Raw genomic sequence first — 72089 nt, 5'->3', positions numbered from 1 at the left:
AGCAGGATTGAGGTTAATAGTTGTATGTACATTAGTCATGTCCACATTGCCCTCAATGCTATGAATTGTAGCTTTATGTGTTGACACTTGGGTGGGATTGGGTGGTCTTGTAAAAGGATGAACATCCCTACCAAAAGCATTTATATCCCTAAAAATAGTTATCATCTTCTCATAATGCTTACACCCCTTTCTTCTGTTTTTTTCCCATTCTTGATAACCTACAAATTATTCTCTTACAATTATTTTTCATAAAACCCTTTTAATACTGACTAACTAATTACTAACTTTATGTATGGTAAATAGACATGTATTGAAATACTAACCTTGCACAACCGTTCCCATCTTTCATCTTCTAACACAACCATGCATATCTCACTGTTGTACCCTACACCAGTCTCAAATAATAGTTGTTTGTAATCTTTGTATAGTGCTCTCATTGTGTTGAATTTTTTTTTACAATGGTCCTTGGTGTACTTCATTCCAGTTTTCACTAACATTCCGTCCACAATATGCCTCTACCCAATTGAATTAAAAGTGGTGGTTATACGATTTCCTTTTCTAACCTCTTCCTCCATTAAGAAAATGAATGTCTCTTGATGGGCGTCACACCAAATTGTAACACTGGCCTTTTCAATTACTACGTCCTCACCATTCTCAGCATCAAGAGAATGATTGTCTCTTGATGGGTATTGCCCAACATTCTCATTGTTCATGTCCATCTGATTATTTTTAAGTAAATTTCATATATTGCAAAGCTAAATTTTAAGCCTATATAAAATCAGGAGATAAGGCCAAATTAGAACTCATTTGTCGTGACCCATGTTTTTCAACTCGGTACATAGTGATTTCCCAAAGGTTAACCCGGTGACGGATATGAAATGCGGAAGAAAATGATAAAATAAGGTCTTTAGGGATATAAATCATCCCTAAGACAACCATGTGACCTTCCATAAAGTCACATAACTTAAAGAGAGCGAAAGGAGTAAACGGTGCCCAAAAATGAGCAAAATTCGTCAATGAAGGGCATAATGGTCAATTCACAATTAGAAAGGGAAAATTGACTCTAAACAAGTCAAACAAGGTGAATACAACCTAATATAATTATTTCATAACATTCAAAGAGGTTCAAAAAAACTTTGGACAAGAATCCCACAAAATGCCCTTTTCCGGTTTAAGCGAAAACTAACACTGTCCCACTAAAACTTTAATAACTCCCACTGTGAATGGAATCTGAGAATGGAATTGGTATCATTGGAAATTTGACTCAAAATCCTTCAGTTTATGCTCAAGAATCATCCCATTTGGGTTAGAAACGAAGAAGTTATGATCATTTGAAGTTGGAACTTCAGTGCTGAAACATAACTGAGAGACTATGGGAATGTATGCTATTTCGGTCGACCGAAATGGAGTTTTGATCGACCGAAATGACCAGAAACTTTATTGAAAACATGTTTTTAAGGGGTGGTTACTACAGTAGACTGAAATGAGCCATCAGTCGACCGAGATAGCCCTGAACAGTACTTTTGGCTACTGGAAAGTGATGTTTTTTATGCAATGGAATTCCCAAAGGCCATCGGTCGACCGAAATGGCATTTCGGTTGGCCGAAATGACTAGTAAAGGTGCTAAAAGTTAGGAAAAGGTCCTTGGTCCAATTCTAAGGTGGTGCATGCATCCCATATGATCTGAACACACTTAAAAACATTCTCTAATCTCAAAAGAGCATCTTTAACCTGCTAAAATAGAAGGGAACTTAAAACATACTCCAATGCATGAATCTTTTTATAAAAATTCATAATTGATCCATAAATGGTTCAAAAGTCAAAACTTAAGAGTTTTGTGAGATATGAGCATGCACACAAACGTAAAATGATGTATTAGATGCGCTACAATGGCCTATGGCCTCATGGCATGTCATATGCAAAATATGACCCTTCAATGCGTGAAATCCCTTATAATCCATAAACAAACTATGAAGTTAAACTAGCATATATGTCATATAAGTGTCTTTGGCCTCATTACATATACATTCAAGGAGTGGCAAAAGATGTACTTAAGTGCATATTACATAGTTTAGACAATAAATACAAGTTTTTATACAATACACCAAAAAGGATCATGATATACTTACAACTGCATATTCAATGTCACCAAAAGTACTCCAAGAATTCTAACAAGTCTAAGAGTGTTGTGCATCCCACAATAGAGCTTATTTACCTGAAAAACACCCAGTAACTTTGGTGTGAGTAAACAAGTTTACTCGTAGGGAATGAGCATGCATAAGTTTAACTTATTACATAGTTTGTAATTCAATAGAATTTAGTCCATGCTATTAAAATGACATTGGAACTTTTAAGATGACACAATGAGATGCAATATCACATGGTTATCAAGTTTGGAATTTAAATGCGAAATCAACCAAAGTGGATACTTGGACATCACGCCGGATCAAACCGATACCATAGTTACTTTAGGGTTACTAGCCTATGGGTAACCTCCCTATGTGCGCACTAGACTTGTAGAGGGACATTCCCCTATACTAGAACCATGCCCTAGCCTTAGTCATAACAACGACATCCCAAGTTTCCAAAATCAACAATTTGTGCAACAACAACATATATGTATTAACACAACATATATATACAATGTAAAACCATCTACCATGCACAAACCAATTTTGGAAACACAATACATGCTCTAGTTTACAACTATAATGGCATGAAAAATGTTGAATAATTATTATGTAACTTGTCATCCTTTATAACAATATTAATCAATAATAAGTATGTAATCTCACAAGTATTATACAAGTTTAAAATCAACATTTAAACATGTAATCAATATGAAATCCACCCTCAAATCATTAATACAACAAGATAGAGATTAATCTAATAAAACAACTGTGATACCCCTCGATTCTAGAGCCACAAGTGATCAAGTCCGGGTATAGATCCGAGAGATACCAAACAATCAATATGTAAACAAGCAGGAATAAAAACTGAAATAAGAATAAAATAATAATGCGTTGAAAGAAAACTAAAATAAAAATCCTCAAAGTTTGAATAATAAATTAATATAATTTAAATCCTTCAAATCCGTATAACTCTGGAATCCATCTGGTGGACCCCTAATAATCCCCAACTGAAAATAATTTACATGCTAATATCCAAAACTAAAATAGAAAGGAAATCCTATGCAATCGGAAGAGTGAGTGTCTGTATCTGCATCAACACGATAAAACTCTAAGCCTGCTATTGATGAACACCTGAAAAATAAGAGTGGGTTAGGCCCACATGCAAGTTCCATCCTACTACAATCCATACATAAACCCGATACACAGATACATCCTAGATAGCTCGGCAATATCTAAAATAGTCTATATAGATATAGATACACACTATAGGATACTCACTAACCTATAGTCATCACACCTGAGTAGAAGGTAACATGCAAAATGCCTTAACGTAGTCATACACACCTAGACCTACCAGGGAACGTCATTAGGTCTAGTTATCCATCCAAGCGATATACGCACCCTAACCATGGTCAGGAAACTCAAGCTCGTACCACGGTACCATAAGTATATATATAAATTCCTTCCTAATGCAGAAAGATAAAATAAATAAATATTATGTCGTTCAACTGTTTTAGTTGACAGGACATGCATCCATGTAGGATTTAACTGTTTTAGTTAATCCATCTCTTATGTATGAAGAGGTAGGACTTAGCTTTTTGATCTAATCCATCTCTGATATGCCACAGTCCCATACCGATGCATATAATGCAGATGATCCACAAATGATGCACACTCAAATGAACATCAAGTATATCCAGAAACCAACATAATAGAAATCCAATATTAATAAGATCCTATCATGCATCCAATATATGATTATAATCATAAAACTTCCATTTAAATTGTTAAAGCACTGATAAACAAATTAAACCATCCATATCCATTCAATTGACAAAACGAAAATTTCAACAGTTCATGAATTGACAATTCTGATAACAATTATCAGAATTATGAATTGGATACATTATACTAGAAATCCCAAACCATACTCTTATACTAGTTTATTTAAATCTCTAAAACAAAGACTAGTAATGAAATCCTCCACAATCCTTGATGGCATGAAAGTTAACATTTACATCACATGACGTCCATTTGACCCTCCACTCCAAAACCTGTGTCTGATATAATATGACACTCTGAAGTTTAAACTACACAGTATATGAAACCCCAATAGTATTCCCATACTAGTCCATTTAGTTCGCTAAAACAAAACTAGCAACTAAAATTCCTACCACTCCTGACAGCATGCCATTTAATATCTAAGTTCATGATGCCTATGACCATGTCCTAATCCGACCTTTATGGCCTCCTTTAAATTATATATATAATTTATATAACATCCCAAAAGTAATTCAATACCAGTTAGTTTAAGTTGTTAAAACAAACTTAGTAACTTAAACCTTCTTCCTTCCTTGACAGCATGCCTATTCTACGTTTCCGTTTCATGACGCCCCTTAGGATTAGCACCCTAGTATAAACCAACTGTTTAAGGGTCTTAATAGGTTAATTTTTTCACATTTAGAACCCCCTTTATTTTCTAGTATTTGTATTTAACCCTTGAATCTCTATAAAACTGCAGAAAACACCCCGTAGAGGTTTCTGTTCAAAGGAGCCGGCTCCCCACCATGGGAGCCGGCTCTTCATCTTCAAGAGCCAGCTCTCCCTCATGGAGAGCCAGCTCTACCTTCATGGGAGCTGGCTCCCTCACTAAGGGAGCCCGCTCTCTCTCCTGAGAGCCCGCTCCTTCGTCTCTGACCTTCGTCTTCGCTTCCAGCGTAATTCCAGTCATCCATCCCACCTTTGTTACAGATTTTTAAACTTCCTAGAGTTCAATTTACACCCACACAGTCCTAGAAACTCCTCACATCCCCTTAGTATTTGATTTATAAAAGCTTAAATCCTAGTCGCAACAGTTGAATCAAAGAACAATTACAGAAACACAAAACGTAAAAATAGATTTCAGCTTGGTTTATTATGCATAAATATTCGTTTTAAAGTTTAGTTACATTCCTGGAGTCTATTTAGAATGCATAGAACACAAGTTTACCAGAAAGAGATAGACTGAAACTTACCTTTAGGTTTCGGTTTGAAACCTTTCAACATCCGTCTGCAATTTTCGGCAACCCCAAGACCTTCCCTTCCTCCTCTGGTCACTGCTCTCTACCTCTGTTACTCCTTAGCTCAATCCACGAGCAATTCCCTTACTTAATCTCCTAAGACCCTCTCTGTTTATTCTCAAAATCATTCCAGAGCCTCTGTTTTCCCCTCTCCAGATAATACGTGAATTGGGTTTTCTCCAAAACCCTTGCAACATATATTGTTCTATACATATAGACTCATGAAAAACCCTAATCCTAATCCCAGCCTACTCATACATCGGCTACCCTATTTTCATAATTTAAAACTCCAAACTCAACATACGTAAACACAGTATTAAATAATTACATCCATTACAATTTAATAAATAATTAATTAATGACATTGAAAACAAATAAACAAAGGAAAACAACTAAATAAATATAATTAACTAAATCATTCAAAACACATAAATAATTAAATTAAAACAATAACAATTAACCACTTAAGTAGAATAATTACACAAATACAATTTAACAATAAATTTCATTAAACACAATTAAATCAATTAAGAAATCAAAACACAAAAAGTCACATAACTAAATAAAAATGCAACAAAATCAAAATTAAATTCCTATTTTATCCTTTTGAAACCTAGGGGTATTACAACAACTAATTTCTCTAGATTTCATTTCTCATCCAAACATGCTAAATTTGATATATGTTCACAAACCTATCATGATCATTGCATATATCACCTCAAAACTTAATTTAACTAATAGGAACATATGAATAAAAATTAATTAAATTAATTTATAATTTCCTCTAGATTTTAAAGTAACCTAAAATGACTTCAAGTTAATATATGCTATGAATCAAGTTATGGCCTTCCCAAAAATCATATATTAGCTTAACTTCATGGAAGTTACCCTTAACTATTAACTTAAAGATTTAAATTTAAGACATGTATTTCATTTATACCAAGTCATAAGGCATATAAAACATCAAAAGCATAAACTAGAACACCCCCTACCTCACAAAAGGATTGTTCCTCTTGAATCCAAGGAAAGCAAAGGAATTTCAAGTTTTCCTTCTGGGTTATGTAGAGGAGAGTGAGGCAAGACTTTTGTATTCCAAGCTCAAGGATCTAAGGTGAGTAAAAGGAGGTCAAAATTGAAGTCAAAGCCTTAAACCAAGCTTTGGATTCAATTGTGGCTTGGTTAGGGTTCTTAAGAAGAAAGAGATAAAAGAGATAAAGTAAAAAAATGCTAAGTGGAGGATCTAGAAATCCTCCACTCACTAGGTGCTCTTACACTACCTCTCACACACACTAATGCATGACCAAATGGTGAGCCTACACTTGTCATCATCCTAAGTAAACTCCCAAGACTTAATATTGAACCTACACTTGTCAACCATCTATGTCAACAAGGGCTCATATCCTAGGCCAACAAATGGGTGAATCTCCACCCTCCATGTGTCATAAGATTAGGCCTCCAAGTGGTTCCACCACAAAACCAACAAGTGGCACCTTAGGAATATGACACTTGTCACATTTTCCAAAAATTGCAAAAAGGTCCTTTTTGAAAATATCTTCCATATTAAATTACAAAATGATCCCTAAAACAAAAAATAATTACTTTTCATCATTACACTAAAACCCCAAAAGTAATGAATAATTACAAGAAGTTATGCATCCATATCCTTTATAGGAAAAGTAGACTTTTAGCATGCTTTTCTACAAAAGTAAAAATGTAGATATCATGGAATTTAAATATCATGGATGTATGCAAAGTCGAAATCAAATCCGAGCACAAAAAGTAAGGTTATGCAGAGAAAATGGTAAACGAGAAAAGGACGAAATAGGGAAAAAGACGAAAAAAAAATTACCGAAAAAAGAAAAGAAGAAAAATGACTGGGTCATTACAACCTACCCTCCTTAAAAGGGATTTCGTACCCGAAATCGAATCGTACCTGAAAGAGAAAACAAATGGGGATACCAAGAGTGAACCTCCTGCTTGAGCTCCTAGGTAGCTTCTTCGACGCTGTGGTGTCTCCATAAGACCTTAACCAATGGAATGGTCTTGGTCCGCAAGACTTGTTCCCGTGAATCAAGAATCTGGACTGGATCTTCCTCGTAGGTTACGTCCTCATCAATAATAACATCTGTCCATTATAAAACATGTGATGGATCCGGTTCGTACTTCCTCAGCATAGAAACATGAAAGACGTCGTGAACCCTATCCAGGTCTGGCGGTAACGCCGAACGATAAGCAACTTCACCGACGCGCTCCAAAATCTCAAACGGTCCAATGAACCTAGAAGACAACTTTCCCGTCTGTCAAAATCTCAGAAGTCCCTTGCGAGGAGAAATCTTAAGAAAGACATGGTCCCCTACCTCAAAAGACAAGGATCGTCTCCTTCTGTCAGCGTAACTCTTCTGTCTGCTCTGTGCGGTAGCCAACCGCTGCCGAATCAACTTAATTTTCTCTATAGTCTCGATGATAATATCGGGACCCAAGACAACGGTATCACTGACCTCGGTCTAACAAACTAGAGATCTGTAAGGTCTGCCATACAACGTCTCAAAAGGTGCCATGGCAATAATGGTCTGGTAACTATTATTGTAGGCAAACTCAACTAAAGTTAAGTGGTCCTCCCAACTACCTCTGAAATCCAAAATACAAGCCCGTAACATATCCTCCAATATCTGAATGGTGCGCTCCGACTGACCATCAGTCTAAGGATGGAATCCTGTGCTGAAATGAAACCCCGTATCAAGGGCCATCTAAAAATTCTGCCAAAAGTGAGACGTGAACCGCGGATCCCTATCCGAAATAATAGATACAGGAATCCCGTGAAACCTGACAATCTGCCTCACATATAGTCCACTCAGTCTCTCTGCACTATCTGTCACTGCCATGGGTAAGAAGTGAGCCGTCTTAGTCAACCTGTCAACTATGACCCAAATGGCATCAGTCCCTGCCTGAGACCTCGGAAGCCCCGTTACAAAATCCATAGTGATATGCTCCTGTTTCCACTTAGCTACTGGTAATGGTTGTAACAATCCTACCGGTCGCTGATGCTCTACCTTCACTTGCTGACAAGTAAGGCATCGAGCCACAAACTGTGAAACACCCCGTTTTATGCCCTGCCACCAAAACTGTCGTCGCAGATTGTGATACATCTTTGTACCACCAGGATGAACTGCGAGCCGAGAGTGGTGAAAATCCCAAAAAACGTCTTCACGACAAGACAAAGGAACAAACATCATCCCCTTGTACCTGAGACCACCGTCTGAATGTAAGGTCCAACCGTCAACATTCTCGCCGCCTGAAATCCGAACATGGATGGCCTTCATGTCCCCATCCTCCAACTGTGCCCTAATAACTCTACCAACAAAAGCTGGTTGAGCCACAAGGCTGAATAAAATAGCCGATGAAACATCCTCGTAAGACTGTAGACCAAGATCTGCAAGTTCTTCTATCATCTTCCATCTGTGAATGGAAATGCTAGCAAGAGTCCCCCGTGACTTCCTACTCAATGAATTAGCCACCACATTGGCCTTACCCAGATGGTACTGTAACTCAAAGTCATAATCCTCTATGAACTCAACCCATCTGTGCTGTCTCAAGTTCAAATCCTTCTAAGAGAAGAGTTACTTGAGACTCTTGTGATCGGAGAAAACCTCAAATTTCTCTCCGTACAAATAGTGTCTCCACCCCTTCAGGGCAAAGATAACTGCAGCCAGCTCCAAATTATGTGTCGGATAGTTTAACTCGTGAGTCTTCAACTGTCGAGATCCATAAGCAACTACCCGTTCTGTCTGCATCAAGACGCAACCTAAACCTTCCCGCGAAGCATCACAAAAGATCACATAATCCAAACCACGTTCAGGAATGATCAAAACTAGAACCGATGTTAACCTGACCTTCAACTCCTGAAAAGCAAACTCACAGGCCTCGTTCCATATGAACTTGACCCCCTTGCAGGTAAGGCGAGTCATAGGTGCCGCTAAACGAGAGAAATCCGGAACAAATCTCCTGTAATAGCCGGCTAGGCCAAGAAAACTCTGAATCTCAAACACTGCCTTCGGACGCTCCCAATCCATCACAGACTCAATCTTTGATGGATCCACTATAACACCACCCCTTGACATGACATATCCAAGGAACTTCACCTCCGATAGCCAAAATTAGCATTTCTCGAACTTAACATACAACTGATTATCCCTAAGGATCTGCAACATTGTCCTTAAATGATGTTCATGTTCTTCCACCGAAGCTGAGTATATGAGAATGTCGTAAACGAAAACCACAATGAACTGATTAAGATGGTCACTGAATACACGGTTCATCAAATCAATGGAAGCTGCTGGAGCATTAGTCAAACCAAATGGCATCACCAGAAACTCGTAATGGCCATACCGTGTGCGGAAAGCAGTCTTGGATATATCCTCATCCTTAACCCTCAAATGATAGTAACCCGATCTCAAATTAATCTTCGAAAAGCATGTCGCTCCCTTCAATTGATCAAACAAGTCATTAATCCTAGGCAAAGGATACCTATTCTGGATCGTAGCATGATTCAACTTGCGATAATCGATGCAAAGTCTTAAAGACCCATCCTTCTTCTTCGTAAAAAGAACCGGTGCTCCCCATGGTGAAGCACTAGGATAAATAAAGCCTTTAGCTTTTAAATCACCCAATTGACCTTTTAATTCATCAAGCTCTGCCGGTGCCATAAAGATCGGCGCAGTACCAGGAATGACGTCGATGGCAAAGACAACTTCCCAAAGAGGAGGAAGCTCCGTCAACTCCTCCGAAAAGACACCCAGAAACTCGCCTACAACTGCCAAAAAAACACGGCCTGAACTACTGTCCTCGTCAGCTAACAGGCTAGCCAAGTAGGACTTACGGTGACTCCAGTCACCAACACTGAAAATCATCGTCGAGTGGGAATCACTCCGATCTCCCACGAAGTGAAAACAATCTCCCGCGGGAGTGCAAACAGACACTCACCCACGGAAGCAATCAATCGTTGCACGAAAGAATGATAACCAGTCCATCCCAAGAATGACATCAAAGCTCGTCATATCAAAAATGATGAAATTGAACTCTAAAGTCCGCCCAGCTATCTCGATAGCACAACCCTAACAAACACGGTCTAAAAACACTGGACCCCAATTGGTGTGTCAACACAAAGGAAACCATCCCACTGCATGACCTCCAGACCCAAAGAATATGTGAATGGTGCAGATATGAATGAATGTGATGCACCTGTGTCAACAAGAACTCTAACCCAAGAACTAAAAACTGGAAAGATACCTTGAACTGTAGAAGTCCCTGCGGAGGTATCGGCCTGTGGCAATGCGTAAGCTCATCCCTAAGCCCCTAACTGCTAAGAACTACCCTGGTGGCCCAACTGATGTCCAGAAGCAGTAGGCGTAAAACCCCTACCCGGATAAGAACCAACTGATGGCGCCACTGACTGTGGTGCCTGAGGCACCCTGAAACCTGACTGCACAACTGCAAACTATGCTGGTGTGGCCTGTGAACCAGTGCCACCCTGTGCTCTGTTCTGTAGGCGTGGACACTCCCTCTTGAAATGTTCAGGCTACTTATAGTAATTACAAGCTCCCTGAGCCCCTGCGTCAAAGCTAAAGACTTACTCGCCTGAGAACGGCTGCCCTGAGACTGCAATTGTGGGTAGCGAGGCTTAATGTGCCCTAGCTGCTGACAGTGGTGACAAATCAACTTCCCCGAGGAAACAGGAACTGTGGGTTCAGACTGAGCCTGATGTGACTGTCCCTAAACATGAGAACTGTCCCTGGCCTTAGCCTTCTTCCACTGACCCCCAACGGATACTAATGGAGCCTCTCCACGTGGCTGCTCATATGAACCCTTGATCCTATGCTGGTCTCAGTCCTCTACCTCAACCAAAATTGCTCTCTGGACCACCTCTTCGTAGGTCCTCAAATCCAATACTGAAATCCGTAGCCTAATATCAAGATATAACCTATCCTGAAACTTTCTTACCTTAAGCTCATCGGTAGCTACCATCTCCGGTGCATAGCGGGAAAAAGAAGTGAAGCGTGTCTCATACTCAATGACACTCATCCTACCCTGATAGAGACCTGTGAACTGCACTCTCATGTCCTGCCTCATAGCCCAAGGAAAGAAGCAGTCGAAGAACAATGTCCTGAACTCCTCCCATGTCATCACCTTCATATTGTGGATATTGGTCATAGACTTCCACCAGATATCGGCATCTCCCATAAACATAAAAGCTGTCAAGGAGATCCTCAATCGGTCTGTAGGTACTCCCATGTTATCGAGCTTGCGTACCATGAGATCAAACCAAGCCTCTGAAGCAAGCGGATCCATATTCCCTATAAACTGGTTGATCTTAACCCGCTGTAACTTCATGAAGTAGTCCAATGCCTCATTAACAATTGGTGTCGGTGCTGGTGCCGGTACCAGAATCTGCATCCCTGCAATGTGCTGGCGAAACATCACCTGAATGGACTCTGACATCCCCAGAGCCACTCCCTGTGTAATCTGTTCCTCATAAGTCGGTGCTCGTGGTGGATTAGGATCCATACCACGAGGTCGAACCCTGGGCCTCCCTAGACCCCGTGTGAGCCCGGTGTCCTCAACCTACTCATCCGCTCCGTCATGACGAGAAGACTCTCCACTTGTACAATAACACAAGTTATCATGACCAAATGCGACTCACACTATGAATACACGAAACAAAAAGCATGTCAATGCATGTAACATACGGTCATGCTAAAGTAGATAAGTATATATAACATGCTAAAACAAACACTGAAACTTCTAGGTATTTAAACATATAAGCACATAAATATGTTATCAAACTAAGCACATAAACATGTCATAATACCGGAATAAGTCAACAAGTAGCATGTAAACACATCAAAGCAAATCAACAAAAGTATGATATGCACCCAAAACCCGTCGTCCTAAGGTTTTCGAACCTAGGAACTCTGATACCACTTGTTATGACCCATATTTTTCAACTCGGTGCATAGTGATTTCCCAAAGGTTAACAGTAACGGATATGAAATGCGGAAGCAAATGATAAACAAGGTCTCTAGGGATATAAATCATCCCTAAGACACCCATGTGACCTTCCATGAAGTCACGGAACTTAAAGAGAGCGAAAGGAGTAAACGGTGTCCAAAAACAAGCAAAATTCGTCAATGAAGGGCATAATGGTCAATTCACAATTAGAAAGGGAAAATTAACTCTAAACAAGTCAAACAAGGTAAATACAACCTAATCTAATCATTTCATAACATTCCAAGAGGTTCTAAGAACTTTGGACAAGAATCCCACAAAATGCCCTTTTTCCAATTTAAGCGAAAACTGACACTCTCCCACTAAAACTTAAATAGCTCCTACTATGAATGAAATCTGAGAATGGCATTGGTACCATTGGAAATCTGACTTAAAATCCTTGAGTTTAGGCTCAAGAATCACCCCATTTGGGTTAGAAACAAAGAATTTATGATCGTTTGAAGTTGGAACTTTAGTGCTGAAACATAACTGAGAGACTGTGGGAATGTATGCTATTTTGGTCAACCGAAATGGAGTTTTGGTTGACCAAAATGACCAGAAACTTAATTGAAAACATGTTTTTAAGGGGTGGTTACTTTGGTAGACCGAAATGAGCCATCGGTCGACCGAGATATCCCTGAACAGTGCTTTTAGCTATTGGAAAGTGATGTTTTTGATGCAATGGAATTCCCAAAGGCCATCGGTCGACCGAAATGGCATTTTGACCTGACATTTCAGCACCTTTACTAGTCATTTCGGTCGGCCGAAATGACTAGTAAAGGTGCTGAAATGTTAGGAAAAGGTCCTTAATCCAATTCTATGGTGGTGCATGCATCCCATATGATCTGAACATACTTAAAAACATTCCCTAATCTCAAAAGAGCATCTTTAACCTGCTAAAATAGAAGGGAACTTAAAACATACTCTAATGCATGAATCTTTTTATAAAAATTCATAATTTATCCATAAATGGTTCAAAAGTCAAAACTTAAGAGTTTTGTGAGATGTGAGCATGCATACAAACGTACAATGATGTATTAGATGTGCTACAATGGCCTATGGCCTCATGGCATGTCATATACAAAATATGACCCTTCAATGCATGAAATCCCTTATAATCCATAAACAAACTATGAAGTTAAACTAGCATATATGTCTTAAACTAGCATATATGTCATATAAGTGTCTTTGGCCTCATTACATATACATTCAAGGAGTGGCAAAAGGTGCACTTAAGTGCACATTACATAGTTTAGACAATAAATACAGGTTTTTATACAATACACCAAAAAGGATCATGATATGCTAACAAGTGCATATTCAATGTTACCAAAAGTACTCCAAGAATTCCAACAAGTCTAAGAGTGTTGTGCATCCCACAATAGAGCTTCCTTACCTAAAAAACACCCAGTAACTTTGGGGTGAGTAAACAAGTTTACTCGTAGGGAATGAGGATGCATAAGTTTATCTTATTACAAAGTTTGCAATTCAATAGAATTTAGTCCATGCTATCAAAATGACATTGGAACTTTTAAGATAACACAATGAGATGCAATATCACATGGTTATCGAGTTTGGAATTTAAATGCGAAATCAACCAAAGTGGATACTGGTAGGTGTTTTCGCCGTCCTATACCATCAAGCTTAGAAGGAGTGTGCATTAAGGCGAGGACCAAGTTTTGCATTTATAGAAATCACTACTAGCTTCACTAAAACTATAGTTAGGGCGAGTAAGGATCGTCCCAATGGATTGGAGTCGAATTTGGTAGTGGAATCACTATTAGGGTTAGTAGGTCGAGTGATCAAACAAATGGTTAGTTGGTTGATTAAACTAAAGAGCAAATTAAACTAAATAATTGAATACAATAAAGAGTAAGTAAAAGAGAGAGAAATCTTGGGGTTTAGAGGTTACCACCAAGCAATGCTTTTCTACACCTTAACTAGTGACTAATGAGGGAAATGTGTGTTGCAATATTGATGTGTGTGTGTGTTTAGTTGATTCAATTAGCAAGGGTGACCAATTAAGCATACATTGTCTAAACAACATATGAAAAGCACAATATATCTAGCAATTAAGTATATATTGTCTAAATAGTATGTGAAAAGCACAACATATCTAGCAAGTCATTAATCCTTTCGTTAAGCTCACAAGCCAAATACACCACAAGGTTAGAAACATATGCTACTTGCATTCAAAAGTATGGAACATCAAACAACAAGCATAGATTGTCCTCCCATCTAACAACTATGCTACCACTACACTACAATTAAGCTAATGACATGAAATTAAACTAATTAAGCTAAGAGAGAGGCACAATCCATCAAGAAATGAGCATGGACCATCTAGAAAATTACAAGAGCATTCCTTTAAGCACTATGTTTTGATAATCTCTAGATCTATAACATTAATACACATAGACATGCATCAATAACATAAGAAATAGAGACAAACACATGAACATCTATTCTAGCATACATAAACCTATGGATAGAATGAAATGATCAATTGGAAGCATTAAACCACATAAATCATTGAATAAACAAAATTTATATATATATAAGTGTCAAAACATGTATTACAACACTAATCCCTCAATAATACACAAAATCAAGATGTAGAAAGCATGCTTGGGGCTAACTCTAGTCCCAAGAGGATGTCTAGCCACTCATGGTAGTGCTTCTCCAACCCTCAAGGGCTAACTCCATGGTAGAGATTTGTTCCTTGGATGATGAAGAGTCTCCAATGGTGTCTCTAGCCTCCTCCTCCTTCTCTTCCTCTAAGCTTGTTCTCCGAGAGTTCTTACAAGGGATGAGATGATATGATATTGTATGATGTAAAAAGTAATCCTTATCCTTATATAGGTTGGTCAAATGACACCCAAAATGAGCTGGGGTCGTGCACAAAATATTCCCCAATGATTGGATAAAGGACAACTTTCAATGAGCTGGAAATTTAACTTTTTCGCACTGGAAGAAGTTCGATCGATCGAACCTTGGACTTGGATCGATCGAACATGGCTGAGATCTATCGAACTTAGGCTAGATCGATCTTCAATGGTGGTGCTTTTTGGATAAAGACAAATCTGAGATATTTTGGAGATATTTTGAAGATATTTTTGGGAAAAGGACAAAAGTGGTTGGTAGGGTGGTACAACTAGATAAGATCAATCATTTGGATAAGGACAAGGCAGTTCGATCGATCGAATAATGATGTTGGATCGATCGAACTTTGAGATCTCTAAAAATGTCATCATGGCTCTGATCCATCTTGAAGTGCTGAGATCGATCATGTTGGATAGATCGAACTTTGATCTGAGATCGATCGAAGATGTTGATTTCCACCTTTTTCTTCCTTTTGCTTCCACTTAGCTCATTTCTTTGATTCATCCCAGAATTGCTTCATTTCTGCTCTTATTTGGCTGAGTTAGCTTATTTTCGGGATAAGTACCTGAAAATGGAAATAATACAAAATCAATCTAAAACGGTAAAGTAAGATAGATAAAGGTACTAGAATGCCTAAGCTTAAGGGGTTTAAATATGCACTTTTCAGCGCTCATCACACCCCCAAACTTAAATATTACTAGTCCCTATCAATGAACTAGAAAGTAAAGGAATGAAATGAATAACTATACAACTATAACTAAAAGCAATAAACGGATAATGCCACTTTCGTAGGGAACACGATTGCACTTAGCATATGCAACAAGCCTTTTAAACCCCTAGGTTACCCCTAGTGGACGAGTGAAGTCTCGTGAGGGTTTCCAGAAATGATACCCACAAACATTAAGCTCATTCTTTTAAAAGAGGCACCAATATTGCAAACAAGCATTAGGAGAAAACTACCTCAAGTATGCAATTTTTCAAACATTTCCAAGCAATCTCCCAAAATCTCAACATCAAGTAAGCAAGTATGGTCCTCCACACATCAAGAAAATGATCATGCAAATCAAAACAACTCTAGAATCCTTTTGAGTGGACCGACATCAAATATGTTGCTATCTAAGTCAACTAAAGAATTAATCACATCCTTACCCTCAAACTAGCACACAAATCTAGTACCGATCATCAAAACAAAAAGTGGACCTTTTATTAAAGCTTTATTGTTCTAGGTGCGCTTATTCTTTTCACTCGATTTTTTTTTTTTTTTTTTTTTTAATAGGATCAAAGATGGAAGCATGGTGTAATGTGTTGATCTATTAAGCTTTCTAGTGATTCATGAGGTCGAGCGTTAGGTCAATGACTCCCAAACCAGACGGCTTTAGGGCATTAGGCGTTCAAACACCCCTGCAGACTTACAAGCTCAAATCAACTAAGCTACAAATCAAGATAACCTCCATCTAATCATTTCCCACTTCTCACCTTTTGGGAGAAGTCCTCACTTTTTTTTTTTTTTTTTTTGCTTTTGCAACTTCTTCTTCTTTTTTTTTTTTTTTTAATTTAATAATGAACCTAGAGTTTGGGCCCTCCACCTTTCGGCGTGAGAAGTTCATTGCTTGATGAGGCTAGAATCCCACCTACTTAGTGAAAATGGGTTGTTATCCACCTTTATCAAGAATGAAAGCTTTCAATGCACTATTGGCTCAATTGGGATATAACCAATTCAATAATCAACAAAGCATGTACCCCACAAATGAATGCTAGTATGCGCCTGTGCTAGTATAGAATACTAGAGTGAATCTCAAAATAATCACAAAATCAGGATGATGTGGACCACAAGTGCAAGCAAGATATCAATCTTTCGAAAAATTTACTCCTAAATGGCATCCACAAGGCATACAAGGAGTATTGGACTCTCAAGTCAAGCAATTTTTAAATTTTAAGCAATATAGTCCTCAAAAGATCAAAATCATAGCTAGCTATGGACCAATCATAGAAAATCTCTCAAATACACAAGTCATGCTCAAATTTTGAATTTAAAAGCAAATACTGTAAAGTACACCATTACCCCCAAACTTAAACGACACAATGTCCTCAATGTGCAAAGAGACCAAAAGGAAAGAGTATACCGGTGCAATTAAGGCAAAGAATGGCTGGGACTGAAGTATCCAAATTGGGTGGCATGCCCCCCTCCCCCCCCCCCCCCCCCCAAACTTGGGATTAACTGTAGTCCTGAAATTTGGCACTCGGATAAACTCATCAGATAACAAAAAGGGATAATCAGTGCACAGTGGACATGCAAGTGTAAATAAAATAAAATAGTGAGAGAGGTATAAGTGTGGTCCTAAAAATTGTGTAGCATTCTCTCTCACTGTAGTCACTGTGATGCACCTAATGGAGTCAAACATACAGATATAAGAATATAACGCATGACATCCTTAACAAAAGCATATATAAAGAAAATAGAGTACTAGGTACATCAAAAGATCAAAGCCGACAGACCGGCTGCAAATATAATAATGTAGCAGACTAGCAACATAGGTATAGAGCATAAAAAGATAGGGAGACGGGGAGTCTCAGTCAGAGGATGCAGGACTAGCAGGGCGATCTCTGCGGATTTCCTAGGATAAGTCAATAAGTGCAGCCATGATCTCTGCACGGAAGGAAGCAATGTCAGCTCTAATGGCGAGCAGAGTATCTTCCAAAACTTGCATTTGTGCTTCAAGGCTAGCTATTTGATCAAGAGCCTCAGATGCACGTGGAGCAGAAGAATGGGTAGTCTGAGCTTGGGAGGACTCTGCAGGCTCCTGTGTCCAAACATACTTTGTTTAGTCATGTCCTACAAAAAGGAAAGTGAAACGTGCAATGGGAGTTAGTGCTAGAATAAAGAATTGAAAGTACAAAACAGAGTCATGCATGTCAAATAAGATAGACAAAATATAAATGACATGAATCTATGCAAGTAACAGGATATGAAGCATGCTAAACAATATAAATATGAAATGCATCCAATGTGGAATATCACAGGCATTGGGCATATATGAGATAGCATGAACATAATACATGATGAATGAAGTGTGTGTATGAGATCTGTGAAGTTCGATCGATCGATCACAAAAAGGTTTGAGATCGATCTTAACACTTCGATCGATCTAGGAAATAAGTTCGATCGATCTCTCAAGATCGATCTGAGATTGAAGTTCGATTGATCGAACTGTGCGAAGGTGAAAGCTTAAAGGTTACAGATCTGTGACTTTAGAAGCACTGGGGCCACACGAACAAGGTCGTGGGCCCATCAACACAACAACTCAATCAATTCTAGCAACATTACAAAGCCCATACTCCCAAAATCAATTCAAAACTCAAAATATATAACCATAAATAACCATATGTATACACATATATATAAACATGCTTCAAGCTCATCAATGGAGGATATCATCATCATTCATCCTAGATCTAGCATGTAGGCAACATGTATCAGACAAGTTAAAGCTTGAAATGACAAGATGTGGCATAGAACTTACCTCAAGTCATGAGAGAAGATGAGATGAAGATGGTGATGCAAATCCGAGAGGAGAAAGAGAAAATCAAAGTTTGGATCTCGCCGGAGGTTCACCGGAGAAGATGATGAAGATAGGGCACAGTGGTGACGAGAAGGATGAGGGACAAGGGTTTGGAAGGTTGGATCGATCTTGAGACCCTCCAGGTCTATTTTTAAAAACATTTCCCGATTAGTTCGATCAATCGAACTTTGATGGTCTCTCCTCAAAGTATTTTTGGGATTTTTGAAATTTTTGAAAAATTAAAACTAAAATTAAAATTGAAAAATAGAAAATATTTTTGGATTTTTTGAAAAATAAAATAAAATAAAAATATTTTTGGATTTTTAAAAATTAAAAAGTCAAATGAAATCAAACAAGGGTCAAAATAGAAAAGTGAAGAACTGAGATCGATCTGAACAAAATGTTCAATCGATCAGACAGAGAGCCAAAATATGCAGGTTTTTGGTTCAAAATTTTGGCTAAGTGTTAGAACTTGCAGATCGATCGAACTTTGAAGTTGGATCAATCGAAAGTCTCCTGATCAATCTAAGAATAAGTTCAAACGATGGGACAGAGAGGTGATTTGGATGCAAGTGGATGCAGATGGAAGTTCGATCGATCAAACTATCATTTGAGATCGATCGAACTTATGCAGAATGCTCAATCACAACATAAACATTCATGCAATCCCAATCACAGTTCCTAGCAATGCATATGAACCAAAAATAAGTATCTAGACTTCGCAAGAAATGAAATTTAAGATAGAAATGAGGGAGGAATAGGGTTTTGACACCCTACGAAATATTTTTGCTAGTCTTTAACGCCTCTAGCAAGATATTGGGCTCTTTTAGCCCGGATCAAAGATCTTGTAATGCATCCCCTCCTTATTGGGGTGATAGATGCTTTGAACTCCACCCAACAAATGGTTCTTTGAAGAATTTGTTGGATTAAGCTCAAAAGAAACTTTTGTTCCCTTGTCAATGCAAGAACAATCTTTTGGCTTCCATGCCCTTTTAAAGCAAGAATTTGAAACAACACTTTAAGAATGCAAGGTTAAAGATGATTCCTTTGAAGTTTTGGTCTTACACAAAAGCTCACTTCCTTAAAGTTCATGACATTTATCTACAACATTAACCTCTCCTTCATATTTGTCAAATGAGTTGGGTGTGGAATTAAAGATATTCAACTTCACCTTCATGTGGCCAAATGAGATTTTCATTATCCCAGTCCTATAATTGATGTTGGCATTAGCGGTTGCCAAAAAAGGACGGCCAAGGATAACGGGAATTTGGCTCTTAGAATTGGGGACTGGTTCCGTGTTAATGACAACAAAATCAACGGGGAAGAAGAATTTGTTAATCTTAATCAATACATACCCCTAGGCTTCTTAATGGATAGGTCAGCAAGTTGTAAAACTACCGACGTCGGTTTTAATTCACCTAGGCCCAATTTGACATAAACCGAGTATGGAAGAAGGTTAACACTTGCTCCTAAGTCAAGAAACGCCCGATTAATGATATGATCACCAATAATGCATGAAGTAGTAGGTGAACCGGGGTCCTTAAACTTTGGCAAAGTGTTATGTTGCAAAATTGAGCTTACTTGCTCATGCAAAACCACTTTTCTTAGTGCTTGGCTCTTGTTCTTCCGCTTTTGGGTGCACAAGTCTTTCAAGAATTTGGCATAAGTCGGAATTTACTTGATTGCATCCAAAAGTGGAAGATTGACTTTTACTTGCCTAAACATTTCCCTGATTTCATTAGTTTTTGCCTTTTGCTTGTCTTTTGAAATGGATCCTTTTAAGGCATCCGGAAATGGAACTTTTGGTTCAAATACTTTTTCAGAATTTTTCTTTGAAGTCTCTTCGTCACAAGAATTTTTGAAATCACTTTGTTTCAAATTATTTTTCAACAAAACCTTCAAATTCATTTTTTTTTTGCAAATCTTTCTTCAAATCATTTTCAAAATCATTCTTCAAATCACATTTTGAAGCTTTCTCATTCACAAGATCACAATGAAGGAGGAATGGGATGTGAAACGGGACGGGTGACAACTTGAGGTTGCACTGGTTCACTCTCTTCATTTGACATTTCAACTTGATTATCTACAATCCTACCACTCCGCAAGGTAGTCACCGCATTAACATGTTCAATGGTGTGGCCTTCTGATGAGGAATGGGTTTCCATAACACATTGTTGCTTAGGTGGGGCATTCATAGGCATCTTTCCCTTCTCTCTTGCATTAAGAGTGCTTGCTATTTGCCCTACTTGGGTTTCTAGCTTCGCAATAGATTGAGAGTGAGAATGAAACAATTAAGTGTTAGCCTCTTAAGTGCCCAAAGCATTCAAAACTTTTTCGTCAAAGGCGGGACTTCTAGTATTTCCTTGGGAATAAGATTGGTTGGGAAAATGAGAGTCAGCAAATTGATTCCCTTGTGATTGATAAGGTCTATAACCTTGGGATCCCTGGTTTTGAAGTGGAGGTGGAATGTACTTCCCTTGAAAACCACCTTGGGAAAAGTTTGAGCCCTCTGCTTGGTTTTTCCAAGAGAAGTTCAGATGATTTCTCCAACTTGGATTATAGTGAGTACCATAAGGATTGTTCCCTTGGTTCACAAAAGCTGCATTAACTTATTCATTAGGTTCATTTTGCACTTGTCCATGAGGACAATGAGAAGTAGAATGAAGAACACTAGAACAAGTCATACATGTTTCATTTGATGCATGATGAGAATGGTTAGGGAAGGAAGATACTTGGTTCGCCGAGTTTTGGTTAATCAAGAATTGATCAAACCTTTGAGATAAGGACTTCATTTCGGCGGCTATTTCATTTGAATGGTCGACTTGATGTAAGCCAACACTCTTCCTACCTTGTGAATTTCTACCATTCTTGGATGATAATGTTCTATGTAAAGAATTTTCACTCATGCTCTCATAAAGACACCACACGTCATCCTCATGCCTATCAATGTATGAGCCACCCATGGAAGCATCAACCATGCCTTTATAATTGTCCGATAAGCTCTCAAAGAAATATTGAACTAATTGCCATTTGGGCATGTCATGATGTAGACACTTCCTAAGCAATTCATTGAAGTGTTCCCATGCCTCATGAAACGTTTCTCCATCCCCATGTGAACATTCTCGAATTAAAGTTCTCATGGCATTGGTCTTAGAAACCGGATAGTACTTCTTCAAGAACTCTTGCTGCATTTTTGCCCAAGAAGTGATTGAAAAAGGCCTAAGATTGTTAAACCAATACTTTGCCTTGTCTTTTAAGGTGAATGGAAAAATTTTGAGTCTTAAAACCTCTTCCGGCATGTCCATATATTTTACGGTGGAACATACTTCAAGAAACTCATCCAAATGCTTGTAAGGTTCTTCACTTGGAAGTCCATGATAGTTAGGAAGCATTTGAATGGTTTGTGGCTTAATTTCATAGTGATGTGCTCTAAATTGTGGCAATTGAATGCATGTGGGTGCATTGTATTCATTAGGCACATAGTGATCTCTTAAAGCAAGTGGAGGATTAGCAATTTGAGGTGCAAAATGGGCACCTTGATTTTGATTTCCTTGCATGATGGGAGGTTGTAGAGCATACATTGGCCTTCGCATTCCAAATGGAACTTGGCCTTGTTGTTGTTGTGGTTAGTGAATGAATGGCCTAGGCATGCCTAATGGTGCTTGAATGTTCTCATGATGCACATTTGGATGAAGGATACCTTGTTGGTCTATGTGACTAAGGTCCTCTACATTCTCTTCATTATGGCCTTCCATTGATGTAATGGATCGGGTAGAACTAGAACTTCCTCTTCCCCTAGGATTTCTAACTACGGATTCAAGATGCAAATCAAGAGGGACAATAGTTGGTCTTAGTGATCTACGACCATGGATGCACAATGTGAAAACACATAAACACAATGAATGAACAAACACTTCAACTTCACAATAATTTCAATGAATCTTCCTCCACAAACACTTAACCCATACTCCTATGCTTTAACAACAATGATGCAAAAAAAAAAAATAATAAGAAAGCCTCCACGCGAGCTCACGATTTATCTAAGGGATTGAGTAAGAAAAAGCTCACAAAGGTCCTTCAGCACTTCAACTCCAAATCTAAAGCTTAGCTTAGCAATTTTTTTAAAAAAAATTTAGCATTTTTCCTTTCTTGTTGAGCTCTTTTGCTTGGATGCTCCTTTACTTGCCTCCTAGCTCAATGCTCCTTGTCAAAGATGAACAAACACAATAAGTAACAAAAGAAAAATAAAAACAAAGTAAAGACACGATCAAAGGAGTACTAATTCCTAATTGATTCACAAATACGACGTTGCCTAATCCCCGACAACGGCGCCAAAAACTAGTTGGTGTTTTCGCCATCCTACACCATTAAGCTTAGAAGGAATGTGCATTAAGGCGAGGCCAAGTTTTACAATTATAGAAACCACTACTACCTTCACTAAAAATATAGTTAGGGCGAGTAGGGATCGTTCCAAGGAATTGGAGTTGAATTTGGTAGTGGAATCACTATTAGGGTTAGTAGGTCGAGTGATCAAACAAATGGTTGGTTGGTTGATTAAACTAATGACTAATGAGGGAAATGTGTGTTGCAATATTGATGTGTGTGTGTGTTTGGTTGATTCAATTAGCAAGGGTGACCAATTAAGCATACATTGTCTAATCAACATGTGAAAAACACAATATATCTAGCAATTAAGTATATATTGTCTAAATAGCATGTGAAAAGCACAACATATCCAGCAAGTCATTAATCATTTCATTAAGCTCACAAGCCAAATGCACCACAAGGTTAGAGACATATGCTACTTGCATTCAAAAGTATAGAACATCAAACAACAAGCATAGATTGTCCTCCCATCTAACAACTATGCTACCACTACACTACAATTAAGCTAATGACATGAAATTAAACTAATTAAGCTAAAAGAGAGGCACAATCCATCAAGAAATGAGCATGGACCATCTAGAAAATTACAAGAGCATTCCTTTAAGCACTATGTTTTGACAATCTCTAGATCTATAGCATTAATATACATAGACATGCATCAATAATACAAGAAATAGAGACAAACACATGAACATCTATTCTAGCATACATAGACATATGGATAGAATAAAATGATCAATTGGAAGCATTAAACCACATAAATCATTGAATAAACAAGATATATATATATATATATATATAAGTGCCAAAACATGTATTACAACACTAATCCCTCAATAATACACAAAATCAAGATGTAGAAAGCATGCTTGGGGCTAACTCTAGCCCCAAGAGGATGTTTAGCCACTCATAGTAGTGCTTCTCCAACCCTCAAGGGCTAACTCCATGGTAGAGATTTGCTCCTTGGATGATGAAGAGTCTCCAATGGCGTCTCTAGCCTCCTCCTCCTCTAAGCTTGCTCTCCAAAAGTTCTTACAAGGTATGAGATGATATGATATGATATGATGTAAAAAGTAATCCTTATCCTTATATAGGTCGGTCAAATGACACCCAAAATAAGCTGGGGTCGTGCACAAAATATTCCCTAATGATTGGATAAAGGACAACTTTCAATGAGTTGGAAATTTAACTTTTTCGCAATGGAAGAAGTTCGATCGATCGAACCTTGGACTTGAATCAATCGAACATGGCTGAGATCTATCGAACTTAGGCTAGATCGATCTTCAATGGTGGTGCTTTTTGGACAAAGACAAATCTGAGATATTTTAAAGATATTTTTGGGAAAAGGACAAAAGTGGTTGGTAGGGTGGTACAACTAGATAAGATCAATCATTTGGATAAGGACAAGGCAGTTCGATAGATCGAATAATGATGTTGGATCGATCAAACTTTTGAAATCTCTGAAAATGTCATCATGGCTCTGATCCATCTTGAAGTGCTAAGATCGATCATGTTGGATCGATCGAAGATGTTGATTTCCACCTCTCTTTTTTCCTTTTGCTTCCACTTGGCTCCATTCTTTGATTCATCCCAAAATTTCTTCATTTCTGCTCTTATTTGACTGAGTTAGCTTATTTTCAGGATAAGTGCCTGAAAATGGAAATAATACGAAATCAATCTAAAACGGTAAAGTAAGATAGATAAAGGTACTAGAATGCCTAAGTTTAAGGGGTTTAAATACGCACTTTTCAATGCTCATCAGTACTTGGACATCACGCCGGATCAAACCGACACCATAATTACTTTAGGGTTACTAGCCCATGAATAACCTCCCTATGTTCGCATTAGACTTGTAGAGGGGCATTCCCCCGTACTAGAACTATGCCTTAGTCTTAGTCATAACAACGACATCCCAATTTTCCAAAATCAACAATTGTGCAACAACAACGTATATGTATTAACACAACATATATATACAATGTAAAACCATCTACCATGTACAAACCAATTTTGGAAACATAATACATACTCTAGTTCACAACTATAATGGCATTAAAAATGTTGAATAATCATTATGTAACTTGTCATCCTTTATAACAATATTAATCAATAATAAGTGCATAATCTCACAAGTATTATACAAGTTTAAAATCAACATTTAAACACGTAATCAATATGAAATCCACCCTCAAATCATTAATACAACAAGATAGAGATTAATCTAATCAAACAACTAATTTCTCTAGATTTCATTTCTCATCCAAACATGCTAAATTTAATATATGTTCACAAACCTATCATGATCATTGCATATATCACCTCAAAACTTAATTTAACTCATAGGAACATATGAATAAAAATTAATTAAATTAATTTATAATTTCCTCTAGATTTTAAAACAACCTAAAATGACTTCAAGTTAATATATGCTATGAATCAAGTCATGGCCTTCCCAAAAATCATATCTTAGCTTAACTTCATGCAAGGTACCCTTAACTATTAACTTAAAGATTTAAATTTAAGACATGTATTTCATTTATACCAAGTCATAAGGCATATAAAACATCAAAAGCATAAACTAGAACACCCCCTACCTCACAAGAGGATTGTTCCTCTTGAATCCAAGGAAATCAAAGGAATTTCAAGTTTTCCTTCTAGGGTTATTTAGAGGAAAGTGAGGCAAAACTTTTATATTCCAAGCTCAAGGATCTAAGGTGAGTAGGAGGAGATCAAAAATGAAGTCAAAGCCTTAAACCAAGCTTTTTCTTCATTGGTGGCTAGGTTAGGGTTCTTGAGAGGAAAAAGATAAAAGAGATAAAGTAAAAAAATGGTGAGTGGAGGATCTAGAAATCCTCCACTCACTAGGTGCTCTTACACTACCTCTCACACACACTAATGCATGACCAAATGGTGAGCCTACACTTATCATCATCCTAACTAAACTCCCAAGACTTAATATTGAACCTACACTTATCAACCATCTATGTCAACAAGTGTTCCTATCCTAGGCCAACAAATGGGTGAATCTCCGCCCTCCATGTGTCATAAGATTAGGCCTCCAAGTGGTTCCACCACAAAACCAACAAGTGGCACCTTAGGAATGTGACACTTGTCACATTTTCTAAAAATTTCAAAAAGGTCCCTTTTAAAAATATTTTCCATATTAAATTACAAAATGGTCCCTAAAATAAAAAATAGTTACTTTTCATAATTACACTAAAACACCAAAAGTCATGAATAATTACAAGAAGTTATGCATCCATGCCCTTTAGAAGAAAAGTAAACTTTTAGCGTGCTTTTCTACAAAAGTAAAACTGTAGATATTATGAAATTTAAATATCATGGATGTATGCAAAGCCGGAATCAAATTCAAGCACAAAAAGTGAGGTTATGCAAGGAAAATGGTAAATGAGAAAAAGACGAAATAGGGAAAAAGACGAAAAAAAAAATTCCCAAAAAAAGAAAAGAAGAAAAATGACCGGGTCAATACATCATTAGATATCATATTCAAGAAAACAAGAAAACCAAATCCAGAAAAATATTATAGTAATTTAAAATAGGTTGTAAAGGAGTTGAGTGAGGCAAAGAGATACACAAAACATGCAAAGCCCACAGGACAAAATAATTCTACCCCACAAATGTAATATCATGTCAACATATAGGTTTTATTATGATATCTAACAGAATTATGTTTTGGCTCAAGTATCTAGTACAATACCAATTAATCAAAACTATTCATTACTAGAAAAGAAGGATCAATTGGAGTATCAAATACAACAGAGCTCTCTTGATAATACAAAGTAAAAAGTCTTACTTATCCCCAACTTAAGTCAGATGTACTCAGATAATCTCATGTTAACAAAGCCTTCTTTAACCCAACTTAATTATAATGCACTTCTATAGCTTTATAAAACTGAACAAACATGCTAAAAGTCACATTGAAACTGGCACGTGAATGAGTAAATATATTTTAAAAAAATTGAGGATTAGACATCAAAAAAATTGAATGCGAAAAAAAATAATCATGTTGAACCAACCAGAGGATTCGTACATCAAAAAAATTAACTAAATAACCAAACTGAATAAATTAAAAATAAAATATGAGAATCAATCCACCATTCGTATCACAATCAAGAGCTTGGCGAGATTGCTTTCAGACAAACACACAACAATAACAAACAAAGATGACACAATAATTAGGATTTTGCGGAAAAATACCTTCAATATGCTAGCCACAAGAGAATTCGCATAACAGAAGCAGATAACAGAGACAAACCAGAGCAAACCAATGGTTTTGCATAGAAATACCTTCAATCCGTGGTCACCAATAAAGAACTAGGTTTTAGGGTTTCAGATTTGCGTCACAAAAGCAGAGAGTAGATAGAAACAAGAGCAAAGTCAATGGTTTTACAGAGAAAAACCTTCGATCCGTGGTCGCGAGCGAAGAACTAAGGTTTCAGGGTTTCATATTTGCATCACAGAAGCAAAGAACAAATAGAAACAAGAGCAAAAACCAATGGTTTTGCAGAGAAAAACCTTCGATCCGTGGTTATGAAGAACTAGGGTTTCAAATTCGCATCACACAAACATATAACAGAGAGAGGATCGACATGAAAACCAAATACGAGAGGAAATGGTAGGGTTCTAAAAATTTTGTAGAGAAAAATGATCGATCTGTGGTCTAGCAACCACGGTCTAAGGTAAAGGGAAAATCGCCTCCAATGAGCTGCGCGAAGAGAGAGAAATGAGAGGCAACAAATGAATAAGGTTTCAAAAATGCGATGTTTTATACTTGTTATGTCCACTACAGTAACTGATATAATTATTTGATATCAGTTTGGCCTGATATCTCCGCTAGAGTGTGCATAACACCCAATATCACCAAATTGGTGGTATGGTTTTGGGCATTATTTAGTATTTCTGCTTTAACACTATTCAATATCATAGCAGCCCAACCCAAACAAGATATGGGCTCAAACTACAATATCAAAACACTCAAAACAATACCAAACCCCCTCCCAAACATGCCCTAAAGGAGATGTCATGACCCGAAAAATTTCCTCCTTTTCTTTTTTTTTCGGTAATTTCATTTTTTCGTCTTTTCCCTATTTCGTCCTTTAGTTGTTTTTCATTTTTCCTTACAAAATCTCACTTTTTGTGCTCGGATTTGATTTCGGTTTTGTATACATTCATGATATTTGATTTCTAAGACATCTACATTTACACTTTTGTAGAAAAGTATGTTAAATGTCTACTTCCCTTGTAAAGTGTATGAATGCATAACTTTTGGTAATTAATCATAACTTGAGGGGTTTTGTGTAATTAAATAAAGTAATTATTTTTCGTCTTAGGGACCATTTTGCAATTTAATTTGGAAGATATTTTCAAAAAGGACCTTTTTGCAATTTTCAGAAAAAAAATGACAAGTGTCACTTTCCTAAGGTGCCATTTGTTGATTTTGTAGTGAAGCCACTTGTAGGCTTAATCCTTTGACACATAGAGGGTGGAGATTCAACCATTTGTTGGCCTAAGATTGGAGCACATGTTACCATGAATGGTTGACAAGTGTAGGATCAATATTTGACCTTGGAAGCTCACTTAGATTCATGACAAGTGTAGGACTCACATTTAGTCTTGCAAGTATGTGTGTGAGAGGTAGTGCAAGAGCACCTAGTGAATAGAGAATTCCACCACCTTTAACTTAGGAATTCTATTTCATTTTAATACATTCACCATCTTCCTCTTAAGAACTCTAAGAAATCTCCATTGGAGCTAAGCTTGAATTAAAGCTTTGAGCTTCATTTTCATACCCTTCCACTCACCTTAGAACCTAGAACTTGGAATACTTTATCTTCCTCTCACTCTCCTCTATAAGACCCTTGTTTAATTTTCCATTTTTGAGCTTGGGTGCATTGGATTATAGAGATTCAATTCTCTATTGAGGTAGGGAGTGTTCTACTTGATTTTCCTAAGTGAATATATTGTTCTTGTAATGATATACAAATTGTATGCATATCCTATGTTAATTTAAGTAATAAATGACTAATGGTAGCTTGCATATAAATTGTTTTGGACTTGATATATGGCATGGCTATGACTTGAATCTTATTGTGTATTAATTTAACATGATTTAAATGAGTTTCTAAATCTAGAGACATGAGTAATTTAAGTTGATTTTAAATTCTATTTAATTCTACCATGCTAGTAATTCATTTTTGACTTGATATATGACATGGTCATGACTTAGTCTATGATATATATTCATTTGGGATTATTTGAATAATTCTTGAAATCTAGAGGAAGTTAACTAATTAGCTTAATTAATTTCCATTTCATTGTTCTAATGATTAGTCATTAAATTCATGTAGTTTTTATGTTGTAATACATATCATGAGTTGTTGCTCAAACTTGCTGATTTTGGAAACTTGGGATATTATCAAGAACTTGACTAGGCTAGGACTTGGTTCTAGTACGGGGGATTGTCCTCCTACATTATAGTGCGCACTAGGGGAAAGGTACCCATGGGTTAATAGCCCTAAAGTGATCTCAAGAGTACGGTTTTAATCTGGGCAATATCCAAGTATCCACTTGACTTGATTTCGTATTTTAATTTCCAAGTTGATAACTTTGTGAAATTGCATCTTATTGTGCTGTGCTGAAAGTTCTCATGTCATTTTAATAGTATGGATTACACAATATTGATTTGTAAACCTTGTAAATGAATTAAGCATATGCATGCTCATTCCCTATGAATAAACTTGTTAGACTTGTCTATTCACCCCGAAGTTACTGGGTGTTTTGCAGGTAAAGAAGCTTTGTTGTGGAATACACAACACTCTTAGACATGCTATAAGTCTTGAAGTATTTTTGGTGACATTGATATGCACTTGTTAGCATATCTTACTTTACTTTGCTTAGTATGAAAAAATATGTATTTGTAGCTTCAACCATGTAATGTACACTTAAGTGTACCTTTTGACACTTTTTGGATGTGCTTGTAATGAGGCCAAGGGCCAAGCATGTACACTTTTGTACTTATACTCTTTTGGTATCAACCTTTACATCAAAAATGTATTTAAACCAACTTTTGAGGTTTGACATATGAAAAACATGTAAATGAAGTGTATGAGGCCAAGAGTCAATGAATTGCATTCATTCATCCATGTTAAAGTTGTTAGCATGCTCACACACTTGAATCTTCTTGAAAATCAGTTTTAAACTTCCATTTTGAACCAAAACACATTAGGATTCAAAGCATAGGTTGAACCTTAACACTTTATGCATTTAGTAGACCTTTAAGCAGCATTTCGAGGTGTTTCGGTCAACCGAAACTCCATTTCGGTCGACCAATGGTTAATGGTTTTGTGTTTAAATAGTAAAATCACATTCCAGTAGCCAAATCTACTGTTCAAAGTCCATTTCGGTCGACCGAACCTTTATTTCGGTCTACCGAAGTAGCAAGAACCTTTCCTTCATGTTTTCAGCTCTCAGTACTTTCATTTCGGTGATCCGAAACTCCATTTCGGTTTATTTCGGTCTACCGAAGTAGCAAGAACCTTTCCTTCATGTTTTCAGCTCTTAGTACTTTCATTTTGGTGATCCGAAACTCCATTTCGGTCGACCGAAATAGCCTGATATCGAGAGTAGCTTCAGTTCAGTTTCAGCACTGCTCTTCCAACTTCAAAGGGCCATAACTTCTTCATTTCTAACCCAAATAGGGTGATTCTTGAGCCTAAATTTATGAGCTTGAAGTCAGCTTTCCAATGGAACCAACTGTGCATCAAAATTCCAACTGTAGTGAGAGTTATTGCAGTTTTAGTGAGATAGGGTCTTGGAAACTCTTAAACAGGGGATGCCACTTCTTACTAAATTCATATCTTTTCCGTCCGGACTCCGAATCAAGTGATTCTTAAGTTTATTTTCATTAATTTTTCATAGTATTTCCAATGGTGTGCTTGGTAGTACCCACTTTCATTTTGGAAAAGACCGTTTTGCCCCTAGGCTCATTCTTGCCCCTTCTTGAAACATCGTTTTCGCATTTGTTCTCTTAGGGCTATGTGACTTCATTGAGGGTCACATTGGTGTATTATAGACATGTAATACCCCTAGAGGTCTTGGTTTATCATTTACTTCCGCATCTGGATCCGTACACGGGTCATTCCTCGGTTCACAGCTGATCCACCGGGTTGAATAAAAATCCGGGTCACGACAGGAGAAGAAAAACAAAATAGTTTATCTGCCTGGTACGTTTGTAAGTATCAAAACTCTCAAACATAAAACAGTTTTTGCGAAGACTGAAATAATTTTGTTATGAAGTCACCGGCCATCTTATTTGTATTATTACTTGAACATGGTAAAAAAAAAAATGCATAAATGAACATGGTAAAATTTGTTACACTAAATGTTGTTTGACGTCGTTGCATTTTAAATTTTCTTGTATAATTATTAAGTTGAGTACGAATAAAATGAGAAGAGGAGCTATTAGTGGGCGACTTAAAGGAATGGAACAATTGTCTCTCACTTCATAAATGTCACTAATGCTAAAAAGAAATAAGAAGTTGATGCAAAAAAATAAAAATTAAATTAAATTACAGATAAATAAATCATGTACCAATAGAAATTGAAAGAAAGTTTTTTTTTTTTTTTTTTTTTTTTTTACAAGGTAAGAAGGATTAGAAGTTAGATTAGTAGGTGTAAAGAGCTGAAGCCGGGCACTTCCAAAATCAACCGAATGCACTAACCACTGGGCTATCAAGGCATCTGCGAAAGAAAGTAAATATATGCTTAATTATTAATTTAAAATGTAAGTACAGTACATTATATATATAATAAAAGGAAAGTAAATAGCCCAGAACATTGGGCCAGTTTTGAGCTGGGCCTACACTCAAAACCCAAACTAGACATGATTTGATCGGTATGGGCCATTTTTGTAGTTCCTATACGGTGTCTACAGAGAGAATGAGAGGGGTTTAGAGAGAGAGATAAACCGATGTGACCAGAAAAGCCGACGGCAAGAGCAGATGGCACTACCGGCTTCTGCATTCTCTCGTTCGAATATTCAGGTAATATACAGACATATATAGATATATCAGTGTATATTTTCTCTTTTTCTTTCAATAAATGTTTCTGTCTGTGTATATATATGATTTTGTGCTTAGGATTATTCGTTGTAATTGTATAAACATGGGATGCTTATGCAGTGAATTGTGAATCTATATTAAGGAATTGCTTGACATATGGGGTATATATTCCTGTACTTTATATAAACATATTTTACAGATTTTTGAACTAGTAATTAAAATATACTGTATATTAGACATGTTAAGATATATATATATATATATATATATATATATATATTGTAATTCTCATCCAATTTCAGACGTCTTTGTGCATAATCGAGCTTAAATAACAAAACTATGCATTTTTATTAAATTTCTTGACCTTGCTTCATCATTTTATTCCCCACTTGAATTCTAGTTTTACCAAAATTACATTTCACATATTCAATTTTAGACCTACATATCTAGAGCTTCTCTTCAAATTTTAATTTAGGGATTATCCATGTGCTAGTTTCATTAATTTAAAAGATAAGATTATCAAATAGCATATTTCAAGTAACATCTTCACTGAAAATGTGCAAAAAGATATGAGCTTAATGCTGATTCTTGATGTAAGCCTTCACTAATTGGAAATTCACTTGTTTTTCTTACTATGGTCACCGCTCCATCATACATGGACTCTACTAGTCAATAAATCTTTTTTGTAACTTCTCTGTTTTCTAAGACCCACCTTATCTTAGACATTCAGTCCAAAGTCCAGGGAAAGGTGAGAATTGTGTTTGGTAGCTTAACGACCTACATAACACTTTTGTCAAGATTATGTGAACGCGCCTGAAGCCTTTGGTTTGTAGTGAGTTCACTCAATTAGTCAAAGAATTTGATGAGAATTGAGAAATGAAAGCACATACACCAAATGACCAACCTTACCACTTGATGTTTCAAATATGAAGATTGTAAAATATGATTCAAAGCTAACACTTTGTCCTAGTTGTTGACGAACTGATCATATACAATACCAAAGTGTACATACAAATATACAATATAAGAGGAAGGAAAAGATGACCACATCGATGAGTAATTGAGATGTTCTTCTGCGATGAGTGGAAATTAAGATGATGGTGGTTTTGGGGTTGCAAATTTAGTGTCTCCAACAAGATATAGTTTGTCTCTCTATGGCCACTGTTATCACAAAAGATTGAGCTTATTTGCGTGAAAGGAGGGCAAAGGCTCAATGAAATTTGGTTTTGAAGTCCGTAGCTGTATTGCAAATATGTGTTAAATGAAACCTTTTGGCAGAGAAAGAACTAGGGGATCGGATTTTTGCTTCAGATAATTCACTGTCTAACTGCTTCCTGTCAATTCATTGTTCAATTTCTGTCTTATCTCACTTAAGGCAAATTGAAATACGCAAAAGAAAATAAGAAAGGCAAAGGCAGTGGTGGAGGGAGTACGAATTATTGGGGAGTAGAGAGGAGCAAGGAGATGAAGAGAACAATGTGTTGCCAGGTTTGGGCTGAAGGGGTTCAGGAGGGTGATGGTGCAAGGCAGTGATGTGGTGCGGTGGAAGTACGACTCCAATGTGATTAAACAAAACTTGATGGGGTTGTGGTTTTGAGGATATGATGGTTAGGATGGTGATGATGATAATGAAGTTGAAGTGGTGGTTAGTGAAGGGATGGAGAGGCTAGGGGGATGCATGGTGGAAGGAATTGATGGTGGCTACTGCAGAAATGTGGAATGGAAGGAGGGATATGGAGAGTACGGAGAGTGGGTTTGGTCGGATTTCATCGGCTTAAAGAGACAAAGAGAGGTACAAAGAAGAAGAAGAGAGAAATTGAGATTAAAAAAGCCATTTTGCATCAGATTTTCACTTCTTTTTTTTGTATCAAAAACTCTAGGTGACACCCCCTGTGGTTTGCCCTATTGACACTCATATAGAACCTTGCTAATTTTTTGACAATGACACCCCCTTGTCTGATTTTTGGATCCAAATAAAGCCTAAAAAAGATGAAATGTCTACATTGCCTTTCAATATTTATTCATATTTGATGTAAAATATCATAACCATCAAATGAATGAAATGCCCTTCTTTTGGAAAATGCAATATTAACCACATATGTTGGTTCTCATCTTCTGCACTCATGAGAAACCCTAACCCTAATCTCCATTGATAGTTCTTGTGGTGGGTTTCACTGTTGTAGGACAATTAGCTCTAGTCACATTTGGTGTTGTTCCTCTCATTGTTGTAATTGTGGCAATCCACAACACCACATTAGTCAAACTCTCTACCAAAAGCCAAGAAGCTCAGTCACACGCAGAACATATGAGAGGAATTGACAATTTCTAATGCTTTGTGTATTTCTTTTTTGTTGGATTTGTGGGAGTCTGAAAGTGAACTTGATTCATAGTAAATTCTCTGTTTTCTCAACTGGGTATCACCGATTCAATCCAAATTTTGCAGCACGCGACCAATGTAGCTCCATCCCTGATTTTGAGTCTCAAACTCATAGCAATTACTCTTAGATCAAGAAATCACACTATAACTTCAAATTTGGAATTTTCATAACGACTTGCCTCTTTCGTTAGTCAACCATCAAATGCTTCGACTGATGAAGTCTCCTAAAAAAAAATTCTGTCAAACAAATTTACCCTAATTGTGCCTCCAAAACTGGAAATGAAAATAATTTTGTTTCATCAATTCATTTGCTTCAATTCTTTCATATAGCCATTTGGAGCTGCCCTTTGCAAGCTTTATTATTTGAATTTGACTTGCAGCTCCAAAAACCCACCATTGCAGAAAGGAAGAAGAAAAAAATTACAACCAAAAGCTACGTGTCATTGTATGGTCAAATTTTGGTTTATAATTAATTGGATGAGCAAATCATTGGCAAGATTATGAAATATGGAGCTAGCTGGTTAGGTGTTTCACATCATCCTATTGAAGGCAGTACGCCTCTATCACCTACTTCGTTGTCTTTTGTCGTTATACACTTCTGGTTTTGGTTTGGTGGGCTAATTAAATGATTATTGCTCTTCTTTTGGGTTGTAGTACTGGATTGGTTTTCAAATTCAATGAAGTGGGTTTGTTTGCCTTATTTGTATTAATAATTCAATTTGTTGTGTTGGTGAATTTAGAGTTTGGCTTCTGGATTCTTGGTGTTGTAAAATTTCATTAATTTGTAGAGTTTAATGAATTTTTTTGTATATTTGATGATTCACGGAAAAATTGTATATTGTTTTGGTGGGTAAAAAAACAAAAATTGTTTATTTGATACAGATTGAATTTTATGTATTTGTAAGGTAATTTGTATTATATTACTATTAAATACATATTCAATTTTTAGTTTTATATAATAAATTATGTCTTTAATTTAAAAAAAACATTTAATATTCAATTATAAATTTTAATATTAAAGGTTTTATCATTTATGTGATAAATAATTTTTTATTTTAGTGGAAGTGTAATTTACATATTAAATAAATAATTGATAAAATAAATTTGTATTTAATATGCATATTAGATATGTATATAATAACAATAGGACAAAGAGAATGTTGTACATGGAAAAGTTAAAATGGTAATTTTATAATTCAAAAATAAGGTCAATTTATCATGTGTCAGAGGTGGCAAGGGATGTCATTGTTAACTTTACCAAACCTGAGGGGGCGATTGGTTCACATGCGCCAGTGTAATAGAGGCAAACCACATGGGGTGTCAATGTAATTTACCCGATACACTAACAAAGGAGGTTAGTGTAATAACCTCATAAGTTCTATGATTTTATTAACATGTAGTTTTACCAAATCTCAGGTGGTGGTCAATATGATTTCCTCTTCTACTTTTGTTTTATTAGTGTTTCGAAATTAAGGGTACTTTTATATTTGTTAGACAAGGTTTGTAGTCGTGGTCCTTGTGCCTTATTATGGTTTAAGTTATATTACTTGGGTTTTTATTGTAGAATCTTATGTGGTCAAATATAGTCTTTAGTTGTTGTTGAAGTATTTAATGGCCTAGTTGAATTATGGTAGCCCAATAGCTAAAAAAAAAAAATTTATTTAATTATTTCATTCAAGAGAGTGAGTTTTGAGAATTTGATATTACCTCTTGAAGCTTTATGTGACCCATGATGCAACCTTACTTTAGGGATGATTCCTAAGGAACTAAACTTGGAATTCCTTGACTTATTCTCCACCTTCTTTTCCTTGATTGCTTTTCTTATACAGTTGTTCATAATCTAAAATGGTAAACCAAGAATATCCCATAACCTTATGCAATCTGGATATGTAAATGGGATGGGTTTGGGATAAGCAAGAAAAGCACTTCATGAAGCCACCCCTGCATTGGGTTTGGGGCAGGGTCAGCATAGCCCATTATACACAATGTTTTAAGAAAAAATTTAGGGTATTAAAATTATCATGAAAAGAGTTTTTGACTTTAGGATTTTAGCCAATCTAGGATATGAATTTACTTATTTATTATTAATCGGGTCTAGTTCAGGGTGAAAATGGTTTTTGAATTTCTCTACTACTCCATCATTTAGTGAGACCCTAGTTTTCATATTTTAGGGGGACGATTGTGATTCTTTTGAAATAAAAAATAAAAAATACTTTGGGTTTCGGTAATCCATAAGAAGAATGGGTAATCCCCATCTTTTTAGTATTATTTAATTTCAAACAAATGTCTCTATTTTATTGGACCACATCAGCTGGGAGGATGAACTTCATCCTCCCAGGAGTAGGACCCAAGCATTATCACATTCCAAAACATTACTCCCCAAAGCCTACAACCGTTATTTAATCTCCGGACCCTGATCCTAGAATCTTTTCTTGATCTAAGCCTACCATAAATCGACCGTGGAAAGTTTCCTAATTTCCCGAACGTGCTCTTGCATCTTTTTTGATATCGCTACTTTTTTCCCGGTAAGCAAAATAAAGTTACAGTAGAAATGCAACGAAGAAAGGGAGAGCAGAGAAGCAAGAACATCTACTCTGGCTTGTAATTAACCCCTTAAAGCTTTGGAGAAGACGTGAAAGTTCTTCCCTATGTTTGTCCTTCATCACATGGGGCCATATATGTTGAAGGTTGAACCATCGAACAGTAGTCACTTTCCTCTTTTTCATACACATGTACCAAAAAACAATAATAAAGATTAAAAAAATAAACAAAACAAAACAAAAAAAGGGGGAAAGTTGGAGGGTGAGAATTGAAAGAGATGGTTGGTTTGGCCTTGATAGATTTAGATGTGTTTACTGGTTAGTATTATTGTTTCTACTTGAACATAAATCATTTTTTTTTTTTTTTTTCACGAACATAAATCATTTAAATAATCTTTTTATATGCACAATGCTTTAAAACATTATTCAATGTTGGTTTGACTCATTATAAACTGTGATGCTTGTAGAGATAACAAGGACTTGAAGAATAGTAAGTTGGTCTGCAAGTGCCTTTCACAGCTAGAGCTCATTCTATATGTTATTTGCTCATTATTATGCTTCCTTCTTATATCTAAGCGTTGGATATCGGGTTCAATCTACCTTTTAAGTTGATTCTAATTGAAGAAAATAACAAGAATTTGTTGTCATCTAATGATTGTTTGGAAAGAGTTCAGGAATTTTGAATATACTCAATACATTTTGTTCCATTCAGATTAGTATGAAATTAAGAATTTATATGAGTTGCTTTCATTAGTATAAATTTTCTCTTTCTTTCTTTTTTATTTTTTTTCTTTCCCTAGCACATGGACCGCTTTGGGGAATGGTCAAACCATTTTGGGACAATTAGTACTCGTGGCCTGTGGAGTTACTAAAACAAGTAAAGATAAGCACACAAATGTAGACTAAGATACCATTTTACCTGGAAATGGAATGATAAAACACGAATGCCCAACAGATATGCTTCATTGCATAATTTTTATATTACACACACAACCATGATTTTGTTTAATATAAAAATTCAAGCAAAACTATTGGTCATCTGTGTTTTATGCTTCATTTCATTTTGTTTATATTGCACCCAAGTACACAACCATATTTTGTGTAATACAAAAATTGAAGCAAATTCTTCATTTAGGAAAAAAAATATTTGAAGCAAATCTGTTGGCCATCCGTGTTCTATGCTTCATTCCATAATTTTTGTATTACACACACAACCCTGATTTTGTGTAATATAAAATTTGAAGAATATATGTTGGCCATCCATGTTTTATCATTCCCTTTTCAGGTCTACATATTTCATGCCAATGTGACCCATTCTGGCTTGCTTTGTGTGCTTATCTTTCACAGCAAGGTAGTAATTGTCCCAAAATGGGTTGACCATTCCCCTAAGCAGTCCATATGCTAACCAGAAGGGGGGGAAATAAGAAAGAGAGAATTTATACAAATTGAAGAATTATGCTTTAAAAGGAACTTTAACATGACTCTTTCATCCTTTATGCAGATTAAGTTGTTCAAATGCCAACTCTGTAGTCCCGTACTAGTTCGTGCCTGGAATCAGCCAGCCTCTACCACTTGCTCTGTAAAACTACCTAGAATGGCACAGTTCAGCCAACCTCCTAATGTGAAGCTGCATATAGATAGAGTGAGGGAGAAATTACAAGAAGTCATTCCTGATTCACTTAAAGATTTTCCATGGAAGAAAGCAGAGCATACAGCACTGAAGCAATTGCTGCCGGCTGCACAGAAGGCTTTGAGGTGGTCTCTTATTACACTGTTCACTCTAAGCTCCATATCAGATGTCATATACTCCATCTCCAGAAACAAAGAGTTGTTGATTCCTATAGGTCTCTTTTTTGGTTGCACAATGACCGACTTCTTGAAAGAGACATCTCAAGAATTGTTTCGCAACTCAGAGGTATATTTTACTTCTCTGTTTTTCTTGCAAATTTATCTTCAGTTCTTCACTTGATATTTCTCTTATGTTGTCTATTTGAATCCTCTGTTTGGCAGGAAACAAGATTGAGCCGGCACCTCCTGGGCATAGGTTGCTTCTTTGTTCTTGTTAAGATTATCTCTACATATTTTCTGGTACGAGGACAGGTATTTCTTTTGCATGTTGCAAATGGTGGGTTGATGCAAGTTTTGTGGCTATGGAGAAGTTTGCGAGAAAAACAAGAGAGAGACGATAGAGTGAATTTCTCACCGGAAGATGCTTCCCCTACCATGAACACAGAAGATTAGATACAAGTTTTGCTGCTGCAATATCCTAAATATTGTTAATCACCTTTCAGATGCTGTGTACGATGTAATTGTGTGTATTAAAAGAGGGCGCCCTCTTAATAGCATTGCTCATAAGAGGATATCGATTCAACCACGGAAACAAGCCATTTAAGTAGTCATTCTCCCACAGTCGAATGAAGAAATTGCTTTTTGATGCTTATTCTTTCTTGCAAATAAAGCTCATGGATCTGTTTTTAACAAAAGAAACAAAATTTAACATAACAGATTCACTTTCACTGTTTGCTCCCCAGCAATAATGATGTGAAGAAAACTGCAAAAGCTTGTTTCACTTCTATCATAGAAAAAGGCAAGTGTCTATCCACAGGCCAAAGTAACAGCCATTCCAATTACAATCATTAACTCCCAAAACTTATTCCATCTGATACAAATAAGCAGAGGCCATTTTGATCCTTGCTTTACTTCCCTTGAGAAAATGAGTCAAAGAATGTGAAACATATTATGGTTGGAACAAAAAAAATTAAGCAAACATGATCATGAATTCATGATCAATACCATCAAATGAAATCTAAAATTGGCTCACAAGGAGGACATAGTAGATGAGAGCTGAAGATGTTTTAAATCAGCTTCCATACTGTGGGAAATTTTCTGTTGACTATGATCGGAGGTGAAAAATTTGGCAGTTTGGGTTGTACGAACTCTTCACAGCAGCCTGCTCAAATTTCTTGATGGCAGCTTTATTTACTTCTAAATGGGTTTGAACAAAATAACGTATCCACCAAGACGAACTCCTCAATTTAGCCTTCAGAAAGAGAACACAAAAAATGTCACTTCTACCATACAAAACATGAATTTTAAAAGGTGAAAACAGACTGAAAAAAAATCAAGATATCAACACCTACTTGAAAGTGAGATTTTTCAAAATTTGATTAGTTGAAGCTTTAAACACAACAAACACACACTACTTGGCTAACTATTAAATTGGGAGTAACTAAAATGAATCACCAGTTCATCAAAGTGGCTACGAGGAAACATTAAAGAATATTTGATTTCAGGGCCCCAGTAACACAAGTAGGAGACTTTTAACAATGTTTTGATAAGATTTTCACACGGGAACTACGCAATAAAGGAAATGGAACAGGTATCTTTTATGCGCTTTTATAAGGCGACCATGCTCTTAGGGTAGCAATGTTGGGATTATTGCCCTGAAAACCAATTATTTTTTTTCAAATACGACATTTATATAAATGTGATCCATGTTAAATTATACATTCACGCATTGTGATGTAGGACTTTAGGAGCAGCCTCAAATAGCTGAAAATTAAAGAGTGCAGTGGATGGAAATTCAAATGAGCAGGGCTGGTGTTTGAGGTTTAATAGTAGAGATGTAGAAAAACTGAGAAAAGAAATGGAATAAGAGCAGCCTATTGGAGTCACACTAACAGGTCTAGGTATCACATCCAGAGAAGGTTTCACACCCTCATTGCAAAGAAATTTCTTAAGATATTTGATTATTCATTCATTCACTAATTCAACCAAGATCCCTTTATATAATTCTGCTCATGCCTCTTAGACTTGCATGGAGGTACTCATGACTTTTGGACTTACCTCATAACTGAGGTAATTAATAAGACTCACAACACTTTAAATTCATAATTCATGACTCAATAGCATTCATAAAAGTAAGGAAAATCCAACTTAATTGCATGATAATGTCCACCAAGCTCATAAATTATGCAACTTTAACAAAATCCCCAATTATTCAAGACTCAAAGTGGACCTCACATCATCTAGCATATGCCAAATTAAGGATTGAACCTTAGAACCATTCTTTCCACGCCTTTTATACACCTTTATAGGCAATTGCCATTGATCTCCATCACATTGACTTTTGATATATTTGCATGAGATGAATTATAACCCTCAAGTTACGTTAAAGGAGACTTAGGCATGTAAATGAGATTTACAAACAACATATATGAGTTCCCAATACATTCTAACCTGGAACTATTTGCTGTCAATAAAAAATTGGGCATTTTATCTATAAGACTGGAACACACTTGACCTCAACCTCTATGAGATACATTGCATGTCTCTACAATCAAGTAGTTGACTCTAAGTCTGTATGTTGGTATGTTTAGAACACACCAAGCCAGAGTGAACTTAAAGTTTTGGTGTTAGTCACTTTGATTTACCAATATGTGCTATCTTCTATCTGACCAATACCACGGTATCTTGGGTAGCTAATATTAGAGTTGTGGGAACTGGGAACACAATCCTTTACTATTTGCTCCACACCCTCCACAAAATTTAATATTCCCTTGAAGCAATTTTACTAAATTTGATGACTAGAACCCGGCCAAGGCTAGGATGGCAAAAAAATTGTTATTATTGAAAGTTTATTTCATAATCTTCTTTACATATGCTAGGATGGCAAAAAGTTTTACATTTTTGTACCTATCTCTGAATATTAGGATAGAATTTTGTTCACTTGATTACTTCTTTGGTATAAAACTGCTTTTTTATCAAATTAATAATCAATTCCAAATTGAAACCATTCAGCCAAGGCGGTTTAATTGGGCTTGGTTATTTGTAAGGCTATTTAACTCCATATTATGTCATCCCTCCACTGACCTATTAAAAATAAATATAAGCAAATATAATACAAGGTGTCTAATGCAGACTTGACCAAGTCAACTTATAAGTTTGCCATTAATCACACCATTTATACACCCTAATTCCCATTACCATTATGATGAAAATGAAAGGTAGAGAATTCAAGTCTCCCCAAGAAGCCCCCCCCCACAAAACAAATATAATATAATACAAGGTCTCTAATGATTCTTACTGACAGAAAGGTGATAATTATAATCTAATTCCCATCATTATACGTATGCTCAAAATACAGATACAAGAAAGGATACAAACTTTAATAACTATAGCAATTATTGATGATATTTTCAACATCCACAACAAAATTTTAACAAGTGACATAATTCAAGCATGTAAATAATGTAATAAAGATCGTATAAGAAACAGCCACTTACCGGCCGCCCAAATTTGGATACATCTGCACCTTTAGCTCTGTGATGACCTGGATAGCCTAAAATTTTGATTAAGAAAAAGTCACTAAAATGTCACGAAATCAACAAAAAAGTATATATATAAAAAGCATAAAAATCTTAGCACCGGAATATTATAACTTGCATCTCGGTCTATAAAATAGATGCAAATTTTAAAGCCCCATTGAAGTCGTGTGCGCATTTAGTATATTTAGCTATTGAACGGGGAGAAAAAAGAGTAGGAGATTGTAGAAGTTCAAGTGAGTTTTTGAAGCTAATGAAAAAATACTTTCAAGGGCGAAAGGATGAGGTTTCTCTTTTCAGTATATGTAAAGGATTACATGTCGAAAAAAGCATACAAAAAGAAAAAATAAAAATAAAAGTTCAAAGCGGCTATATATTGACAAATAAAATTGGCAATTCAGCTGAAAACCAAAAAAGTTAGTAGAAGAGGTATTCCAAAGGTTTCTTGATATAGCGCATCTGCATTTGAGATAATATGCCAAAAATGCTTCCAGATTATATAAGGGAGTTATGGTAATATATAATTCATCAATTTGGCTGAATAGTAGAAGAGGTATTCCTAAAGTTTCTTGATACAGGGCATCTGCATTTGAGATGTTATGCCAAAAATGCTTCCAGATTATATAAAGGAGTCATGGTAATAAATAAGTCATCTAGACCTTCTTAGACGGAGATACACGAATAGTGAAACACTTTGAAAACAGATTATGTTAAGCCTTTAAAAAGTTCAGTTGAGAGACATGATATGTTAGTTGAGAAAGTGACTCAAAAGATAATATTATATAGAGAGAAATTCAAGTCAGAAAAGCTGGAGATTATCAGTAAATTCCTGAATTCATTATGAGAGGAGATATTATTACATATGACGATCAATTTCCATTGAGTAAATAGTAAATATCTGAAACTGGATTTACATGCTTTGGTATTTAGAAATAAATTAGCAAGAGAAGATCAGCATATCATCCCAAGACATTCTCCGTGTTAGAATATATGGAGAATTATATATTCTATTGCATTAATAAAGAATACATGAAGGTCTTATATATAGGAGAAGATTGGGGGGTAGGTGAGTGATGATCAAGTCATCTATAAATGGTAATATGGTAAGTATAATCATACATGGTAATGTGTAGTGTGCAAGAAACCTAGGTGATACGTAAAGGGTAAACATGTAATCTAAAAGCCCACCTCAAACTCAAGGTGAGTATGAACCCAACTTGAGATTGAAGGCCTGACAAAAATTTGGTAGAGATGGGTTTTCAACCATGATGCAGATGGAGGCACAATTAACAGCTGACGTGGCAAGTGATGTAGCACTACTGGCACCGCTGCTGGTTGTGTCTAACGTGGTAGCGGTCGTGGTAGGTGACGTGGCACTACTGCTAATATCATATTTATTCTCTCACAATATTTCTAACATGGTATCAAAGTCTATCGACGATTAATGGTAGTCTTCTAAGTGTATCATTGTCACCATCAGGGATGGCACCATTAGCCCATCCCCGGCGGCGATCAATCTTAAAACTCAAACTCACGCTTCCGCACTCACCACCAATTTCATTCACGTAATCAACGCGTCGGATTAACTCCGTTACCATGCACCACTACGCGCCTCAAATGGTAATCCCACTCTTCCATGTGCTTTCACACACAATAGCGATAATCCCGCGCCTTAACGTGTCGCTCCGTCCCCGCACCACTATGCGCCTCAAGTGGTAATCCCATTCTTCCATGCGTAAGAGTGGTAATCCCGCGCCTCAACGTGTCAAATCAACTCGGTCACTGCGCCACCATGCGCCATCAATGGTCATCATGCGCTCACACGCGCCTCAACGTGTCAGATCTTTACAACTCCGTCACCACGCCGCCACATGCCATCAGTTGTCATCATGGGCTTTTTAAAGTGCCATCACCGTGGTGAATCTTCACAAATTCATCGCCCATGCACGTCCGCTCCTTAATGTGCCTCAAATGGTCTTCACGCTCCACCACTGCTTTTATGATCTCGTCTCCAAACTCAAGCTGGTTTCATACTCACCTTGAGTTTAAGGGGGGCTGTTAGATTATAAAAGTACTATAATATCCCTTACCTACTATCTAGGGTTTACATAACTACACCTACCCAATTACCATATATACCTCCACCTACCTAGTTACCATGTATAAATGACTTGATCATCACTCACCTACCCCCAAATCTTCTCCTACATATAGGATCTTTATTTATTCTTTATTAATGAAATAAAATATAATATTTTTCCATTACTTTATTTCCAACACTCTGAAAGCATATGATTGCCAGTTGATTGCACAAGAAATATCCAGAGACAACAAAATGGACGAAGGAGATTGACTACAACAGAACAAACAAAAGATCTTTAAAAGTTCAATCATGATGCATATTACAAACTTATACGACAAAGTTCTTTTTCACCTGTGAAAATAACAAGACCATCGGCCGATACTCGTACCAACTCAGGAAGGGTCTTGTTAAGGTATTTGGAAGTTAAGTAATCCAATGCATCTGAGATAATCAAAAGAGAAAATGATTTTGGCCTGTATGGAAGAGGAAACTTGATATCAGCCACACGCACAATGCCCTTGTGCACAAGACTCTTGCAGCTACTATCAGCATCCTCTATATCATAAGGTTCCACTCCCCAGGCCTCTATATCCTCCTCTTTTAAAAGCTCAGAAACCACTGAGCAAGTGTCGGGGCCAACATGCAAGACTTTATGCATGTTGTTACCATATGCTTTCTTCAAAATTGGAATTGCCCGCTGAACCTCTGTTGTGCAAGAAAAGTCACCTGCATAGTGGAACGATTTTATAATTTTCAAAGCAAGGTAACTTGCACCATATCAGCAACTTAATCAATCAACTAATCTGACAAGAGTAAGATACATAGAAAAGACTATATTAACAACAGCAAGAATCCAAATTACTCAACTTATATGATGTACTGATGTTTTACCATTTCATAAACCAGTTAACAATGATCATATTTCTGGTGATTCACCAAAGGTAGTTCGGAGTAATAAACTTAATCTACCAGATATACTAATACATTAACACCATTTATTAATGCTGAATTATTTATGTTAAATTTTGAACACTGGCACAAGAAATCTGACTTTCAAAATATATATATATATACATATATTCAACCATATTCTGTTAGCATAAATATTGAGAATTCTCCATAGATTTTGGAAAGAAAACAATTTTAGACTAGAGTAGTGCAAAGCAGGTGAGACAGTCTCCTTCCATAACTTAGAAACCAAACATTCTACTCTAGCAACAAAAGAAGAAGTTTATAATTACTTTTTAGTACTAGCCACCGTAAAAATAGCACCCATAACAACACGCATTCAAGTAAATGCCATGCCAGCACTACTCACTGAGTCACAATGGCTTTGGAGTAAGAATTACGTTTAGACAATAAGCTAGTGCTCAGAAAACAATGCCATATAGCAACACAACAACGCCCTGTCAGAACAAAGCATCCCTTACTGGCCATCAAGATTTCCTTCAACACTTGAGGAAATAAAGAGAAAAAAGGATTTCCCACAACACTTTGCATTTTTGGAAAATTATAGATTTCTTTGGCACGCTTCTTAGACCAAAAACAGATTGCATGCAGCCTATAGAATCTACAATTTTGTTCTTTAAGAATTAGTTTCGTATTGCTCAGGATAAAAAGGATTAGAAAATCATAGCCATGCCATCCGAATGAAGAAAGAAGCAACTACAATCTCCTTGAGAAGAAATGTTGAGTTAATATCTTGTCCATAAAAAAGGTCAACTTCTGTGGAAGTCCTGCACAATTTAGTCTTCTAAAATGAAGGTGGGACTGAGGACAGATATAATTAGCTAGTAAGAGCAAGAGAGAAATTAGTATATATATGCTCTTGGGACAAATTAACAAAATATGCATCTACATGGTCCTATGGTACTCCACATGCACAGATGATACGAGATCAGATATCATAGTCCAGCTTTCTAAAGATTCATCATATGCTTTCTCAGAATTTTCCCACATGCAAGATGTAGTATAAAGAAGTAAACATAAAAACAAACCAGGACTAAACCTTGTATGTTCAACTACAACAAGAGGCCTGCAAAAATATGCAGCCGGTAATATATTTAATGAAACCAGTTCAATCAGTTATAGTATATGAAACCTTCAAGAAACAGAAATCCAAATATAATAGCTTTATTTTGTTGAATTATAATAAAAACAAAAGGCAAAAATTTTATAATACACAGTAAGGGATCAAACATAATCACCTTCAAACCTTCTAACAGCCACTTTACTACCACCAAATCCACCTATCAAACAAAAACTTTTTCTTTGGTCAGTGTATGGCAGAAGTAAATATCAAATCTATCAAGTAGGAGCAACAATTAGACATATATATTATCAGCATATACAACATGAAAGTAAACTATTGAATTCTAGGAAATCATGAACATCAAAAGCGTCTGGACATGCTCTTGGATATTGAAAGAGTATGAAAAGTTATTCTTAGTAATTGACTAAATATCAAATTGTGGATTTTAAAAAAAAAAAAATTGCTAACTTTGTATATACCAACAAGATGGGACATATTGCATATGTTCAATTTGACTCTGACCTTGTTTGATTTTTTCTCATATCAAGATCCAACAATGTGGACAGATTTACATGTCATACTCTCTAAAGAAGGAATCCACAATCATGAATAAGCCATCCAGCAAGTTAAATGATATGCATGACCCAAACCTAGCTCTAATATGTCAAAGTAAACTATGTACAATTAGATCTAAAGGGGAAGTGAATAGATCTTTTGCACACTTTGATAATTTTTACTCGGTTTCAATTCTAACAATCAACTGAAATTTTATTATCAATCACTAAGCATGTATTAATAGGTTTTTACTGCAGAAATATAAAGTAAAACATCAACACGCATGAACATCGATTTTTAAGTGGAAATCCCCAATGAAGAAAAACCATAGGAACTATTTTAGGAATATCAAAACCACAATGAGAGGAAGATTTAACTAGCTTAATAGTTCCCAAATCCTAGAACCCCTAAGTACCTCTTGACGCAGACGAATCCACCAATCTCAAAATGTGTCTCTAGGCACACAATCCCCTCCATCAATAGATCCGCTTCTAACGCAATCCGTTTCTCCAATATGTTATTTGATCTCCAATGACAAGTTGTCCAATTCTTTGATGTGTAGGTGTTGTGGTTGACATTACTCAATGAAGCTTCTTGCTTCATGACTCAATCACAGAATATTACAGGGTATTCTGTGAAGAACCTCACAATTATATTATTGTGCATCTTATGTTTCTCATGTTTAGAGAACCCTGAGACACTTTTTTATATTGTGGAATTGATTGAAAATTAATTAGGAATGTTTTAGATAAATTTTGGAAAGTTTATAAAGTATTTTCGGACTTGGAGATGCGCATTTTACTGACTTTGGGTGTCCGTTGATCGATCGATGTATCTATCAAAACCTTCAAGGTTTTCCTAGATCGATTGAGCTTTGGTTGAGCTATTTAGATGTAACTTCAATCGATCGAGATTCGGGTTTGATCAATCGTGATTTCAGCTGAACTACCTGACTTCAAACACTTTGTTAAGGGATCAAACGGACTCCAAATTCAGCATATGACATATTATTGGAAAGACCATCAGCTGAGCACAGTTTTTGAATATATAAAGACCATCACGAAATCCCAAGAATTTAGTTTTAATGATGTTCCAAAGACACGGAGGTATATTTTTACAATTTGGAATCCTTACCAAAGTCAAGTTTCATATTGGTTTTCAACTTAAACTCAAAATCTAGTTTTTCTATCCAATATTAAGGTTTTCAAATTCATTTTTAAAGCAACAATATTCAACTTCAAGTTTATAATTATATTAAAATTAAATAATAATTATTTTTAATTTAACTCCAAATTAATTGAAGTTGTCTAATTCATTCACTCCAAATCCTATGGTCTCCGAGGCCACTTACCTTCTTTATATTGCGTTATTGATGAAGGTTTAAGCAAACCCAATCGATCCTTTGACTCAATCTTCAATCTACATTGACAGCTTCAATGTCAATGCAAACCTTCCATTGAAGTGACATGACATATAAACCATGACACAATTTTTGCTCACGCATCACACGGGGAAAAAAATTGAAATATAATTTACCTATATAGACAAACAACACCAAATTAGTCTATAATGATTTGGTTAATATTAAATAAACAATTCTCCTCATCATCATAAAAAATATGTCAGTAGAAATAAGCATTAGTATCCTTTTCACTGTTTCAAAATTCTTTATATACTAAAATCAACCTTATGGGATATTTTAATATGAGAGAATTATTTTGCTAAACTGGTTCTCTAAAGCTTAACCTAATGCCTTGTGTAAGAATTGAGCAATACATCTCAAATCAGCAAAATGCTTATGTACATAATTAAAGAGGCTAGAAATACTTTATTGCAATTTTTCGACATAAAGAAAACCAATTTGATGTGTGGGTTATTTATGATTTATTATTGTACGCAGAGGAAAACTATATTATCTAGGTGATTCATTGTTATAGCTAGAACATAGCTAGAACACTTGACAATAATATGAAGCAGGTTGCAACAGTAGATATATACAAAGTAGTGTAATAGGACTTCGGTCCAATCTAACATAATTTACTTGATATTCTTATGAAGGAAGGGAAAAAAAAAAAAAAAAAACACTTGACAATAATATGAAGCAGGTTGCAACAGTAGATATATACAAAGTAGTGTAATAGGACTTCGGTCCAATCTAACATAATTTACTTGATATTCTTATGAAGGAAGGGAAAAAAAAAAAAAAAAAACCTTTATGTTGAAATTAGAATGTAACAAACTTTCACTTGATTAACATTTCAGAGCCAGAAATGGAATACCAACTAATAAAATTGTAAAAATTGTGCAGCATTTACATTGAAATGCATGTCAGTAAAGTGAATACAAACCTGGGCCGCTATAAGAATAGCCTATAAGAAGCAGAGCTCCCTGATATGTTCTCATCATCAAAAAAAAAAAATACAACAATTAGGATTGGACCGGACCACTGAGGCATAACCCATATTATTATAATTATTATTCTTTCCTCAAACAAGAAATTCTGTTTAAAGTAAGCCCTAGACATAAAGTAAAGGTTCAGCAAATTTTACAAATAACTCGTTGAATAAGTGTTGTTATACATGAACTGGATGCTAAAAAACCACGATGACAGAACATAGAGTGTACCACTATGACAAGTCCAGTAGTTAAATATGGAGACGAGCGTGATCTTGATTGCAATGAGGATGACAATGGAACAAGTCCGCCATCTGCAGACCGTCTAGATGGGTTAACTTGCCTCCTCCACATTGCTTCCGATTTTACTGATAATGACGCTACAAGCTACAATGGTCAGAGTAACCAGTGAACCATCGAACACCCGACCCAAATTAATAAATAATCAGTAGTAATGCAGAAATAATCAAATAAAACAAGAAATGATAGCACATTGTTCAGAAGAATAACCAACTAACAGCACTTTTGACGGAACAAGTTCTAGAAGTACTTTTCCTTATATATAAGGGAAAAATTTCAGATGAATCTTTTTTTTCTTTTTTCTTTTTTTCTAATTCCTAATTCAAGCCGCTGATTCTATTCCCCCAAACATAGTTTATTTCATATTTCTTTTTTAGATTAAAATAAATAAATTAATTAAATAAATAAACACCCAATACTTAATTTCTTCTTAGAACCCAAAACTTAGTTCTCAATTCTTTTGTGGTTCTCTACAGCAAGAATAACAAATAATACACAATAATATGAGCTAAGCTTTTGACACTTGCGAATAATAGCAATCAAAATTCACAATATAGTTCTGTTAATTTTGCAAACTATGCTATGATTTTGAATAATTTCAACGAGCGAATTAACAAAATTGCACACAATCTTCACTCAAATCTTTAGATCATAAGGGTGAACCTATACATCAATTGTAAGAAATATAAAGAATTTTCTTCAGAGAATTGAATTACCTGATGATGGTGATCAATGAATAAACCTCATATACAGGGGAAAAGAAGAAAAAAAATTGAGGCAGAATCTAGATCTGTATCTTAAAATTCAATGTCCCTACTCACTGTAGACGAATTTATATACATGTGTGTGTGCGCGAGTGTCCGTGTGTGTAATTTGTAGATATATAGATATGCTTGGAATTACATTTGATGTGTATATCTGTTAATTCCAACGGAATGAAAGGGCAAGTGCTTTGATATGCTTTCCCGGAAAGTTGGGCCCATCCTCCAGTTATTTTATTTTTAACATGGTAGATTCAGAATATTTGTAATTATTCTCCGATCAGTTCACACGTGTCGAAGGCCCAAAATGGGATTGACCCAATATTATTACTGTATACACTAAAACTTTTTTCTATTTAAAAATATAATTAATTATTTAATATAAATAATAAAATTAATAAATATAAATAATAAAATACTGGTATGTTTCTTGAAACTATTGTTGTGTCTCTAAATTCTATATATATAACGTATTATGTGTACATATTGAATGAGTTGTTGAACAAATCCCTTTAAGTACGAATTTACGACTTGTTTTTAAGATTTTCAACCACCATACCATTCTTAAAATTTTAATACGGAGTAATATAAAATTTATTACTGATTCCATTAATTGTTTCTTGTGCACCCTTCTAAAAGCCCTTCATTGGCATTAGGATTACACTGACAAAACCAACAACTAAAAGGCACCAGTTGGAGTTAAAGGCACCTTACATGAAAAAACAGTTGGATTTAAAGGCACCTTACCTGAAAAAACAGTTGGTCTTGAAGGCACTGAGTGAACAACTAATTAATTGTGACAATTATTTTTTCCAGCTAGGGTTTTTTTACAAAGTAAGACCTAGTTATATATATCTGCTTTTTTTTTTCTTTTGCTTTATTTTATTTATTGTTGTGTGACTGTTCACTTGTAATTTTACATAAAACCAGCATAAGTTGAGGAAAATATATGACTCCTTGCAAGTCTGTATACAAAATCTGAGAATGGACTAACTAGTAACCAATCAATGAAATAAGCATCAAGAATACATTGAAGGAATACAATTACATATTACTTTGATTTGAAAGAATGAAATTAGTACACTGAAACAAAAACCTAAAAAGAAAAAATGTGTTACAATTTCTCTTCTCTTTGGAGAAGCTATTGTTGTCCTCCACACTAACTTTTGAATAAGAGATAGCAGTTACTGCAAACACTAGCCAATCTTGACAGTCCATGCGTGTTTAATTCGCTTTTCACAACCCTTAATAAACAGGAGGAGCTCTGTAATAAGCAGGAACAGTTGCAGGGAAGAACATTTGCCTTACTCCTTCTGACCTGATAATAGGGAAGATGATTCCTGATGCACTCTGCAACAACAGATGGCTCACAATTTCAGAATAGACTGAAAAATGGCATCTCTCTCTCATTTTAATTTGAACATATTCAAGCAAAATTGTGTGCAATAGTAAAAAGTAAGAGTGAGAATAGATACGCACCGAAATCAATCTGGCTCCGATCCACATGCGTTTAGGAGAGGGAAATGGCAACAACAACCGACCAACACCGAATATTGCCACCGCAAAGAAATGGACAACCAAGCTCAATGGGCGGGGGTTTAAACCTGACAGTAAAGACACTGGCCCTGTTGAGCAAACACCTCCTAGGCTTAAATAATCGAAGCATGCCTCGCGCATTTCCTTCCTTGCTTGATCAGGTGAAGCACAAAACACCTTGTACAGGGCACCTGCCAAAGTATTTATTGTGGAAGCCACAGGCTGCAAAGAAAAATATTGGGAAACAATGAGTCATACAGTCTAAGATGAAAATTTCTATACGCAACGAAGAATGCTCAGTTTTTTTTCCTAGTTGAGTCTGGATCAACAAAATGTACCAATCCATCAGTATCCACTAACGTCATGCTTATCATACTTGAAAACTATTTAAGTGACAGAAAATGAGACTAGATCCACTATAAATGAAAGATATGCCTATGAACACAACTTACCTTGCGCAAGGTGTAAAAAGATTCAAGATATTTGCAAAGAGTAGGTGCATCGTTCAGGTCACGCAGAGGCTTAAGGAGATCACGTAGCACAACGATATCAGACAGTGCAACAGTCATTCCTCCACCAGTTAGCGGGTGGCGCATGTTGAATGCGTCTCCCATCAATAGGGCCCCGGGAGTAGGATGAGGATCAGCTGGCATGCTTCTGTTTGGCATTGTCCTTATGTTTCCTTTATCAATTGCAGCAATGAAGGCATCATACAGCTGAGGAGGAATCTGAAACAGGTGTAGCATCTTAGTCCCATGTGCTAATAGAACAAGGAAGATAATAGCAAACACTTTTATGTAATTCAATAAATGAACACGGAATTTAGTAAACATGCATTATGTTTATACCTGGGAAGCAACAAAAGTCTTCAAATACTTGGCCATTTCACCATTTGAAATAGAAGGCACCTTTTGACCGGGCACATCAACCAAACAGCGTATCTCCGTACTGCTGATCTTGTAAAATAAGATGGGGGATGGATCGGCCAAAATAACATGCCCATGGTTGACATATGGAAGATTGCAGTTCTCTAACAATAAACCAACAAAACAAGAGGGCACGTCTACCTGCAGAAGATAACATGACACTGAGTTACAAAATGAAAAGTGCAGCCAAAAGAAAGAAAACGAATCATTTGCAAACTATGTGATTCATAAACTTGATGAGTGTACTCATTAATCCGATCAAATTGCAGGGGAATTTGACCGTTTTGGCCAACTCACAGAAAGATCTATAAATTAGAAATCATCCTCACCTTAGGTGTGCAAAGGGAACGGCGCAAGTTCGAAAAACAGCCATCACATACAATGGTCAGAGGTGCATAAGCTCTCACTTCATCACCATTTTTAGTCTTGTATTGCACACCTTTAATGGTCCCTTCTTCTTCAAGCAGAGATGTGACTGTTCCTTGCTCGAGTTGCACACTTAAAGAAATCGAAATAAGGTGCATCAATGAGTACAAAGACAAATACTTAAAGAAAAAAAAAAAAAAAAAAAAAAAAAAAAAAAAATTGATGGCATGCATGGTCATCTGACATTTTAAGATGCCTTAAATTATTTACATAAAGGAAAGCTATCAAGATCAAATATATACTTTGGTAGGGTTGCAGCTTTCTCCCGCATTTTTTGAATGAATCGACCATTGTGAAAACTCCTTCCTGAAACATCAGAGTGAAATTTTTCCAATGGATAAGAGAGCCGAGTATTCTTTCCGTCCTTGAAAAGAGCATAACCAAACACCCGCTGGGCATCAATGTTCTCCACACAATCTGCAGCCAAAACATCAGAATCGTCATTCAACAAGCACAATAACATATTCATACAGCATCAAATTATCAAACAAGAATAATTGCATTACTAGTTCATAACTTCATACAAAATGTTTCATATAGTTTTGCTAAATTTCTTATAAACTCTGTAAGTCCTACCTTCAAGTCCTAACTCAATCAATTTGAGGTAGCCGCCAGGTTGCAGCAATTCTCCAACAATTCGGTCAGGCTCTGTCAAATCTCTTTCAATCACGCACACCCGACGCCCATCCTGAATATCAAGCAGATAACATAAGAAAGAATAATCAGTTCATATATTCTTGAATTCATCTTGACAATATTCTAGTGGCACTATACAATCAAAAAACAAACAGGAAAATATTAATTACTTATGAGACATAGAACTAACAATTAATTAATTGAGAATATAGTGCATAGGAATATACATATATAGTGAATAACAAACTAATAATCCCACGAAAATAAATAAATGATTTTCTGCAATACATATGTAAAAAAATTTAACAAAAAAAAAAAAAGCTTCAGAAAATGATTAAAGCGTTGAATTAAGCACATAAAAATTTGAGTCCACGAGCATTTAATTCCTACAATCTTAGCATTCGAATACATGTTATTTCTCTTCTGTACACAGATATATGTATACAAAGCGAAATCTCAATTCTTTTGTAGTCATTGAACCTTACTGATAATTAAAATTAACACTTCCCATTGTATAAATTGCTCTAAATGTTGCATTATTTAGGTAAAGTACTGATTTCATCCACTAAATGTAGTAATCTGACTACAGATTGAAAATATATGTATGTGTGTGTGTGTGAATATAGATGCATATATAGATGCAGATATAGCATATAGGTACATACAAATACATGAATATAAATATAATTTGGAGTTCATTTCGTGTCCAAATCAACGAAAGATAAGAGACAATACCTTGCCGAGAGTGTGAGCGAGAGCCGCACCAGCAACGCCGGCGCCGACGATGATGACATCGACGGCGCCGGTCTTGGATCTGCATTCTCCGTTAATGGCGGTGGTGGTGGTGGTAGTGGTGCTCTGGCTGACCTCCACTGACCCTCTCTTCCCATTTCTCCTCGCAAACAAGTTGTACAACACCACGACCCCAAGAAATGCAGCGAAGATCGAACCTAACACGTACTGATCCACCATTTTCGAAATGCAAATCGAACTACGAGATCGAGATTAAGACGACGCCAGAGGCCGACGAGAACGAACACTCGCTCTAAAATCACTCACTTTCTCCCTCTAGAATCACACAGTTTCTCTCTCCTCGCTGGAATTGCCTTCTTTGAATGAATTAGTTAGAACGAGTGACTGGGAGAAGTTTTAGGACTGGTACAGCTTTTATAGTCTTACACGTTGCTCCGACCTGTGGTGATTGTGTGTGATTAAGCATGTGCTATGACACGGTATTCAATAGTAGATATATATATACACACATACAGTGTTTGTATCTAATAGTTTACTATAATTTTATATGATTAATTAACTAAAGATATGGACATTTTATTAGTAAATAATAGGGTTTGTGTAGATTCTGAGATTGTGCAAGAAGTGCATTAGACGTCTATTTTGTTTTTAAAAAATACAATTGTTTGGAAGTGTGTGCAAGGAAAATACAAACAAAGAATTTGACATGTTTTCAAGAATTGAGAATTATGATACTGTGGTCTGAATTTTGTTTCCACCCAAATTTTATTGCAAGTCAATTAAATGTAAAAAAAATAAAATAAAATAACCTGTGGATTATTGTTTCGTGATCTAGTCTTTAACGTAAGTAACTAGTATATAAGGGTGTTACTTGCTGGTTTTTTTTTGGGGAGGGGGGGAGGGTTGTAATTCTTATAGGTTTACAAAAGTCCCTCATTTTTAATTTTTAGGCGAATAAGAACTTTTTGTCAATAAATTGTTTAAATGACTAAAATGTCTTTTTGTATTTGAAAAAAAATAAAGTAAAAAACAAAAAAAAATAGAAGTACCAAACCAAAAATGACATCGTAAGAGAAATGGTGTTTATACTGTAAAATGGGGTAAGGACATATTTGGAAGACAAAAATGGTACTTTAGGAATTTATAATAGGGTTGTTTTTTTACACTTTACCTTTAAAAAAATTACAAGAAGTCGAACAAAGAGTTAAACAAATATAGGAGTTGGGGGCCTTGAAAATGTATAATCTATATATATATATATATATATAGTGAGAGCTTTTCGTTGATTTTTACCTTGGACATAAATTATAGTCTTTGTATACGGTGTAATTCATGATTTATAGGTTTCTTTGTGCTGGTTAAAAAGAAAAAAAAATAAAAATTAAGTTATTGAAATCAAAAATTTAGGTCCACTCTAACGTGCAATTTACTTGTTATAAAGGAGAATTGTCTAACATCGAATCTGAATGAAAAATGCAATGAGTATAAATAAGTTAAATGTTAGTAGCATATAATAGCTTAAACAAAACAGATATAGAATTTGGGGCCTTGAATTTTGTAATATCTGTTTTATATATATATATATATATATAGTGAAAGCTTTTAGTTCATTTTTACCATGGACATAAATTCTGGTCTTTGTATACGATGTAATTCATGATTTATAGGTTTCTTTTGTGGTGGTTAAAAAGAAAAAGAATTAAGTTATTAAAATCAAAAGTTTAGGTACACTTTAACGTGGAAATCTACTTGTTATAAGGGCAATTTGTCTAATATCGAACCCGAATAAAAAGTGAAATGAGTTAAATATTGAAATAAGTATGAATAAATGTTAGTTGCATATAATAGGTTAAGTTTTTGTGTCCGAAACACCCACCAATTACACAACAATATATATTATTATGTAACTGAAAAAACATATTCTATATTTTTTAAGAGTTGAAATAAAACCGTGGGAATCAAATCAAGGGGCTTAGGTAGATCTGGTGTCCTGGTCAAATTAGTGCCACCCTGTCACTAAAAAATATCATGCTTAACTGTTTTTTTATTTTTTAAACTATTAATACGATTATAAAGTGATTAAGAAAAGTCAACCACACGTTTTTAAAAAAAAATTGAGTGAGCCAAATATAAACACATACATTGCCATGACTGCATTGATTGATCCACATAAAATCCATAATTTTGGTCACCCAAGAAAGATTATATGCATGAAATTAATGTCCTTACTCGACTAGTAAATATCTTACGCACAACGACTTGATGGACGGTCGAGATGAGACTTTAAAGATGCCAATAAAGGGTTCATCAACACTCAATATATATATATATATATATATATATATATATATGAAGGTATATAATAAATGAATTAATGACCAAGTACGAGATTGTATTGTGATGATTCAACAGCACATACATAGTCAAAATATGCGTTATTACATAGTTGTGATTTATGTATGATTTGGTCAAAATTTGTGTTCTTTAATTTATTTCATCTCAGCGGAGTTGGTCAATGACGAGTTGATCAAAGCACCCGCCAATATGGAAGTTTTGGCCTAGCGCCACCTAACTCTGCTTTTATTTATGTTCAGACGGCTCTTGCTGCACTGACTTAGAAGTTGTATATATTATTTCACACTATTTTTTTATTTTTACTTTTTTTATTGGAATAATGAAATAAAAAATTTTGTTCTTAATATATGATTTAAAATTTCTATCATATAAATATATTTTAGTCTTGGAATACATGAAACCACTCCTAATAATCATCCACGTTTTTTTTTAAGGAAAAAAAAGAAAAAGAAAAAAAGATGAGGGTTGATTTTAAAGATGTAAAATTAATAATGCATGTGTAAAGTTCGAGGCAAATGTAATAATGGATTAATAGAATAAAAATAGGGAAAAAATCACAAAACCCCCCATACTACCATTTTTGTCCAAAAAGCTCCCACTAAAATTAAACACCTCCCTGAACTAACAAAACTCATCAAGTTACCTCCAAATCGGTGTAAAATGACAAAATTGCCCTTATATGTTAATTGTTAAATTTAAAACTTATAATATTATTACAAAATTACACAACTGCCCCTCTTTTCTTCTTCACCTCTGTCCAATTTCAGCAGAAACCCAACAACATTACAAAGCAAAAAGTGATCTTTGTGCTTAATCGCCGATATTTCCTATCTGGGTTCTTAACAAATTGACAAAAAAATATTTATAATCTGTGAGATTTCGATCGCATAATTGTCAATCTGAGTTGCAAATCATTGGGTATTTTGAGGAAAAATCATTGAGTTTGATATTCTGATTTGTGTTTGGTTTCTTCTATTTGGTTCATGTTTCGGTAGATTTGTGGTGAAGAAGAATAGCTTGAAAGTGACTACACCTGATCACTTGAAAGATGTTTATGAATGTGACAACCACTCTCTCGCAGACCAAACATCAGTTCAGTGACTGTGATACCCCTCGGATCCGAGACACGGGTTGATCAGGCCCAGGCCCAAACCCGAGGGATGTCAAACAATTAATATGTAACCGAACACGGAATACAAGATAAAATAAGAATTAAAAATAATAAGCTGAAAGAATCTAGAAATAAAATCCTTTAAAAATAAATACTTAAACCTATTAATCCAAGACTCCATAAGTTTACAACTCGGGAATCCATCCATTGGACCCCTTATTAAAAATCTCCAAAAGATACTGAAAAATTATAAAAATAAAATCCAAAACTAACATAGAGAAGATTCCTACATAATCGGAGGAATGAATAGCTGTATCTGCTTGCACGTCCAAACTCTAACCCTAGAACTGACGAGCACCTGAAAAATAAAGAAGTGGGTCAGGCCCACATGCAAGTCCTGATCTACTACAATCCAAACAGTAATCCGATACGCAGATACATCCTAGGAAGACTCAACAATAACTAGAGTAATCCATATAAGTATATAGTACACATTATAGGACGCTCGCTAGTCCAGTAGGTTTATCTCAGCCTGAATAGAAGGCAACATGCAAATACGCACCCTAAGGTGGGCATGAGTACCTAGACCTACCAAGGAACAACACCTATGTCCAGTTATCCATCCTAGGCGATATACGCGCCCTAACCATGGTCATGAGACTCAAGCTCATACCACTGCACCATATAATGTATATATAAAGTCCGTACTCCTCCTAATACAGTATACCATCCATCTGTGTAGTGGTCTGATATATGTATAACAAATCCATCCTGAAATCCTAGTAGGTCATTCAATTCACAACTGATATGACACATGTAGATGATGGACTTAACCTTTATGATTAATCCATACCTTGATCCAAATTAGGTAGGACTTAATGTTGGAATTAGTCCATACCTAGTATGTCACCGTCCCATACCGGTACATACCATCCTCCAGTTAACAGAGTTGATAAAACAGTACTAGATAGTCATCAACCCAACTCCCAAATTATGCACAAACCAAATTAGTCCATAATTATAAAACTTAGGCATTCAGTCCAGGCCTAGAAATTATATTCCAACCATTAAATTTGTTATTTATAAACATAGCATTTACATCATTCAACAAGTCCACTAATTGATAAAATTAACTGATCTGTTATATCAATTTACTTCCAACCAAACATAGATAATTTCAAGAATTTTACTATGCTTATAAAACTGTCTAAACATAATTAAAACAGTAATAAATAAAAAAAATCCCAATTCCAGTCCGTTAAATGACAAAACAAAAACATGCAATTTATTTCTCTAAACAGTGCCATAACTGGTGCAATTTATATCCAGTTTAAATCATCAGTTAATTCCATCCATATCTACGTCTAATTATACTACTATATGCTTAAACCATAATACAAAATATAACTAGCCGTTTAAGATTATACAGAGAAATCAAAATTTCAAAATAATAAACAAAAGAAAATTAATTCTTCAATCGTCCTCCTACGGTTCTCTGTTTAAACTAAAGTTAATTCCATCCTCTGTTTGCCTTCTCCGCTTCCGGCAAAGCTTCAATCCTCTGTCCCCACTTTGTTAAAGATATTTAAGGTACAATTTAAGTCCTAACAATCCTAGAAACTTCTCCTATTCTAGTATGAATTAATTGACAAAAACGTAAACCATAATCGAAACAGTTTATGCTTCCTCTGTTTGCCATCTCCGCTTCCGGCAAAGTTCAACCCTCTGCTCCAGAATTATTTTAAAGTTCTTAGGGTTCAATTAAGTCCCAACCATCCTAAAGACTCCTCAAATATCAATAAGTATTGCTTGACAAAAATTTAAAACCGAACAAAACAGTTTATGCAAGGAACACAATTTTAGTTCACCTAAGCATACGAACAGTTTAAAGTCTGTTACCATGCATCAAAATTCCGTTTTAAAGTTTAATTAACTTCCTGAAGACTATATAGAATGCACAAAACACAAGTTTACAGAAAGGAGATAGAATGAAACTTGCCTTTAGGTTTCGATTTGAAACCTTTTAACGCCGTCTCAAGTTTCAGAATTCTCCAAGATCGTTCCTTCCTCTGATCACTGTTTCATCCCTCTGTTACTTCTTAATTCCATCCCAAAGTAACCCCTTTTTTTTTTTTCCTCTAGCCTTACAGGTGATCTCTCACAACCCTCTCTGATTCCCTCTGCAGCTTCTCTCTGTTTTTCCTCTCAAGATACTATGTCGTGAATAGGGTTTTCAACCTAGCAGACCGTACTATCTTATATATATATAGGTTCCTGCTAAACCCTAATCCTAATTCCACGACTCATTAAAAGTCGGCTAACTAATCTTCAAAACCCTAAACCTACACTATATACACTGCCATCTTTTAACCTACTTTTAATTAACTAAACTACATAAGTCACTTACAACACATAGACAATTTCAAGTCAAATAAATAATTAAATAAAAACACAATTAGACAATATTAATTTAAATAAACACAAGTAATCAATTAAGAAAACAAAATAACTAAGTCACATAATTAAATCAAAATGCAATAAAAATCAAAATTAAATTCCCATTTTATCCTTTTGAAAATTAGGGGTATTACAATGGTGCTTAAACTTCATCACAAAGCAATGTACTATAGTTGCATCAGCTAAATTAGCATGAGTAATCTAGAATTAATAAAAGTCCACTCCATTTCCAGCATGAACCAAAACTCAAGTTAGAGCTCTTGATTCACCAATGTTGTACAGTAGGGTCAATACAAAATCTGGGTCCATTTATTTTCTCATCCCTTATTTTTAAACTGAAATTGATGTCGTGAACCCTATTTGCTCTTACAAATGCTTCGAGGATAGCTTGATTCGTTGTGAAGTAAATGAATTTGAGGTATCGACAAGTCTCGTAGAAGTGTATCTAAAGTAATTGGTCAGTAAACAACGACCAAATGTCTCTATTATGATTACCAGCGAGGTCGCTGGTAGCGACCACTGAGGTCGTCACTGGCGACGACCTCCTATTGTCGTGAAGGTAACATGTTGCTTGGCGGTCATTGAATCATTTGATTACTCGCCCGTTATTTTTTATTTTATTATTCTTGTACAACGTGGACTTTCCTAGGGCAGTAGCTACCGCTTTGATGAATTTGTCACCGGTGATCTGTTATAAAAACCAACTCTCTCTCTCTCTATCCCAGCCGGAGACAATTACCTCATTGATTCACTACCTAGCCGATGACGCCGCACTTTGGGCAGTGACAACTTAGGGGTAGTTTTGTAATTTGGGACAACTTGATGGGTTTTGTTAGTTCAGGGGGGAGTTTAATTTTAGTAGGGGCTTTTTGGACGAAAATGATAGTACAGGGGGGTTTTGTGAGTTTCCCCCGTAAAAATATGATATGGATCATTTTATTCTGATAAGAAAAGGTGTCGAGTGGAAGAAGATATTTCTCAGACGATGCATTAGATATTTGAAAGATTTTTTTTTTTTCAGACAGAAAAATGATGGGTGAGTCGAATTTGGGCTTCTACATGATTCAGAGAATATCTCTATTAACTGAATTGTAACGACCCGAACTAGAAGATCCGAATCGCTAATCGGGTTCTTACCCGAACCTGAGGTAGTCTAAGGACACTATGGTCAGTTCCAAGGTCGAGACATAATAATAGCTACAAAAAAAAAAAAAAAAAAAATAGTAATAAAAAAAATTGAGATCATAGCTACAAAATATGCCAAAATAGTCCATTAATTCATCAAAACTTGTGGAGGAGCGTCTTCCAGTGTCCTGAAAAAATATTAAAGGAGAAAACATAAGCTCAGTAAGAAGTGTCTAAGACACACTTCTTATGACCCCATGAATTCACATAAGGAATAGAGTACAAGTAAGTGGGGTCATGCATTGGGGAAAACAAGCAAAACAACGATAATACCAACCATACATAATCAAGTCATCTAACCACCAAATGTATAATGTATGCTAATGCAATGCCATGCTATGTAATGTCGCCCCCCATTTCCGAAACGATACCGTTTTAATCCTCCAAATCATTAGTGCAATCCGACACAAGGCACCTCTAAGGCGTCACGAGGGAGGGGTTAGCTAGCTTTCCCCGACCACATGGCACTTCCATGGCGTCGTCTGGGCCTAGGTAGCTCAACCACACTAGAATCTCTCTTTAGCCCCCCTCTAAATCACACTAACACCACGGACCACTAAGCGCCTCCTAGGCGTCCGGGTTTTCACAACACTTTTCAAAAACTTTTCCCCAAAAACAATTTCATTTGTTTTTAAAACAAACTTTTCTCTTTTTACTTTCCCAATGATAAAGCATGAACTATGTAAATCCTTCAATGCCATGACAATATAGAAATTTCCTACATTTCATCCACATCATTCAAGCATGATTAATGAATTCCCACATAATATCACATTCTCATACTTTCTAAATCATGGCATTTTACATACTTTCAATTAGCAAATCCAATAACTTAAATAGATAAAGTATAAAATATAATCATTCATTTTCATAATTACTACACCACTTTTTATAGCAATTTGAAAACATAAGCATATAATACATTAACACTAAGCATGCTTATTCAACACAAAAGGTTTAATCATATTTCTAAGCTCACTTAACACCTAGCATGCCTTTATCATTTAAATACCAACAACCACAACAAAAATAATAAATAAATAAATTTAAGCATGCTTAGAGTCTAATTAAAATAAAACTTCACAAGAAATCCAAGGAATTGTATATTAGAGCACCCTTACCTCAAAGGATGCAAAAACCCCAATTTCTAAGTACAATTTTCGAAAAATCTACGGTTGGCCAAAGATGAAATTGCTTACATCAACTTGAAGACCTCGCCGAGCTCTCCGTTTTGCCACAAACTGCACCAAAAATCTCTTAAAAATGAGAGAGAAATCAAAGTCTAAAGCTTGAAGCAAAAAGGAAAAGAAAAAGAAATGAAAATGAGGGAGAGGGAGCTTTTACGGGGAGAGAGAAAATGAGAGGTCAAATGGCCTCTTGGCCATACAAATGTGCATTAGTGGTGGGTCCCACCAAGAAAAATCCTACTTTAACTTTTCTTTTCTTTTTAAAATTTACTTCCACACACACACACACACACACACACACATATATAAATATATAAAAATCACAAATATTACAATCTACCTTTCTTAAAAGATTTCGTTCTCGAAATCTACCCTCCTTAAAGAAGGAAGCCCACAACCACACCCCTTCACGAGAACACCTCCCAAAACCCCAAAACCGTGAACTCACCAACATTATTGCCTTTGACACCGGACGTCACCAGACAATCACACACCATTGCTACAAAAACACAATGCTCATCACCCTACGAGGGTACTCATTACTCACGACATCAGAACAGTAGACCAACTAGGCCCTACATCTAACTCTCAACAGACATTAGTCCACTCTACATTACTACGCAAGACTCCGAAGCCCGGAAGAAGAACGGTCTCTAAACCACCGAACATGACAATATCTAATCTCAACTCCTCCCTAAAAGGACACACAAAACTCCAGACAAAGAATCCCGTCCATCTCACAATCAAGCTCAACTCTAATCTTTACATCCCTGTTAGACCGAACATTCACTATCTAACATTTAACTACACCATTACATACCCGTACAACGACTACCAACCACACCAAGCGGTAATCACTAAACTTATCATCCTCAAGATGACTAAATAATGAATCTCCCAACGGCTACAGAATCATGAATCACCAGAATAATAAAACAAATTATCCTATACCCAGGTCACAAATCCTCAAAACAAAATCTTCAATAATTAATGATCGAATCGCAAACCTGATGCGTCCGGTGTGCTGCCCCACCACATCAAGCTTGATGAGTGTGTGGATTCTAATGCGAGGGCCAAGAGTTTTACATTTATAGAAGCTACTGCTACCTTTCACTATAAATATAGCTAGGGCGAGTAGGGATCGTCCCAAGGGATTTGTGAGGGTCGAGCAATGTCGTGGAATCGTTATTAGGGCTAGTAGGTCGAGTGATCAAACAATTGGTTGGTTGGTTGATTAGAGAACAACTAAATTAAACTAAGTGATAACAAAGAATGCAATTAAGAGTAAGTAAGAGAGAGATCTTGGGGTTTATAGATCACCACTAAGCAATGCATTTCTATATCATTGACAAGTAATTAATAAGGGCAAATAGTGTGTTGCAATATTGGTGTGTGTGTGTTTGGTTGATTTAACAAGCAAAGATGACTAGTTAAGTATGTATTGTCTAAACATCATGTGAAAGGCACAATATATCTAAACAATGAAGCATATATTGTCTAAACAACATGTGAAAGGCACAATAGATCAAAACAAATCATTAATCCTTTCATTAAGCTCACAATCCAAATACAACACAAGGATAGAGACATATGCTACTTGCATTCAAAAGCTTGGATCATCAAATAACAAGCATAGATTGTCCTCCCATTTAACACTACACTACAACTACACTACATCTACACTACTAGCATGAAAATAAACTAGGGGAGAGGCACAATCCATTAAGGAATAAGTATGAACCATTAAGAGAATTATAAGAGCATTCCTTTAAGCACTATGTTTTGACAATCTCTAAATCTATAGCATCAATACACATACACATGCATCAATAACACTAAATCTAGAGACAAGCACATGAACATCTATTATAGCATACATAGACATATGGATAGAATGAAATGATCAATTGGAAGCATTAAACTATATAAATCATTGAATAAACAAGATCTATATATATCAAAGTGTCAAAACATCAATTACAACACTAATCCCTCAATAATACACAAGATTAAGATATAGAAAGCATGTTTGGGGCTAACTCTAGCCACAAGAGGATGTCTAGCCACTCATGGTGATGTTGTTCCAACCCTCAAGGGCTAACTCCATAGAAGAGATTTGCTTCTTGGTTGATGAAGAGTCTCCAATGGTGTCTCTAGCCTCCTCCTCCTCTATGCTTCCTTTCCAAGAGATTAAACCCTAGAATAGTCTATATGCTCAAAAAGTGCATCATATTCCTTTTATAGGTAGGTCAAGTGGCACACAAAATGAGCTGGGGTCGTGCAAAGAATATTCTTTAATGATTGGATAGAGGACGGATTGCACAAGCTGGAAATTTAACTTTTTCGCACTTGAGGAAGTTCGATCGATCGAACCTTGGACTTGGATTGATCGAACTGGCTGAGATCTATCGAACTTAGGCTGAATCGATCCAACTGGCTGAGCTTTTTGTGAAAAGACAAATCCGAGATATTTTAGGAGATATTTATGGGGAAAGGACAAAAGTGGTTAGTGGGTGGTACAACTGTGGATAGGATCAATCATTTGAATAAGGACAAAAATGTTCGATCGATCAAAGAGTGGTGTTGGATCGATCGAACTTTTGGACTTGATGCTTTTAGGCCAAGGCTTGGATCTATCTTGAAGTGCTGAGATCGATTATTGTTTGATCGATCGAACCTTAAACTTAGATCGATTGAACTTTGTTGATTCCCACCTTTGGCTTCATTTACTTTCTTCTTTCTACACTTTGTTCCTTTCTTTGTTTAATCCCTTAATTGCTTTAATTAAGCTCTTATTTGGCTGAGTTAGCTTATTTTCGGGATAAGTGCCTGAAAATGGAAATAATACGAAATCAATCTAAAACAGTAAAGTAAGATAGATAAAGGTACTAGAATGCCTAAGCTTAAGGGGTTTAAATACGCACTTTTCAGCACTCATCAAAACCCTATACCAAACACATGGTACTACCTAACACGCTTCATCACCCAAAACAAATCATCCGAATCTACACTGCCACACCAACACAACGTGCAATATCGTGCTCTCACTGTCCCTGACAAATTAAAACAATAATTGACCTTTGACCCGACATCGTGCTAAGAGGGACATCGATCTGGTCTCAACATAGATGTCGTTCATATCCTCAGGTCCAAACCTCAAACACACTCTCACATAGTCCACAAGATAACTATGAGATTCACTCGCTATCAATCCATCGTTCTACGTAACCACAACGGCTAAACAGTCACATACTTACTCTAAAAATCCCAATCATGCTTTAATCATACAACCCTAGCAAGCTAGTAATAATACAGCACTAAACGTCACAATCATCGACTAGCGTAAAAACTCTCTAGTGATCTCATAGCACCCATACCAAGTAGACGACTCCATAACATCATTCAGTTCAATTCTTACTTCTTCAAAACACACAATACGACCGTCTCATGCTCGAAACCTCAAAATCAAAATCAATCATTGCCATTATTCCTCAACGGAATCCCACATTCACTTTCTTTAATCACGTAGTTCTAAGGCGACATCCACACTTATCTTTAAGATACTGCTCGAATCAAATGCCTTTAAAAACATTCGAGTACATGACTCACATCAAATCACCTAACCATCCTCGAACCTACAGTTCACGACACACCCCTAGCCATCATTGTTAATATTATACACTAGAAACACACAATCCTTATTCGGCAACTCGTGCCTCACATACCACTAGTCAAGACCACTCTCAAAACAAGCACCACCAAAACCAAAGACCCCACCTCCCTCCGTGGGAGTGAGTCGACTCTTACAACCAAACATTTACCGGTGAACTCTAACAGCATAACAAACCACACATAGGTCCGTCCATCCGCGGACACGCATAACTCCTAAATGGAGAACAAGAATTATGACAAACAACTTCCTTGTCAGGACTAGAGCAAACAAAAAGGGTAACAAACCCTGCTCTCACAAGAGACTGACGACTCGCACCTGAATGCACCCGACACCTTGTCACATGCTACACACCAACTGTCCAACCATAGACACCCAATTTCACCTAAGATGAACTAAACTCCTTACACACAAAGAGAAGTACCAAATGGATACCCATACGGAATTACGAAACTCAATTCTAGGTGACCTTGCCACAAGATCATTATACACTATCAACACAGAAACCTCGCATACCATACCCCACTACGCCCATGCTAACCAAAACCAATCAGATCCCTACCACCCATTCGTCAAGTACTAAGATATAACTCACGACACAACCATCAGACGAGAGCATCAATGCTTACAACATACCAACACTAGAAACAATCACAACTCATTGGACACCGCATCCCGTCACACTCAAATGACAACCCCTATGCCATAAAATGACACTTTACCACCCGTTCCATCACTACCTTCCCAAACGATACTGCCTCGATTATTGTACCCACCCGACTCGTGACCTCAGTCACAACAATCCACTAGTTCGTCAAAAGAAAAAGGTACTTATCTGGCAACATCGTTCTCTCTGGCTCTAAAGACTAAGCCAACCACAATCGGTTCAACTGGCGCACAATCCCATCACCTACCCGACAACATACAACAACAACTCATACTCTCCAATCCACCCTCTAATCATACCCCAAACCATTCTGCTCATTAATACTTTACATCACGCCATAATGCCTCTACTACCATCATCCTCGAATAACAACTCAAACCTCTTATCCCACCAGTTCACCAAGTCACCACCAAGCAATTCAACCTATGACACCATCATAACAAAAAAATAAGCATTTCTCTCGATACCTTCCACAACAGCCACTACTTGCCACTAGAAAAGAATCTCTATACGGCAATACCATTCCGATAAATCCCAAAGGAAAAATGAGCGCAAAAAGCAGAATGCTCAACATCCAAATGTCTCCTCAAACCATCTATAACACAATTAGTCATTAACACTTAATCGACTACCCCGACCATTCTTCCCAAGACAATTTACGTGCCTAAGTAAGATAACTTCACACCATTGGTTCAACATCATTACCTCTCCTCTTCACCATTCCTCATAACACTTTTGATCCTGACAAAAGTCAAATGGGACTACCAACTAGACCTATTGGATCATTCTCGTCCCAATCATTCCAATCATCAGTATATCTCTTTGAATCTTTAAACAACAAGCACTACCTCCTCATACCACATACGCAATGTAAAATTCAACTCCAGTCCACAGCTTACAATTTCTAAAATACAGTTCATTTGGTAACACAGTACTTGCCATCTATCACTTCATCTATAACCACCAAACATACTGATGACTACATAATACCTGCCTTATCGTCCAATCCTACATTACACAGCTAAAATTGTCCATTATACACCACCTTGAGACTCTCTCGACAACCATGACAACTTATAACTCCGCTCATCCACGGAGCCATGCAATCAACTCACCGAGGGTCAATTACCTTTCACACTCCTATAGTTATCCGAAATAAGAATCACTCCTCAACTAACTAGTCTCTAAAACATACTCTTGCAAGATCACGTAATGAACCACATATAACAGTCGGTCACCCAACACTGGCATAACTCTGGTCTATGCCTACACCATCCTTGACTTACAAAGTCCAACAAGTTCCCACAACAATCAGAACCAACCCAGTTCAAAAGGAACCTCCACACCAAACCGTGACCCAAGTCATAAACACTAACTTCCTAAGGTCATATATTCCTCACGAAAACGTCACATCGTACACCTGACACTTCCGGTCATAAAACCCATATACTAACACCTGAAACTCAAATGTCTCACCCTGGACACCACACTGTGCCATATGCAATCATTTGAAAGTCGTGCCCCAAGCACTACACTATGAAAGCAATGGAAAGACTTAGATAACCGCGCATCGAATAGCTCAATCCACGCCCTTCGTTCTGTAAGAATATGCACCCAACAACCTTGGAGCAACCGAGCTCCTTACCTACTCAGGTAAAAACTTAAACTACCATCTATGCCACAATAAGTACTCTACCATACTAATAACTATCCCATACTCAACCTCGTATACACACATAAACATATAAATAATAGTTGTACCATCTACCATGATACAATCGTGTCTCTTTATTTAAAATTTAACGGTACACCTACTTTCTAGTCATCATCCTTTCACATGTATAAAACATACTGACATAAACCATACCCGACTACCCGTCACAATATCATTAAAAAAAATAGCTACATAACCCGTGCCTACCACTTGTCACTTTATCACAATTAACATGTTTTTCATTACTTTCATATTTCGTTTATACGGTTAGATCATATAATTATTCCGCATATATGGCCATGTAACACATATTTTAACCTTTAAATACATAAACATGTGAACACTTAACAAGCAAGCATGTCTTTCAACACCATAATACATAAGCAAGTAACAAGTAAACATGCTTCTCAAAACAATAAACACTTCATTTACATATACCGGGAATTTAAACACGTAGGCACTTAGCAAATGGGCATGCCTTCAAAATTGTAAACATATAAATAAGTAACAAGTAAGCATACTTCATAAAACAGCAAATACATAAACACTAACACGTAATCAACGCAGGTCAACTTTCTATCCCTCTAGGCAAGCCACTACCCATCGTCCTTAGGTTTTCGAACTTAAAGCTCTGATACCAAATTTGTAACGACCTAAACCTGAGGGTCCAAATCGCTAACCGGGTCCTTACCCGAACCTGATGTTGTCTAAGGGCACTATGGTCAGTTCCAAGGTCGATACATAATAATAGCTACAAAAAAATAATAATAGTAATAAAAAAAAATTGAGATCATAGCTACAAAATATGCCAAAACAGTCCACTAACCCATCAAAACTTGTGGACGAGCGTCGTCCGCCACTTCCTTCCCGTGTCCTGAAAAAATATTAAAGGGGTGAGCATAAGCTCAGTAGAAAGTGTCTAAGACATACTTCTTATGACCCCGTGAATTCACATAAAGAATAGAGTACAAGTAAGTGGGGTCATGCCTCGGGGAAAATAAGCAAAACAACGATAATACCAACAATGCATACTCAAGTCGTCGAACCACCAAATGTACAATGTATGCCAATGCAATGCCATGCCATGTAATGTCGCTCCCTATTTCCTAAACGATACCGTTTCAATCCTTCAAACCATTAGTGCAATCCAACCCAAGGCACCTCCAAGGCGTCACGAGGGAGGGGTTGGCTAGCTTTCCCCGACCACATGGCACCTCCATGGCGTCGTCTAGACCTAAGTAGCTTAACCACACTAGAGTCTTTCTTTAACCCCCCTCTAAATCACACTAACACCACGGACCACTAGGCGCCTCTTAGGCGTCCGGGTTTTCACAACATTTTTCAAAAACTTTTCCCTAAAAACAATTTCATTTGTTTTTAAAACAAACTTTTCCCTTTTTACTTTCCCAATGATAAATCATGAACTATGCAAATCCTTCAATGCCATGACAATATAGAAATTTCCTACATTTCATCCACATCATTCAAGCATGCTTAAAATATGAAATCCCACACAATATCACATTCTCATACTTTCTAAATCATGACATTTCACATACTTTTAATTAGCAAATCCAACAACTTAAATAGATAAAGTATAAAATATAATCATTCATTTTCATAATTACTACATCACTTTTCATAACAATTTGAAAACATAGGCATATAATACATCAATACTAAGCATGCTTATTCACCACAAAAGGTTTAATCATATTTCTAAGCTTATTTAACACCTAGCATGCCTTTATCACTTAAATACCAACAACCACAACAAACATAATTAAAATAATAATAATAATAAAAAAAATTAAGCATGCTTAGAGTCTAATTAAAAGAAAACTTCAAAAGAAATCCAAGAAATTGTATATTAGAGCACCTCTACCTCAAAGGATGCAAAAACCCCAATTTTCAAGCCCAGTTTTCTAAAATTATATGGTTAGCCAGAGATGAAATTGCTTACATCAACTTGAAGATCTCACCGAGCTCTCCGTTTTGCCGCAAACGGCACCAAAAATATCTCAAAAATGAGAGAGAAATCAAAGTCTAAAGCTTGAAGCAAAAAGGAAAAGAAAAAGAAATGAAAATGAGGGAGAGGGAGCTTTTACAGGGAGAGAGAAAATGAGAGCTCAAATGGTCTCTTGGCCATACAAATGTGCATTAGTGGTGGTCCCACAAAAAAAAAATCCTACTTTGACTTTTTTTTTTCTTTTTAAAATTTACTACCACACACACACACACACACACACACATATATACTAGGAAAAGGCACGTGCGATGCATGTGTTGAATATTTTGTAGATAATGTGATAGAGTTTTATAGAAAATAAAATAGTCAATTTGTGGTAGATTTTATAAAAATTATTTTATTTTCATTAAATATATTATTGTTTAATTATATTTTCTTTTATTTAAAAAAACTCATAATAAATAGATAAATAGGTAATATGTGTTAAAATTTTATAGAAACTCTTTTAAAAACTCTTTTTATATCAATTAATAAATATTTTTTTATATTAATAATTCTTGTCTAATTAGATTTCAATAAATAAGTAATTTGTGTTAGAATTTTATAGAAACTCTTTTAAAACCTCTTTTTATATTAATTAATAAATAATTTTTTATATTGACAATACTTGTCTAATTAGATTTTCTTTTATTAAAAAACTCAAAATAAATAGATAAATAAGTAATTTGTATTAAAGTTTTTATATAAAATCTTAAAATATATTTTTGTCTAATGTATTATAATTTTATTGAAAATAAAATAGGTAATTTGTGGTAGAATTTTTTTAGTCTAATTAGATTTTCTTGTATTAAAAAACTTATAATAAATAAATAAATAAGTAATTTGTATTAGAGTTTAATAGAAACTCTTTTAAAAACTCTTTTTATATCAATTAATAAATATTTTTAAATTTTAATAATTCTTGTCAAATTATATTAGTTTTTATTAAAA

The 72089-nt window shown here is 35.9% G+C and overlaps 4 protein-coding genes across 4 annotated transcripts in view; 1 reads left to right on the top strand and 3 right to left on the bottom strand.

Annotated features, from left to right (window-relative positions):
* The window catches only part of LOC132272664 (uncharacterized), a 13228-nt gene extending 1476 nt beyond the window's left edge, over positions 1 to 11752 (bottom strand). The window contains exons 1-5 of the mRNA XM_059773765.1: positions 11287 to 11752; positions 11084 to 11136; positions 10562 to 10960; positions 10172 to 10302; positions 9864 to 10048 (exon numbers count right to left, since the gene is read on the bottom strand). Of these exons, the coding sequence (XP_059629748.1) occupies positions 9864 to 10048; positions 10172 to 10302; positions 10562 to 10960; positions 11084 to 11136; positions 11287 to 11752 (1234 nt within the window). The remainder of the gene's footprint in view (positions 1 to 9863; positions 10049 to 10171; positions 10303 to 10561; positions 10961 to 11083; positions 11137 to 11286) is intronic.
* A 20235-nt stretch (positions 11753 to 31987) lies between these two features.
* LOC132274051 (uncharacterized) lies at positions 31988 to 39498 on the top strand. The gene is made up of 3 exons (XM_059775201.1): positions 31988 to 32123; positions 38560 to 38973; positions 39069 to 39498. The coding sequence occupies exons 1-3, from the start codon at positions 32082 to 32084 to the stop codon at positions 39297 to 39299; spliced, it is 687 nt and encodes a 228-aa protein (XP_059631184.1). The 5' UTR covers positions 31988 to 32081; the 3' UTR covers positions 39300 to 39498.
* A 102-nt stretch (positions 39499 to 39600) lies between these two features.
* LOC132274050 (probable pectin methylesterase CGR3) lies at positions 39601 to 50662 on the bottom strand. Its single transcript, XM_059775199.1, has 7 exons — positions 50463 to 50662; positions 49678 to 49833; positions 49401 to 49440; positions 46673 to 46714; positions 44817 to 45191; positions 42344 to 42399; positions 39601 to 40098 (listed from the first exon to the last, which is right to left on the bottom strand). The coding sequence occupies exons 2-7, from the start codon at positions 49798 to 49800 to the stop codon at positions 39952 to 39954; spliced, it is 783 nt and encodes a 260-aa protein (XP_059631182.1). The 5' UTR covers positions 49801 to 49833; positions 50463 to 50662; the 3' UTR covers positions 39601 to 39951.
* Positions 50663 to 51504: 842 nt separating this feature from the next.
* On the bottom strand, positions 51505 to 55189 carry LOC132274049 (squalene monooxygenase SE1-like). Its single transcript, XM_059775198.1, has 8 exons — positions 54767 to 55189; positions 53972 to 54083; positions 53638 to 53812; positions 53299 to 53467; positions 52892 to 53110; positions 52496 to 52771; positions 51987 to 52265; positions 51505 to 51857 (listed from the first exon to the last, which is right to left on the bottom strand). The coding sequence occupies exons 1-8, from the start codon at positions 55001 to 55003 to the stop codon at positions 51753 to 51755; spliced, it is 1572 nt and encodes a 523-aa protein (XP_059631181.1). The 5' UTR covers positions 55004 to 55189; the 3' UTR covers positions 51505 to 51752.
* Between the last annotated feature and the right edge of the window lie 16900 nt (positions 55190 to 72089).

Source organism: Cornus florida, unplaced genomic scaffold, assembly GCF_030987335.1.
Source record: "Cornus florida cultivar Cherokee Brave unplaced genomic scaffold, ASM3098733v1 CherokeeBrave_3.0.0_Hap2_Chr09, whole genome shotgun sequence".
NCBI classification, from domain to species: Eukaryota; Viridiplantae; Streptophyta; class Magnoliopsida; order Cornales; family Cornaceae; genus Cornus; species Cornus florida.
The sequence above is the reverse complement of the archived record's forward strand: the minus strand, read 5'-3'. Positions and strand labels throughout refer to the sequence as shown.

Bases quoted from the DNA above. Each gene is read 5' to 3' on its own strand.
- LOC132274051 (XM_059775201.1), top strand. From the start codon at position 32,082: ATGGCACTACCGGCTTCTGCATTCTCTCGTTCGAATATTCAG. The intron at 32,124-38,559 runs GTAATATACAGA...TCCTTTATGCAG, and splicing joins TCTCTCGTTCGAATATTCAG to ATTAAGTTGTTCAAATGCCA. The intron at 38,974-39,068 runs GTATATTTTACT...TCTGTTTGGCAG, and splicing joins AATTGTTTCGCAACTCAGAG to GAAACAAGATTGAGCCGGCA.
- LOC132274050 (XM_059775199.1), bottom strand. From the start codon at position 49,800: ATGTGGAGGAGGCAAGTTAACCCATCTAGACGGTCTGCAGATGGCGGA. The intron at 45,192-46,672 runs GTGATTATGTTT...TCCACTATGCAG, and splicing joins GGCTGTTAGAAGGTTTGAAG to GTGACTTTTCTTGCACAACA. The intron at 40,099-42,343 runs GTAAGTGGCTGT...CTCTTTCTGAAG, and splicing joins TATCCAAATTTGGGCGGCCG to GCTAAATTGAGGAGTTCGTC.
- LOC132274049 (XM_059775198.1), bottom strand. From the start codon at position 55,003: ATGGTGGATCAGTACGTGTTAGGTTCGATCTTCGCTGCATTTCTTGGG. The intron at 53,111-53,298 runs GTGAGGATGATT...TATCTTCTGCAG, and splicing joins GTTCCCTTTGCACACCTAAG to GTAGACGTGCCCTCTTGTTT. The intron at 51,858-51,986 runs GTGCGTATCTAT...CTGTTGTTGCAG, and splicing joins TCGGAGCCAGATTGATTTCG to AGTGCATCAGGAATCATCTT.